Below are 60,948 nucleotides of genomic sequence, written 5' to 3' on the forward strand. Positions count from 1 at the left end.
TTGCACAGGACAAGTTCATGGGGCTTCCTGGACAATTTGATTAGGGAAAAATAAGGTGGGGTCAAAAATAATGCTTTTTTTTTTTGTCTTTTGTCTTTGTTGTTGTTGTTGTTGTTGTTGTTGTTGTTGCTATTTCTTGGGCCGCTCCCGAGGCATATGGAGATTCCCAGGCTAGGGGTTGAATCGGAGCTGTAGCCACCAGCCTACGCCAGAGCCACAGCAACGTGGGATCCGAGCCGCGTCTGCAACCTACACCCCAGCTCACGGCAATGCCGGATCTTTAACCCACTGAGCAAGGCCAGGGACCGAACCCGCAACCTCATGGTTCCTAGTAGGATTCGTTAACCACTGCGCCACGACGGGAACTCCAATAATGCTTTTTTATTTGAGTTTGTGTCTGAACCAACAATGGCACTACTGAAAGAGGGAAGTCAGGAGAGATGGCTAGAATGGGTCTGCTGGAGTGTGAGGGCTATGAGCTAGGAGTTCCCATTGTGGCACAGCGGAAACAAATCTGACTAGTATCCATGAGGATGTGGGTTCAATCTCTGGCCTCGCTCAGTGAGTCAGGGATCTAGCGTTACTGTGAGCTGTGGTGTAATCGAGATGCAGCTTGGATCCCCCACTGCTGTGGCTGTGGTATAGGCCAGCAGTTGTGGCTCCAATTTGACCCCTAGCCTGGGGACTTCCATATGCCGCAGGTGTGGCCCTAAAAAGTAAAAAATAAAATAAAATGCTGAGTTCTAGTTGACTATGATAGCACAGCAAGGAGTTACAGTTACTGAGTAGCTAGAGGGAGCAAGACTAGTACTTGGGGAAAAGGATAGCAAGCATGGGAGTTGTTTGTGGAAGCTGAGTAGCCGAGCTCTCAGGGGAGAGAAGAAGGCCAATGACTGGACACCGAAGACATAAAAATGAAAAGGAGGCATTGCCATGTGGCTCAGCAGGATCCAGCATTGTCACTGCAGTGGCTTGGGTTGCTGCTGTGGCATTGGTTCGACCCTGTCCCAGGAGCTTCTGCATGCCAGAGGTGCAGAAAAAAGAAAAAGAGAGAAAGAAGAAACTGTCAAGAGGAGGTAAGGAACCAAGAAAACAAAATGTCTCCAAGACCAAGATATTCAACCAGGTCAAATGCTACAAGGGGTCAAGGAGAGTGAGAACTGAGAGAGAAATCACTGGCTTTACCATCACTTAACCACTGGACCACCAGCAGAACGAGAGAAAGAGGCTGATGGCAGGGTTAGTGGCACACTCCTCTAAGTAGGGAAATCTGTTCTTGCTTCAGTGGAGTCAAGAGAGGAGCCCCAAGAGGAGTCATAGAAGAGGAATAATACCTGGATACAAAGTGACAGAAACGATTTGGGTTCCGAGGCCACCCTGAACTCTCACACTCAGGAAAGGAGGTGGACCATGCAAGAGAGCAAACCTATCCAGGGCTACTTTTTTTTTTTTTTCTTTTTTCTTTTTAGGGCCATACCCACAGCATATGGAGATTCCCAGGCTAGGGGTTGAACAGGAGCTACAGCTGCCAGCCTACACCACAGCTGCAGCAATGCCAGATCCGAGCTGTACCTGCAACCACAGCTCACAGCAATGCCGGATCCTTAAACCACTGAGCAAGGCCAGGGATCAAACCCACAGCCTCATGGTTACTAGTCAGATTCATTTCTGCTGTGCCACAACAGGAATTCCCAAATTGTGGTCATTTTAATAAGTTATACCATGAACCACGGAAATTATCTTTGTAAATAAATTGATTATTCCTCGAGCAACTGTAAGCATAATATGCATGCTGCAACAAAGTCTTAAAGTTGACCATCTTATTAATGAAAATAACAGCTACAGGATGATGACCTGGTATTTTTTTAACAACATGATAGCCTCTAAAATTAAACATATTTTAGCAACATTAACAGGATGCCCAAAATTTGCTAAGTTGCTACTCTGAACATTTACTAAAACTGACTCCTACTGGCAATTTGATTAAATTTTATAAATATCTAGTTATGTGCAAAGGACTGGGCCAGGTACCACGCAGAACAAGGATAAGTAGATTTCAAAAGCTTACAGACACCATACTCACCTGAACCACAACCACACAGTAATAAGCTATATGCTAATTACTACCTTGAACATTTCCAGTTTTTAACACTTCCACATTTTGCTTTAGATTATCTGCCTTTAGTTAACCTATAACATGGATATCATGAGGCAAAAAAGCTATAGTATTAAAATTTAAGGATGCTGTGACTCCTCAAGTAACCTATTGAAAAAACCTAACTAAAAGTCTCCTTTAGGGAGTTCCCATCGTGGCTCAGCAGGTTAAGACCCAACTAGTCTCCATAAGGATGCAGCTTCAATCCCTGGCCTCACTCAGTGGATTAAGGTTCCAGTGTTGCTGCAAGCTACAGTATAGGTCACAGATACAGCTTGGACCCAGGGTCACTGTGGCTGTGATGCAGGCCAGCAGCTGCAGCTGCAATTAGACCCCTCACTCGCCTGGGAACTTCCATATGCTGTTGGTGCAGCCCTAAAAAGGGGGGAAAAAAAAGGGGGTCTCCTTTCAACACAAATACTAAAAATATGCATTCTGCAATTAAACAATTTTGTTAGTGAACTTGCACAATGATATGAAAATGTTTTCTAACGAAACAATCTGGATATCTACTTAATTCCCTTTATATAAATATAACTTTATTCATATGCTAATAAAGCAAATTTGTCATGTGGTTACAAAAATATAAAAATAATGTAACACTTGCAGGGCACTGAAGAATATCTAAACTTAACATTTAAAATGACTTCTAAAATAAAATACTGATTTTTTATAAGTATACTTCATTATTTGTATTTTTATTTTCAGAAAAAAAGACTTCTAATAAATAGTTCGTTTAAGTATATCTCTCACTAGTTAAAACATAATTCACATTATAGTTAATGAGCTTACATCCAAAGAGTCCTTTTCTATATGATTTCGTTTTCTTAAAAAGCAAAACAAAACACTTTATTTTCAGTAGAAAAAATTTACGTGTGAAAGTCAAAGACAATAATTTCAGTAAAGATGGAAATCAACTACCGTATCTTTTTTTGAGTTCTTCGACAGAATTATCATTCAATCCTGATTTGTCTATGTGATTGAATAATACATGTGTAACTGAAAAAGAAGAAAAAAATTAATTTTAATCTTCATTTTTAAAGTAAAATGAAATTAAAGGAAATAATCAAATCTGTTAAATACTTTTTACATGTTAAAGCAATCATTAGGATTATTTATAAATTCAAATTCAGATATTTAAAAAGCCAATCTGAGAACAGAAAATTATATAGCAATCCAATGATGTTTCCTACCAGAACATTCTGCTTTGCAGTAGAAAATATTTCCTCCACATCCTCAAAGACATTAACTTTGCAGATTAAACATAATCCATTCTATACTAAAAGATTTTTGCCCTGTGTAACAAGAGTACTTTTATTTACTTAATATTCCAATTAGCTGTTTTTCAAAACATAAATCATTTTACCTTAAAGGGAAATTTTATATCACTACTAAAAATTGAAAATTACCAATTAACATCCACAAAAATCATGTTTGATGGGCAAGGTATACATTTTTATAATATGTAATATACCTTGAAAAATTTTTAAATATTTGTCATTTATTTATTTTAATATTCATTTTAAATCTTTATCTTTCATACCACTGAATGGTCTACACTCAACACTTTGGAAAACAATGTTATAGTTCCTACATTTCTCAACATTAAAACTAGCTAATAGTTGTTAATAATAATGGCAGTAACAGGAGTTCCCATTGTGGCTCAGCAGGTTTAAGAACCTGACACAATGTCCATGAGGATGAAGGTTTGATGCCTGGCCTCCCTAAACGGGTTAAGGAGCTGGAGTTTCCACAGACTGTGGTGTATGTCACAGATGTGGCTTGGATCTGGTGTGGCTGTGGTGTAGGCTGGCAGCTGTAGCTCTGATTCAACCCCTAGCTTGGGAACCTCTATACGCTGCAGGTGTAGCCCTAAAAAGAAAACAACAGGAGTGCCCATTGTGGTGCAAGGGAAATGAATCCGACTAGGAACCATGGGGCTGTGGGTTCGATCCCTGGCCTTGCTCAGGGGGTTAAGGATCCGGCATTGCCGTGAGCTGTGGTGTAGGTCACAGATGCAGCTCGGATCTGGTGTTGCTGTGGCTCTGGCATAGGCTGGTGGCTACAGCTCCGATTAAACCCCTAGCCTGGGAACCTCCACATGCCACAGGTGCAGCCCTAAAAAATACAGAAAGACAAAAAAAAAAAAGAAAAGAAAAAGAAAATAATAATGACAATTATAAAAGACAACAACAGCCACTATTTACTGAATAGTTATTACATGCCAGGAACCATTCTAAGTGTTTCCATGTTTAACTTAGCAGACAGTGGTGACCCAAGTGAGAGAGTACGCTGGGAGACCTGTTTGAAGGACTCACATTCTTTAAGCACACTTCAAGTTATCACATCATAGTGGCAATCAATGCACTTACATTAAAAGGTTATTCTGTACTAAGTAAGCACTGTTCTATGCCCTGAGCCTAGAGAACAAGGCAAAGTTTCTGCCGTCATGGAGCTTTCATTCTCTTTGGGAAATAGAAAAATACATAAAATATTGTCAGCTAGTTCTGCATTATAAAGAAAAATAAAGTGGAGAAAGAAGACAGAGGCTGAGGAGGGAGGAGTCGTAAGCAGTCATTCCGAGCAGGCCTGGTGAGAAGGAAAGGTGTCTCTGAGGTGGTGACTATTAGATGAAAAGTGAATGAAGTGAGGAGGAGGCAGGTGAAGACATGTGGGAGGATATCCCAGGCTGAGGAACAAACAAAGCCCCTGAGGCTACAAGAAGTTTGGCGGTTTGGTGTATTAAGAAGACACAAAGACAGTGCAGGGGAGCAGAACGAATGAAAAAAATGGTGGAAGATGAGGTCAGAACAGTAACAAGAGTAATCATTTTTTTTCTTTCTTTCTTTTTTTTTTTTGGTTTTTTGTCTTTTCAGAGACACACCTGCAGCATATGGAGGCTCCCAGGCTAGGGGTCGAATCGGAGCTGCAGCTGCTGGCCTATGCCATAGCCATAGCAACACCAGATCCAAGCCGCATCTGCGACCTACAACCACAGCTCATGGCAACGCCAGATCCTTAACCCACTGAGTGAGGCCAGGGATCGAACCTGCAACCTCATGGTTTCCTAGTCGGATTCGTTTCCGCTGAGCCAGGACGGGAACTCCAACAAGAGTAATCTTTTTAGGGAATTTCAGGGACTGTTTCTGATTCACTAAAGATAAAGGAGAAATTCCTTTTGATTTAATCCTACTAAGAATCTCCCCAGGGAGTTCCCGTTGTGGCTCAGTGGTTAACAAATCCCACTAGGAACCATGAGGTTGTGGGTTCGATCCCTGGCCTTGCTCAGTGGGTTAGGGATCTGGTGTTGCTGTGAGCTGTGCTGTAGGTCGCAGATGCAGCTGGGATCCCGAGCTGCTGTGTCTCTGGAGTAGGCCGGTGGCTGGGGCTCCGATTAGACCCCTAGCCTGGGAACCTCCACATGCCGAGGGAATGGCCCTAGAAAAGGCAAAAAGACAAAAAAAAAAAAAGAATCTCTCCAAATTACATGTCTATTTCCCAAAGTACAATATGAAGAGTATTTTTCTTAGTGATTCAGACTCACTGTCTGCTAAAAACATGAAGAAGAAACAGGAAAGGAGCCCAAAGTATGTTTAGACCAGGAGTTATCTGAAAATCATACACTGAGTTTTTGCTATTTTTAAAACTAAAAACTGGTACTCCTACAGTCTAATGATTTTTCTTTTTTCCTAAAACTAAAGTATAGCCTAAAACCCCAAGTACAGCTGATCCTTGAACAACACAGGTTTGAACCACCTGGATCCACTTACAGATGGCTATTTTTCAACAGTGAATACTACAGTACTACATGATCCATGGTTGGTTGAATCCACAGAACCTTGGATAATGAGGGCTGACGATAAAATTGTACATAGATTTTTTGATGGATGGTTTGGAGGGTTGGCGCCTCTAACCCCCAAATCATTCAAGGATCAACTGTGGTTGAAGTTTCTCGAAAGTTTGATTTTACTTTACACCAAACTGATACTTTATGCCAAAGACTTAGATGTAGAAATAAATAACGGATCTAATTCTTCAGGCTTATCACCTGCCTCTCTTTACTGCCTAACTCTACAATCTAGCTACACTGCACTCCTTTCAATTTTCCGAGCTCAGTTTGCTCTTCCTGCCTCAGAACCTCTGCACATGCCCACCCCCTTCACCTGACTCCTGCACTCTTATGAGAACTCAGCTTAAACAAACAAACCCAAGGAAATTAACTCAGGAGCTCAACCTTACATAACCACTGCACTTCAAGTACAAGAGCCCAGACCATAGAGCTGGACTGCTTGGTTGGTTGTTTGTTTTGCTTTTTTAGGGCCGTACCTGTAGTGTATGGAAGTTCCCAGGCCAGGTGGAGAATCACAGCTGCAGAGCAGCCAGCCTACACTACAGCCACAGCAATGCCAGATATGAGCCACATCTGCAGCCTACACCACAGCTCTCACAGCAATGCTGGATCCTTAACCCACTGAGCAAGGCCAGGGACTGAACCTGCATCCAAATGGATACTCGTCAGGTTCACTAACACTGAGCCACAACAGGAACTCCTGGACTGCTCAGTTTAAATCCTGGATCTGGCTTCCTAGCTATGGAATCTCAGTCAAGTTCCTTACCTCTGACCTCTGTATGCCTGTTTCCTCCTTTGTAAAAGCAAAATGATAACCATATCTACACCTCACAATGCTGTTGTCAGGATCAAAAAATTAAACTTTACTTAATTTAATTGTAGTTAACTTAAATTTAATTGTATGCACCTGTACATAACGAACATTCAATAAATATTTACTATCATTTTGTTGACCATATAAAGGAACACACAAGAATAAACAGATATACAAAAGCTTTCTTCAGAGAACTTACTTTTTTTCTCAGGTTCTGACATGAACATCACAGCCATATCAAACCTTCTTAGTTCAGAAAGTCTTTTTAAGATTTCAAAGATGAGTGATGGCTTTTCTTTCCTTAAATAATCCAAATAAAAAACAAATAATCAAAAGTAGCTCATTTAATTTTACTAAAATAATATTTCTAATTCTATATAAATAAGGTCTTCATTTATCTTTTTTCCTGTCTATATATTTTATTTTATTTTTTGTTTGTTTTTTTTTTTGCTTTTTAAGGCCATACCCACAGCATACAGAGGTCCCCAGGCTAGGGTTGAATTGGAACGACAGCTGCTAGCCTATACCACAGTCACAGCAACATCAGATCTAAGCCACATCTGCAACCTACACCACAGCTTGAGGCAAAGCCAGATCCTTAACCCACTGAGCGAGGCCAGGGATCAAACCTGCAACCTCATGGTTCCTAGGTGGATTCATTTCCACTGCAACACAATGGAAACTCCCTGTCTATATTTTAAATGCCCAAATGAAGAGTTTCATCAAGTTAAGTGAAGAAACTATAATATTCTTAAATGTGAGGCACAGTACAGATATTATTAATCTGTGGTAGTACTTGCAACTTCCATTCTCTAACTATCTCTACAAAAAAGCTGAAGTCCTTTTTCCTCCTACCTTTCCTTTTTTTTTTTTTGGCCGCCCCACTGCACATGGAGTTCTCAAGCCAGGGATCAGATCAGAGCTGCAGTCACAACTGGCAGCCATGCAGGATCCTTAACCCACTGGGCTGGGGACTGAACCTGCGTCCCAGCATTCTAGAGACACCACCAATCCCACTCTGCTACAGCAGGAACTCCTCATTTCCCTTATTGTTTATACCTGCAATTGCTTTACAACTGCTGAGACAGTAAAATTTACTAGAGAGCTAATTTTACTAAATAAAAGGTAGTGATATGACGTCAAAAAGAATGAATTTTTCCAAACCACTAGAAATAGCTAAGCATTACATTATGAAAGTATAACTAAATTTACTTACTCAATGTAAAAGTCATGCAGAATTTTAATGATCTGGTTGAAAACATCTGGATCTAAATTTTTCTGAAACACCTTAGGATACAAGGATGGTTCAATTTGCTTGGGAAAAAACAGAGTTAGGAAATTAAATCATGGCAACATTCCCAATAACAAATTTCTTACATAATAACTGCTCAGGTGAATATAATAAAGAATAACTAGTATGCATTAGTACTTAGTGAATAATAACAGAATAACACTGAAATGTAACTATGATAGAAGAATGAAGGTTAGAGGAACGCTAAGATAATCGCTCTGTTCAAGTCAGAGAGAAATCTCATGGACAGATGTAATACCCAGGAGAAATACCAACTACCCAGCAGAAACAGGAAACTTGAGATAGCTCTCAAGAAGCAGCAAAAAGAATTAGGGAGGTTTAAAAAACAGAATTACATGAAAAACTATCTAGAGATATTATATACTGCCTAATTATAAGAGATAATTACTGTAATTATACCTGAAAAAGACAATGCTAAAAAACCCCATTATTTGGTAAATTTCATTTATGATTTGATTCTTTTTCTTAAGCAAATAAAAGCTCATTTTTAGGGGAGTAACTACCTACATATTGTAAGCACTCCTTGGCACAAAGAAGGCACTCAATGTATTTTAGCTTCTTTCCTCATCTTGAAGGATGAAGAATTAAGATGAAGTCATGATATATGAAATTAGATTATGTTATTTCAGAAAACAGAATTTAACACAGAATCTATTTCCAAAGGTTCCCTGGTTGCAAATATTTAAAATGGTCTGACCAGGCTGACCAGGCACTTATCAGGCAAGGCATAAGTGCATTTTCTACAATCATATTATACAAAAAGCAAATACAGCACCATTATTATATAGTGACAAAAGAAGCTTTTTGAACTTTTACTCACAATAGAATTACTAGCTTCCTTCTCTTACCTTCAAATACTGATACAACAAATCTGGTGAATTTTTCAATTGTCTGAAATCAGATTCAAGCTGAAATGAGTTTGCAGGAACTGGAGGAAGGACAGTCCTGATAACCTGAGCAGGTGTTCTGTCTACTTCTACAGAAATCTTCTCACTGAAAGACTGACATACATCCTTTTTCAAACTGACTTGAGATCTGAAATATTTCAGAGGCATCAATTAGAAAAGAACCAAAAATAGTCAAAGCTTATATAAGGAAATAATAGGGATTTTTAAACTTCTGACTTTATTAATAGTGTATTACCTATTTATATTCTAAAGTAGCCAATTTTTCCAGCTGATAATATATGTGTGTTTTTGGCAAGACAGATTGTCCTTTCACAAATGTTCGTGTACTAGCTATGAAATGACTATTCTCATTAGCTGGGCAAATAAGCTTGGCCACCTACTGACAAACCATTTCTATATACTCCATTATTATATCACATTCTCACAACTCACCCTTTCACTCTGAATTATGTGAGTTACCACAGTTTTAAAAAAAGATACTCCAAGAAGGAAGAACTGCTTCCTCCTTAAAAAAAACAACAAAAAAAAAACTGCCTAAAGAGTTTTCTCACAATCTTTATCATGCTAAATAGAACTACTAAAAGTTAAAAAAACAACTTCTAAAAGGATTGTTGAGCAGCAATGCAAGAATACATGAATAATGTTTCAACACCCCGAAGTAAACAATCTCTAGCTTTTACACTATCATCAAGGAAATGCATGACTATTTTTATTTTTTTATTTTATCTTTTGTCTTTTTGTCTTTTCCAGGGCCACACCCATGGCATATCGAGATTCCCAGGCTAGGGGTCCAATTGGAGCTGTAGCTGCCAGCCTACGCCACAGCCACAGCAACACCAGATCCAAGCCGAGTCTGTGACCTACACCACAGCTCACAGCAACACTGGATCCTCAACCCACTGAGCAAGGCCAGGGATGGAAGCCGCAACCTCATGGTTCCCAGTCAGATTCATTAACCACTGAGCCACGATGGGAACTCCCATGACTATTTTTACAATTCCAAACAAAATTTAAAGAGCCCATAAACAATCTTAAATATTAATGGCTAGAATAATAATGATATTACTTACATTATGAAGCTTTCTTTTTAAAAAAATTAAAAATTCTTGCTAAATTACAAAGTGAAACATTTACTTAAGTTTTTGAAAAGAAAAATTCATGAAATCAATTTGTTTTAGATACTTTCTCTTATCATCTCTAAATTCCTCCCTGTGGTAAAGGAAGTGGTCATTCCTTCAGCAAAATCTCTCATAGTTAAGTAAAAGAAAAAAACAAGAAAACTAGAATGTGAATTTAGACAGTCCCAAAAATTATGGTGATGAGTACAAACCAGAAGTCTCATCAGTAATACCAATTTTCTAGTGGAATTATTACCATTCTAGATGATTATCAAATAAGAGTATATCTACTCACTGCAGAGCTGAAGGATCACTGATTTCTTCTATTTTCAATACTTTTGCTTTTGGGATATCACTTGTGGGCAAAAGGTCATCCTGGCTTGAGTTCTCGCTTGTCGTGCCTGTGGCTGCTATTACATTTGCTAGATTAATAGGATTATGCTCTGGAGCAGCAGGAGTAGTGCTATCTGGCACATCAACAGTCTGTATCAAATTACCAGTCTCTTCAATAATAACCTTCTTGAGCGGTTTCTAAAACAATTAAAATCAATTCTTTACATCAACATACAAACGTTTTCTATTTTAGAGTCACAATTTAAAGGTTACGGTGTTCTTACAACCAATATTCCAATTATAAGTAAATTCAATTTGGAGTTATACTGTCTGAAAACACAAAGAACAAAAAGATCCAGAGCATCTACCATACGTAGGTCTAAATAGGAGAAAGAAAATGCATCAATAAGTAATTACAAGGCAATGGAATACGCACTACAAAAGGTGAAGGCACAAAATGCTAAGAGAACACAGAGGAAGATAAAAACTGACATCAGGGGAGCTTCGCAGGAAAGTACCCAGGAATGGTGAAGTGGAAGGGTATGGCATAGCCAGTGGGCGCGTCAGAAGTCTGGTGGGGCTGGTGCAGGGGAAGGAATGGTGGAGACAAAGCCTGAAAGGCTGCTTCAAGACAGTTTATAAAGGAACTTGCGCACCATGTCAGGAGTTTAGAGTTTATCCCAGAGGCAATAAAGCGATGAAAAATGAGGACCAAACGACAGGAGTACCTCGGCCTAGCTGAAGGCAAGTGGAACGAGGCCAGGCAATAACCACCATAATCAGTGAAAGGCACACAGGAAGAGGTATCAACCTTTGGAGACTGATACCTTTCAACTTTTTGACCTGGTTGGTGGTTTCGTGGATGTTTACTTTAATCTTAATTTGTCTTATGTACTTTCCTGAATGTATTTTATCTTTCATAATTTCTATATATAACACTATGTTAATATTAGAAATTACTATGGTCACATCTTATATATATTACATATATACTTATTTGCCTTAAGTGATTCAATATTAAAGGTTCAGCACAAATCAAACTGCTGAATTTGACTAGCTACTCTTTTTGTTCCAACATTGTAAGAAAAAACTGGCTTTGCTGGACTTAACAGAAAACGGTATGGTATAGCAAAAACAATGTGCAGTATCTATTCTTTTCTTTTTAGCTGCATCCATGACATGACATGACATGCAGAAGTTCCCAGGCCAGGGTTCGAACTTGCAAGTGGTTAAAGTATCCAGTATTGCCACAGCTGTGGCAGTAGGTCTCAGCTGCAGCTCAGATTCAATCCCTGGCCCAGGAACTTCCACATGCTGTGGGTGAGGCCATTAAAAAAAAAAGGTTATGGTTACACTATACTATATTCCACTAAATGAGCAACAGCATTATGTCATTAAAAAAAAAAACCAAAGCATATACCCTAATTTAAAAAAATTTATTGCAAAATAAATGCTAACCATCATCTAAGCCTTCAGTAAATCATAATCTTTTTGCAAAAGTAACAAATCATTGATCACAAATCACCATGACAAGTATGATACTGATGAAAAAGTTAAGTATTGTGAGAATTACCAAAATTTAATGTCACAAAGACAAGAAGTAAGCAAAAGCTACTGCGAAAATGGTGTCAAGAGACTTTGCTCAATACAGGGTTGCCACAAACCTTCAATCTATAAAAAATGCAGTATCTGATAAGCACAATAAAGTGAAGTACACTGGACTAGATTTTTGCCAAAGTGCTAACCTTACATCTAACCCCACAGAAGATGTAAGAGTACTGTAATAAAATTCCAATCTCAAATAAGGATAGTAATAGAAATGAAAAATAATTATTACAAAATGTAAAACTGCTTCAAATTCCTTTAAAATAAAAAAATATGTAGAAATATTTATAATGCTAAATTAAGTCACTTTTAAAGAAAAAGTTACTCGAGAACTCTAAACAGCTCAATTTATCCCAATTTTGTCAATATTTCTAAGAAATATCTTGTAAAACTATTCTAAAAAGGGCTCTAGGAAGAGATTTCGCTATTTCTTTTAAGAGTCTATTAATTCAACAATTTGTCTTCAACTTTTATTAATACAACACTGATATTTAAATAGAAAGGAAAAGGGCTTTACTTACAGTTGATCCGCGATGAGGTGGATTATCAATGGGTCTTACCACGTTTTGCCTTTGAGTAGAATCGAGAAAGACATCGTCCCAGTGTCCTCTGTCAATTAATTCCTGGAAAACAAATTTGTAATCATGACTATCCAAATATCCTCAAGTTAATCACACAACAAATAAATGTGTTATGTTTCAGAAAATAAGATCGTATCTTGGTGGAAAGAATAAATTACCTTTTTAATTTTAGAAAGTCCGGTTACTGCTTGCTTATTTCCAGGTTCCAGAAGTAAAACAGTCTCAAAATCTAAAATGAATTTTTAAGAAATATAATAAATTAGTGAGAACACTAGATAAGGTTCAAGGCATGATATATTTAGTTAGTAACCCCATATTTAGCTCAAAAAGTTTTACTCAGGATGCTAGGAAACAGGTGAGCAATAATAAGAACTAACACTTACTGAGTGCTGTTCTAGTTGCTTTACAGAAATTCTCATTGGAATTCCACTTGACAGATGATACAACTGAGGCCTAGAGATCATCTAACTTATCAAAACTGAACTGTTAACAAAACTGTTAACTCAATTGTTAACAAACAGGGTAACTCACCAAACCTAAGATAGAATCTAAGAGCATTCCACATAACAGAATATTATTCAGCCTTAAAAAGGAACCAAATTCTGTTATATGCTCCAACATGGATGAACCTTAGAGACAGCCAAGTGAGCCACACACAAAAAGACAACTATTGCATGATTCTACTTATCTGAGGTACTGAGAATAGTCAAATTCAGAGACAGAAGGTAGAATGCTGGTTACCAGGGGTTGGAGGGAAGAGGGTAGAGGGTTCAGAATGGAATGATGGCATAGTTCTGGAGATGTACGATGGTGACGGCTGCACAACAATGTGAATGTACTCAGTGCCACTGGACTATACACTAAAGTGGCTAAAACAGTCAATGTTATGTTATGTACACTTTACCATCATAAGAAAATGCATGGGCTACAGCTGATGCCAGACTTAAACTGACAGATTTAAATGAACATATAAAAAAACAAAGGCTGAAAATCAGCTGTACTAAGTACCAATGTGTCAAGAAGTTAGAAAATCAGCAAATTAAACCAAAAGATAGTTGAAGGAAGGAAATAAAGAGCAATAATAAATAAGACAGAAAACACACACGAGAGAGAAGCTGGTTCTTCGAAATGACTAACAGAATACTTTAAAAACATCATGAAAAAAAGAAGATCTAGTATCAAGAAAAAAGGGGCTGGGAGTTCCTATCGTGGCTCGGTGGTTAAAAAATCCGACTAGGAATCATGAGGTTATGGGTTCAGTCCCTGGCCTTGCTCAGTGGGTTAAAGATCCGGCGTTGCCGTGAACTATAGTGTAGGTTGCAGATGTGGCTCGGATCCAGAGTTGCCGTGGCTGTGGTGTAGGCCGGTGGCTACAGCTCCGATTAGACCCCTAGCCTGGGAACCTCCATATGTCACAGGTGCAGCCCTAGAAAAGACAAAAAGACAAAAAAAAAAAAAAAAGAGAGAGAGAAAAGGGGCAGTATCACTCTAGATCTCACATTATCCTCCACCTCCTAATTCCCTTCCTTTTCATTCTTGCCTTTTTCTTTTTTCCTTCTCTGCTACAATTCAAATTTTTCATTAGTTTTGACTGGCAATTGGCCAGATTGTCCTGAATGCTATTAAAAGATAATCAGCTCCACTATGGAAGCTGTATTCTTTCAAATGTGCTAACCTATTCATGATAGAAACTGTGAGAGGAAATGTACCTCTCTAAGCTCCATATCCCTGAACCATGGGAAGACTATGCAAATCTCTGCTTCTATAACTTGGGAGTCTCAATAGGATGAGTGAGTGTGGACTGTTATAAAAACAGTCTTACCTTGTTTGGCCTCATTTAACTTTCCCAAAAATGTTCGTGCAGTTCCTCTTCTAGCAAAAGCTTTAGAATAGGAGCCATCTAATAAAATAGCTTGTGTGCAATCTTTTTCAGCCTCTTCATATCTATTAAACATGATAAAATTACCAAATAGAAAAAATGCAGCTTGCAGGAAAGCTCATATAAAGTGAGTCTCTAATATGAAAAAATACACATAATTTCAATGACCAATTAAAACATAGTTAATTTTCTACTTGACTGTAATCATTCTCCCATTCAAGATATTGCAGGGCCCCACACTCTTCAGGATAAAGTCAAGCTCCTCTGCAGAACACAAACTCAGGGGCTTGCCTGACTCTCCAGCCTTATTCTGCCACTGCTCCTGCATACCAGCCATCATATGGATCACTTGCCCTTTCATATGGATCACTTGCCTTTTCCAGAAGGTACCATGGACTTTCCTACTCCTGTGCCTTTGAAACTGCACCGGGACACTCAATCTGCTTTATCATCTCACTAATCACATTACTCCTGTAGATTCTAGTTCAAACTCCTGTCTGAAAAGTCGTTCCTTTCCTTACTCCTCATCTAGTCTGTAATATTTGACAGCAGTCACCATGTAGTAGATATAACTTCTATAAAGTATGAATCTAAGAAACAACTAGAAAAAGATACAAATAAAAGTCATATGGTTCTTTTAGTTTAAAAAATACCACTAACTTGTGGTTATCACCTAAAGCAATGAAACACAATAAAAAAGAGCTCTCAGAGTCCCTGTCATGGCTCAGTGGTAATGAACCCGATTAGTATCAATGAACACTTGGGTTCAATCCCTGTCCCTGCTCAGTGGGTTATGGATCTGGCATTGTTATGAGTTGTGGTGTAGGTCACAGACACCACTCAGATCTGGTGTTGCTCTGGCTATGGCTGGCAGCTGCAGCTCTGACTGGACCCCTATAGCCTGGGAACTTCTATATGCCATGGGTACAGCCCTGAAAAGACAAAATAAAATAAAATTCAATAAAAAATTTTTTAAAAATTTAAAAAGCTCCCATAAGTGTAGATATAATCTCTCACCTACTAAAAGGTATTATTCTTGGCATTAGTCAAACCTAAAAATCTAGGCCTTGCAATTCTTAAATCATGTCCAATTCTTGAATAGCAAAACTCAAAATTTTCACACGTTAGCAAGATATGCAATGATTGCTACTCTAATCAAAATGATACATCTCCAATATCTATTAGTTTCAATGAGATTAAATTAACTAAACAATCAAAATGTACTTCTATGACAGGAGTTCCTAGCCTGAAATACTCTGAGAGATCTGAAGATCTGGATGGGAAAAACATTAATCCTTATTTCATTAACTTCAAAATGAAATGTAGCTTTCAATTGTAACTGTAGAGAACAAATCACAGCAGTAAAAACAGTACCTATGACTCTCACCAATAAAAATCAGAGATATTTTCATGTCACATTACATTTGCTACAGATATATTTGATATATGAATTGTCATATATTTGGTATATGACAACTATTTCAGAAATACAGTAGTAATTTAACCTGCTGTTTGTCTGCAGGTGATCACAGTACCTATGTTTACAGACACTCCTATGACAGAGCTGGCCAATCTGCAAGCAACTCCAAACCTAGCAATCACTCAGATGCCAAAGAGTGACATCTTGTTATCACCCTGGTAATGCAATCATCTGTGCTTTCTGCATTCCCAGAAACTTACTTGCCAATTAATATGTGGAAGATGTGTCAAAGAACACCCCCAAATTCAAGTGGCTTTATTCAAACTTTTTAAACTTTAACTTGCCTATATTTTAAATGTAGTTTCTCAATCTGTAGTGCTAATTTTTAAAAGTATACATACCACTGATCACAAGTTTTAATATTTTAAAAACTGTATTTCAGTATAGTTGGTTTCCTTTGTAATCCCAAATGTGTGATTTACACATCTAAAAATATTATCTTGAGGAGTTCTCCTGTGGTGCAAGTTCGATCCTTAACCCGGGAATTTCCTCATGCCATTGGCATGGCCAAAAAAAAAAAATTACCTTAAGAAAGGTGCACCATGTAGCCAAAGAGATCTGTGGCACCAAAAGAGTTTAGAATCCCTATTTAGGAATTTTAAATTGTTACTAGTGTGTAAAGATACAAAGAAATAGAAGACATGCTTTCTGTCATCAGATATTATCCTACAGATTGTCCAAAAGGGAGCCCTTGAGTGCATCTAGAAATATGTGCTTAGTATCATAGAACCAAGTTTTTGTCATATATGCAATCGATCAGCAGCTTCAATGATATCATCCAGTCCCTTTTATTACTTATGGTATATGCTTCCAGATAATATTCTGCCCAGAGTTCTGAGGTTAAAAATACTTTTCAAATCACTAATTCAGAATAACACAGAATTAAAAAGTCTTAGGTTGTATATTCCCAGACCACTAAAACTGGGGAAAATATCTTAGCAGTAACATTTACTGAATACATACTATGACAGGCACACATTTTCTCTCATTTAACTTTAATGCTTACGAGTAAATGAATTAAATTTCAAGTTATTATTTAGCTAATATGCGAATTTATGGTAAATTACATTTTCATCCTGAAAAGAATTAAAAGTAACCAATACCCACTTCTGAATCTTCAGATAGGCCATTGCTCTGTTAGCTGGAAGAAGGGCATTAGCGCCATCTGCGGCCATCCCTTGAGTATAGCACTCAATTGCTCTTTCGTATTTCCCCTCTTTGAAAAATGCATTCCCCTATCATTTTGAAAAGTTTGGAGAACAAAAAACATGCAAAAAATTAGTTGAATTCAAATCTATAGAAACATTTTAACTATATTATCAATATGACATCATAAGTTAAAGTATATTGTAATTGTTAAAAATCCAGGACACATGTTTTAGATTATTAGTTTGGATTTTTTTTTTTTTTTTTGGCTGCAGCAAGCAGGGGCTTGATATGGGATCTCAGTTCCCAGACCAGGGATTAAACCCAGGCAACAGTGGTGAAAAAAGTGCCAAATCCTAACAGCTAGAATCACAAGGAAACTGCCTGAGTTTTTTTTTTATAATGGTGGTGTTCTCTTTCCAGGACTTTAAAAAAAAAAAAAAGGGAGTTCCCGTCGTGGCGCAGTGGTTAACGAATCCGACTGGGAACCATGGGGTTGCGGGTTCGGTCCCTGCCCTTGCTCAGTGGGTTAACAATCCGGTGTTGCCGTGAGCTGTGGTGTAGATTGCAGACTTGGCTCGGATCCCGCGTTGCTGTGGCTCTGGCGTAGGCCGGCGGCTACAGCTCCAATTCGACCCCTAGCCTGGGAACCTCCATACGCCGCGTAAGCGGCCCAAGAAATAGCAAAAAGACAAAAATAAAAATAAAAAAATAAAAAAACCAATAAAAATTAAAAAAAAAAAAAGGATGCAACTATATTACCTTGCAGCATTAAGCATTATTTTACTAACTGAAGACTGGACATAGCTTAATAGAGTTTAATAAATATAGGCCCAAATATTATACTCTTTAGTTATACCAGAATCTGTACAAAATAATTTCCTAACTCAAATAAGTTTTGTGAAGGAACAGAGTACCAAACCATTTAGCTCATTCTTCAGTAACATTAGTAGGCCTAAACATGTGATAAATTAAACTATATTAGAATGTGTGTACTAGATTTCATAATAACATTTATTTATAATCAGTCAGATATATCACAATCAATAATCATTCTGTAAGTATTTATTAGGAATCCTCTGTAGGTCCATGAAAGGCTATATGTTCAATTAAATCTCAACTCAGTATTTCTAAAGAAATTCTGATCAGAAACAGTTCATGTGGAGAATCAATAAAAAATACAAATGTACTGTAATTTATTTCTATATTAAATTTATAACTATGTAGATATATATTAAAATGCTCAAACATGTTTCTTAAACATAAATAAAAACTATACATTAAAATACATTTAAATGCAACTTAAAAATTTTTCATTATGTATTAAGTCATCAATTACTCAAAGTTTTAATTAGTAGAAAATCAGAAATTTCAGTATATTTAATTTTCAGTTTTTACTGAAGAAGAACTTTTTTTTTCTTTTTGTCTTTTTAGGGCCGCACCCACAGCATATGGAGGTTCCCAGGCTAGGGGTCTAATCAGACCTGTTGCCGCTGGCCTACACCACAGCAATGCCAGATCCTTAACCCACTGAGCAAGGCCAGGGACCGAACCCGCAACTTCATGGCTCCTAATCGGATTCGTTTCCGCTATGCCACGTCAGGAACTCCAGAAGAACTTTAATATGATATTAGGAAGGACAGAAACTTAACAGATACACAAAAAAATATAAGAGTAAACTCAACAAAACATATGTATGTTGGAATCCTTCTGGATTACCCGATCTTTCTCTGAAATGGCTTGCTGTTTATTCTGTTGCTCTTCCATGTGTTTTTTCTCTCCTTCAGCTGACTTAATCATTTTATCAGATTCCTTTGGACAGGAATTTTCTTTGGAAGTTAAAGCCTAGGACACATAGCAGTCAGCTAAAATTAAAACAAGTAATGCAAGATGCACGCATATTTGACTCTAAAATAATGAATTATTCAAATATATTAGGATTCTTAACACATTTCAAATAATTAAAATATTTACTTTAATTCATTCTTTCTACTTATTACAACAAAAAGCAAATAAATTTAATGTGCATCTTATCCCAATTAAAATAAGTAGTATTTGCTAAAAGACAATTGTTCTTTTATTCAACAAATATTTATGAATTTCTACACTGTTCTAGGTACAATTTTTAAAAATAAAGAAGGTAACTAACTGAATTTCTCAAATTCAACATTCATAGTCATTATTTGACCTAAGACAAAACAAACAAACAAAAATAATATGGTTCACGATTGTAATCAAGCTGATATATTTACCAACAGATTTTATGTGCAATAAGTAATAATATTTAAAAGCAGATTTTCCCCCAATCACCACCACTTAAAGTTTCAACAGATGGCAAAATATGACTGATTCAGCAGCAAAGTGAAAGGAGTATGTAACTGTTTAGTATCATTTGACGGCCAAGTTTACATTTAAATACTACCTATTTTCTTACTGTTAAAAAATTAGTATTACTTTTGCTATATAAACCATAAAGATCAACTACAAAATCAAAGAAATAAGCAAGTTTAGTGCAAACATCAAAGCACTAGTCAAATAAGAAAAAAATCAGTAGGATAAAGAGAAATAATTGTCATCTAAGAAAAAGTAAAGGAGCAGTAGTTCGAAAGATCTCAGACAACTTTTTAAGATGATGATTAATTAAGAACCTTTAAATACCATTATACCACCTCTAGCTTACAAGTTTGTTTAGTAAAAAATTCTTAGTACCAAGAATTAAAATTAGAAAAATGTCTAAAATGTACATAATCTATAGTACAAAGTCTGTGCAAAAACCTCACCAAATAAAGGTAATAAGTAACACGCTTAATTTAAATAACCAGTTTACCTGATTAATTTTCCTGAGCTCATTTGTAGCTTCAAAGTTATTTGGTTCCAGTTCTAATACTTTTTCATAATCTGAATAAAACAGAAGATAAAAAATATTTGAAAGATATATGATATTAAAAAAACATGTATAAAACAATAATCATTTGCTACATGTGACAAACAGGTAACTATCCCAGAGCAAAATTAAGAGAAACTAAGAAATACTAACATTATGCTACTGGACTTCCTCCATTCCCCCAGGACAGACCAAACCCTGACAGAATCCTCTTGACAGATCACCTTCCACCAGCCCCAGGAAGGTAAAAACCAAGAAGAAGCACAATTGCTTAGATATCAGCTTTATTCAGATTTTGTGATTTATACTACATAAACCTATTTTATGGAATAATAAAAGGCTTAGATTTTACAAATAAATAAGAATGTGTTAAGGCTTTACATGCCTTACCTCTAGCCTCAAGTACCCAACAAAATCTTTATTCCCTATTTTACAGATGAGAAACTGAAAGTCCCTAGCCACACAGTTAATACACAGTCAAATGAGAATTTGAACCAAAGTCTAACTGGTGGCAAATAACACGCTCTTTTCCCCAAATATCGAGACATGTTTTAAATTGTGAAAATGAGTTTCACTCAACATAGAAAGATCTCTGAAGTTACTAACTGTGACCATCTAGTATTCTTTGTATGGCATCACCTAAACTATTAAATAATTTTTAAGATAACGATGACCTGGAACATATTAATACCTTTTTTGGCATCCTCTAATTTTTGCAAAGCAAATCGAGCCGCACCCCGTCTTAAATAAGCCTTTGTATAACTTCTATTCAAGGCAAGTGCTAAATTACAATCAGACTCAGCAACAGCGAATCTGCAATTTAAAAAAATTAAAATAAAGTGAAATTAATAAAACTCATTTGTTAAACCAAAACTTCCAAATCTGTTTCTGGAATCTGTGAAAAGGGGATTTATTTCCCAATTGAAGGCATGTTTCCCACCTCCCTTTAGTTAAGCCCATAAAAATCAGTAACTACTGGTGGTGAGATGTAAGCAGTATTCCCTTAAAGCAAAGAACAAGAATGCCCACTACCACCGCTTTTTCTCAGTACCGTACTATAGTCCTGGCCAGTGCAGTTCCGTTAAGAAAGAAATACAGCTAAAAAGACTGAAAAGGACTGAACAAAACTGACGTTCTCAGATAATATGAGGGTCTACCAAGGAAACCCAAAATGATCTAAAGACTTGGTTGAAATAATAAAAATTTAGCAAGGTGACTACTTTAATACAGATTAGCAACAAAAAACAAATAAATCTAACAAAAGACATAAGATCCACATGCAGAAAACTGCAAGACTGTCTTCAAGGACATTAAAGAAGACTTAAGCAGAAGAATTTCACATTCATCTATAATAAGGCACAAAAATATAATGATATAATTCTAACCAAACAGATCTGTAAATCCAATTCAACTGTGATAAAAAAAAAATTTGTCAAGGTATTTGACAAGATGATTCTAAAATATATACTGATAAGTAAAAGTCCAAGAACACCCAACATTCTTGAAGAATAATGATAGGAGAACATGCCCTATACCAAACACCAAGACTTATTATAATTACAATGCTATAGCAATTAAAGATAGTATAGAAGTGGTTACAGTAATAGGCAACAGATCAATGTAATGAACAGAGATATGAGAAAGAGATCCATGCAGACTTGACATATGAAAATGGTAGATGGCAGATCCATGGGGAAAGCATGGATATTCAATAAATAGGGCTGGGACAATTGTGATATTCATGTGAAAAGATATGACATGGGAAATCTACTTTCAGCATACATAAAAAAACTTTAAGCATGAAAAGTAAAACATAAAAACTATTGGAAGAAAATACAGGCAACTGTTATGAGCTCAAGGAAGGAAACTATTTCAATAAGTCATATTTTTTAAAGTGCCAACATTGCATAAAATTCAATAAATGAAGCACATTAAAATTAAAAATGTCTACTCACCAAGACTCCATTAAAAAATTTAGTTACAAATTGGGAGAAGATAATTATTATAAATACTAAAATAGAAAAATCAATAGCAAAACAGCCTAATAGAAAAATGGCCAAAAGACAAAACAGGTATTTCACAGAGAAAAAAAAAAAAAGTGGTGAATAAACATAGAAGAAAATGCTCAACCTCCTTAGGATTTGAGGAAATGTAAACTAAGATTACAATGAATTACCATTTTATGCCCCCCCCCAGACTGAAAACAATTCAGAAGACCAATTACACCAGTGTTGGTAAAGATACAGAACAGGCATTCTTATACACTGCTAATGGGAAGGTAAACTTGTACAACTACCTTTGTAACAACTGGTCACCACCATTTAAAGTTGAACATGTGCACATGCTATGACCTAGCACCAAGAATCATGTAAAAAAGTGTGCACTGGGGAGTTCCCGTCCTGGCTCAATGGTTAACAAATCCTACTAGGAACCATGAGGTTGAGGGTTCTATCCCTGGCCTTGCTCAGTGGGTTAACGATCCGGAGTTGCCATGAGCTGTGGTGTAGGTCGAAGACTTGGCTTGGATCTGGCTTGGATCTGGCGTTGCTGTGGCCCTGGTGTAGCTCCGATTAGATCCCTAGCCTAGGAACCTCCATATGCTGTGAGTGAAGCCCTAAAAAGACAAAAAAAAAAAAAAAAAAAAAGTGTGCATGGTATCACTATTGTTAAATAACAAAGGGAAGGAGGGTGGGAGGGGGAGACAGAAAGGGGGAAGGAAAGGAACAAAGGAACAAAGCAACAGATCCAGCAACTGGAGAACGGATACCTAATAGATTACTCCTAAAAAAGAACTGCCTATAACAGCGAAAATGAGAGATCTACAGCTACATGCAAAATACAAACAAATCTCATAAATATACTATTCAAAGAAACAGACAAGCCACAGAAGACTACAACCAGTATGACACACTTTTAAAGCTCAAAAATAAGTTATACAATATTTTATCAACATATACATATAAAATGAACTTTTTAAATTAAAGAATTATAAATATACGTCTTAAAATAGTGATCAATTGGGAGGGACAAGAGTCAGGATATGGAAAAAGATATCTAAGGTAGCTTCAAAAATAATGTTCTGGTTCTTAAGTTGGGTGGCAGGTTCATGCAGGTTTATTTAAAATTACGCTTCATCACTGCATATATCATAGATATCAAATATTATAAAAATGTAAACATTCCCCTAATTTGTCTGGATAGTAATGGCAGAAGTTTCAAAGACCTAAAAATATGCTATTTAAAACAGAAAAAAGGAGTTCCCGTCATGGCACAGTGGTTAACGAATCCGACTAGGAACCATGAGGTTGGGGGTTCGGTCCCTGCCCTTGCTCAGTGGGTTAACGATCCGGCGTTGCCATGAGCTGGGGTGTAGGTTGCAGACTCGGCTCGGATCCCGCGTTGCTGTGGCTCTGGCGTAGGCCGGAGGCTACAGCTCCGATTCGACCCCTGGCCTGGGAACCTCCATATGCCGCGGGAGCGGCCCAAAGAAATAGCAAAAAGACAAAAAAAAAAACAGAAAAAAACCCAGACATCAATATAATTCCTATTTCCAAATAATAATTAAAACAGTAAGAATGTCCTCTTTGATGGTATTTATCTTTTTAAAAATTCTTACAATAGGTCAGTTCCCTGCTTAGGATAAGACCATACACATTTATGCTCTTCAACATTAAGTATGTATTTAAAAGGTATTTTTTAAATTATTATTATTATTATTATTATTATTTTCAGGCCCACACCTGAGGCATATGGAAGTTCCCAGACTAGGGGTCGAATGGGAGCTACAGCTGCCGGCCTATACCACAGCCACAGCCAGGCCAGATCCAAGCTGCATCTGGAGCTACACCATGGCTCACAGCAACGCCAGATCCTTAACCCACAGTGTGAGGCCAGGGATCGAACCCGCGCGGCCTCACGGATACTAGTCAGGTTTGTTACTGCTGAGCCACAATGGGAACTTCTAAAGGGTCAGTATTAAAAGTTGGGACATATTTTAGGTTTACCATAATAAAAGTTCTCTATGTTAAACAGTGGATAAAGAACTTTTAAAAATAATGGAGGAAAATTAATTTTAAAAAATTTTACCAGCCAACTTTTTTTCTTCTGTGAATCATTACTCAATTTTTAGAGGAGGAACACCCCTGGAAGTGAGCTTCGGGAGTATGGTTTGAGCACCTGAATTTTTAAAATGGCTTAAGGGAGTGAGCTATAAGAATTTATAGCTGAAGAGAAATGTAATACTTTTTCAAGCATTCCCAGACATTTTATCAGGAAAATTAAAATCAGTCTCTGCATATACATAAAAAATTTACACACATCATGGAAACGCCTTACTTTTTCAGTCTGAAGTATGCTGATGCTCTGTTTGTTGGCAATACAGGATTATACGGATCAGCATCCATGCCTTTGGTGTAGCATTCAATCGCGTCATCATATTTTCCTTGTTTGAAGTATTTATTGCCCTGGAGAAGCATACAAGGTCAGATATGTACTGGCACAGAACTCCAGAGCCATTTTCTTTCATTACTATCCATCTCCTATCTCATTAGCCCTATGATCAAGGTTCACAGGAAAGAAAAGAGAATTAAGCAAAGCAGCCTCTTTATAAGCACTGAAATTCACTATAGTCATAGTCTGGGCACAATCCAACGGAGCGCCTTGGCAGAAAAAAATAGGCAAAATATCTAGCATTATAAACATTTTATTGACAATAATAACCTATGGAAATGTAACAAAAGGAAAGCACCAAGATAAATTTTAATCTGAAAACAGTGCCACCTCTTTGAAAAGCAATAGAGCCAATTTTACGATAATGAGGCATTCCTCACAGAAATGCTGAACACTCCAAAAAGCCACCAGAGATGGCCTGGGATATGGAGGAGTGGATATAATACCCATGTCAAGAACACATGCTGACTGGATTCAGTCCACTACTAAAGTCCTGGATCAAGTCTGTACGCTCCAAGCACTTTATATACAATAATTCATTTAATACCACACCACCCATCGAGTTTAGTAATAATACTAATCTTATTTTACGCCTGAGAAAACTGAGTACATACCGACAATTTAACAAACCTGCCGCAGGATCTGGACCTAGATAATCTGGTTTCAGAGCACAAGGGCCTAACCACTGTACTATAGGGCCTCCTGATAGGGAGAGAGCTAATAACAACTTAAAGTCAACATCCCTACCCTATGTTGTAGAAATCTTAGGATCCCCATGATTTTTCTACATATCTTGCTTACTTGAAGGAACCAAGAGCTAATCTTAAGAGTACCTTTTCTTTTAGAGCAAGAGCCTTTTGTGAATCCACATGAATCCCATCTTCTTCTGACTCTGATTCTTGAGACACAGAATCATGGGTACTCTCATCTTTGTCAAGCTCATCGAGGATACTGTCCTGAAATCGAAAGTAGTGCAGTGCTCATAATTACATGACCATTAAAATAAAAGAAGATATACTCTCTCCACAGAAGTACACTCAACCGAACTTAAGTTGTTACAATCCAAGGACCCAAAGGCCTCTAAAAGCAACCCACATAACCTCTCATTGTTAAAATTAAATCCAGAGAAAAAGGTATTCTTGTTTAGAAAACCAAGATACAAACCACTTAAAGGATATGACACTGAACTCCTAAAGTAAGCTAAGTCAATAGAGTCTATAAATTAGCCCTAAATCACAAACTATTAGCAGTGAACTAGTATGGCTTTTCATAAAAGAGGTCTGCAAATAACTCCAAATCTATGTACTAGCACCCAACAGCAGAGAAAGGGTTTTATCTTAAAAACCTTCTTCTTATTTTTAAAACAACAAAAGCTGCTTATAGAGCAAAATTAACTCCTGATTCTCACAACCACCTATGTGGTAGACAAAATTACCCATGTTTTTCACTTGAAGGAACTGAGCAATAGAAGTTGGTTAACTCACTCAGCTACTACGTGGCCAAATGAGGATCTGAACCCAGGAGGTCTGCCTCCTCCAGAGACTCCTCCTCAATGACTATGTTATACTGTCTCGGTGTATTCCTAAATATAGCTGACTCTACCAAAAAAGTATACAACATGCTAGTCCAGCAATTCCCAATCTCTTTTGACTCACACATTCCTTTCATGGTAACAAATCATCTCATCCATGGTAACCCTATGGATACTTTAACTTTTTTTAGCACATATGATAAAAGAATGAGTTTTGGTATGAGCTTTTAAACCAGTAGGCATTAAAGAGTTCACTAAAACTCATATAAACAAAATCTTAATTGTATAAACAAAATCTTTTTTTGTATTTAACAAATATACTATTTTAAATAATTTATGTAAGAAAAAACAAATGGTTGATAAATTTAAAAACAAAATAAGTTCTATGCGTATTTAGTTTCACTGATTGGAACAATAAAAGATGGACTGAAATTTAGCTATGTTTTAACATGAAGATTCTAGAAATACCACCAGCCTACCAACATTAAAGCCAAGGCTGTCCAACCCTGCTATGCTGACAAGTGTCGAAAACTGCCAGCACCAGAACACCAAAGCTGCTGCTCAGTTTGAAACTAGAATGCAGTAGTAAGCAAATACCTGTATCTTGTACAGATACACTAAATGACAATGTCAAGCAATGCAGTACAATTGTGAATGCACTGGCCACACAACATAAGAGTTCAATCAATATCTGCTGAATGAGTAAATGACTGCAGAAAGCACCTCTCTAAGAAATCATCTTAGACGATACCTTTCAGGAAGGAGCATTATAAGAAGATACCAATTTATGAAAAGGGAAAGGCTACATAAGAAGGGGTAAAATTATAAAAAAATGAAAGCAAACTAAACAATACTCAGCAGATACAGCAGAAAATGACACAGCACTGTAAATCATCTATAACACAAAAAACAAAAATCATATAAACTTAAAAAAATAATACTCAGCAGTGAATAGATCATATGTTCAGAAAGTATAATTTCCAACAGTAATAAATTCAAGACCCCAAATCATACTTCTCTTGGGGGACATTACTAAAGCAGATGGCAAACTATTTAAATAATAGTGGGAGCTCTCTATGGAGTCAATTAGCATTGGCTTCATTAAGAAAAATACAACTGGGGCAGAAGACCTAAACATTTCTCCAAAGAAGATATACAGATGGCCAACAGGCATACACCAAAAGATGCTCACCACCACCAATTATTAAACAAGTGCAAATCAAAACCACAATGAGGTATCACACCAGTCAGAACAGCCATCATCAAAAAGTCTACAAATAATAAATGCTGGAGAGGGTGTCAAGAAAAAGGAAGCCTCCTACACTATAGGTGGGAATGTATATTTGGTACCTCCACTATGAAGAACAGTAGGGAGCGTCCTTAAAAAATTAAAAATATGAGTTCCCATTGTGGCTCAGTGGGTTAAGAACATGACATAGTGTCCATAAGGACGTGGGTTCAATCTCTGGACTTGCTCAGTGAATTAAGGATCCGGCGCTGCCGCAAGAGACAGCTGTTGGTCATAGACACAGCTCAGATCCCATGTTGCTGTGGCTATGGTGTAGGCTGGCAACTGCAGGTCCAACTCAACCCTTAGCCTGGGAATTTCCATTTGCTGCAGGTGCAGCCATAAAAAAATAAAAATAAAAATAAAAAAACCCCACTAACAATAGAGTTACCATGTGATCTAGCAATCTCACTCTAAGGCATACATTGAAAATATACAAAAACTTTAATTTGAAAAGATACATGCAGCACTCCCAATATTCATAGCAGGGCTATTTACAATTGCTAAGACATGGAAGCAACCTAAATGACCACTGACAGATAAACTGATAAAGAAGATGTGGTGTATACATATACACACACATACACAATGGAATATTCCTCAGCTATGAAAAAAAAAAGGATGAAATAATGCCATCTGTAGCATCATGGATGGACCTAGAGATTATCATACTAAGTGAAGTAAGTTCGACAGAGAAAGACAACTATCATATATCACTTACATGTGGAATCTAAAAAAATGATACAAATGCAACTATAAATGTAATAATTTCATAGAGTAATAAAAAAATTAGAAATAAATAAAAATTAAAAAAATAAAAAATAAAAAAATGATACAAATGAACTTACAAAATAGAAACAGACTCACAGACATAGAAAACAAACTTATGGTTACCAAAGTGGGAAAGAGGGGAAGGATAAATTAGGAGTTTGGGATTGACAGATATACACTATCATATATAAAATAGACAAACAGCAAGGACAGGGAACTATATTCAATATCTTCTAATAACCTATAATGGAAAAGAATCTGAAAAAAGAAATATATAACTAAAGCACTCTGCTGTACATCTAAAACTAACACTGTAAATCAACTATACTTTAATTAAAAATTAATTAATTAGGAGTTCCCTGGTGGCTTAGCAGGCTAAAGATCCAGTGTTGTCACCAGTGCAGCTCTGGTTACTGCTGTAGCATGGGTTTGATTCCTGGCCCAGGAATTTTCGTACACCACGGGTATAGCCAAAAAATAGTAATTTAAAAATAAATTTTAAAAAAAAAAGAAAAATACAACTAGTTTGAAAAAATGTTTGGCAGTATCTTCTAATATTAAATGAAATATAAACTATAAATTGGGCAAATTCCATTCCAGGTGCTTATATTCATCAAAAGACATGTACAAGAATGCATTCATCAGGTTTATTCATAAGAGCCCCAAACCGGAAACAACCCAAGTGTAAGTCCATAGGAGAATGGATGCACGAATTGTCATATATTCACGTAACAGAATTCTGATCGGCAATGAAAAAGAACGAATTACTGATACTGGACAATACAGATCAATCTCAGACAATGCTAACAAAAGAAGACAAATACAGAAAAGTACATACTGTATAAGACATTTGTAAGAAATTTCAAATTGGCAAAACTGATCTTTGATATTAGAGATCACAAGAGTAGCCACTTTTGGAAGGTGATTAGCTGAAAAGGGAGGTTTCTGGGATGCTGGAAATGTTCTGAATTTTGATCTGGGTGGTGGTTTTTCAGGTGTGAACATGAGTGAAAATTCAGGAAGCTGTACACTTAAGATTTTTAGACTTTACTGTATGAATGTTTTACCTCAATAAAAACATTAAGACAGAAAACTGCAAAGAAAATAATAAACATAAAAATCAAAATAGTGGTTACCTCTGAAGGTGGAGGAGAGAAAAGAAGATGGATAGGGAAGTAGTACCCTGGCAGCTTCAAATGGAATTGGAAAAACTGGAGAAATTCTCTTTATATTGGATGGTGGGTTCATGTATTGGTCTTATTATCAGGCTTTAGAACATGTATCTCTACATACTATTTTGTATGAATCAAATACTACATAATGAACATGTTTTAAAATGCTAACAATGAATGTATATTCTAAACCAACCCTTAAGGTGGGTCAGAGTCCACACGAGCGAGGGCTGGCCAACAGGTTCCCTTTCACGGGCTGGCCTGACAGCGGCTGCTTAGAGCCTTGGCTAGAGGGCTATGAGGCAGAGCACGAATGGTAACTAATTCTCCTGAAATGCTGTGGCTCATTTTTGGGAGATGGGAGCCATGCACCACCCCAGTCTAGGAGGGTGAAGTTCACCTTCCTGAGATCAAAATACCCCTACTTCCACTGTCAGGTGGCCTCAGTCCTAAGACTAGACACGAAGGCATTCTCTTGGCCAGAATTCAACAGGTCCTTCAGTCTACAAAAAAGACGCTGGCAGAGTCGTTCTTTTCTGATACTATTACCGTCTTAGCATTCTGGCTGCTTAGGGCTTAGAGGTTCTGGTGAGGAGGAGGGAGGTGGGTACAACTATACAGGGGTAACACAAGATCTTTGTATTAGCTAATTAATGATATTTTCGTATCTTAACTGCAATGGTGGTTACCCAAATCCACAAGTCATAAAATAGCCCAGAACTATACATACATTGTATCGATGTCCATTTACTGGCTTTGATACTATACTATAGTTAAATAAGATATAACTATTCAGGGAAATTGGGTGGAGAGAATACTGGACCTCCATGAACTATTTTTGCAAAAAGAAAAGAAAGAAAAAAGAGGAAAAAAGAATTCAGCTATTTTAGCTACTACTCACTGAAAGAGAACTATAGGAGAAAAAATAATCTAGGTAATTGAAGAGCTATGTAATTAAGTTTTTATTCCACATAAAATCATCTATAAGAGAAAAACATAGGTCCTAAGAGCATTACATTATTTTTCATTTAATCCACGACTCTTAACTAAAATCAAGAAAAAGTTACTCGAATACTAAGAGTAAATTTTACTAAGAGCACATAAATGGGTTAACTTACCACATCAAGTTTTGCCCATGCCTCATAATCATAAGATTTTATCCTGTTTTTCGTGTTTTCATCTTTGGTTTTTGTAGATGACTCTTTAACTTTGCCTTTCTTCTTTTTCCTAAAATTCCCATTCCGAATAGGAGGCAAATTCTCGGGAGGAAAAACAACAGAGTGTTTGGAGACTGGTCTAGTACTTTTCCGTACAACTAGCAAGTTTCAATTTTTCACTAAATTGTATTTTCAAGTAAAAGTAATTTTTAATTTAATCTTCAAGTGGTTAGAAATACCAGTTCGGCATCTTCATTTATAACAACTTACGCTTGAAAAGTCTAATTTATCCTTGACAAATATTGAACATTGTTCAGTCAAAAGAAAAGTATGACCTAGAAATTCTAATTATTCACCCAACTTGCAATCCTATAATCAAACTTCAAAAACTTCCTCAGCCTTAGTACAATGATTTAGCAGTAGCATAAGAGCAAACTGAACTGCCCCCACATCATTATATACAGTATGAAAAAGCTATCCATATATTTGAATGTACTGTCTTAAGGAAAACATTTGGTTGAGCCTGGGTACTAAGTTTTTAAAGGCAATACTCTATGCTAATATATCACTAAATATATAACTATATATGGTATACATAATGTATATACAAACCTACATATTTTATGATTGTGTTCGCCTACCTTAAGAATTATCACACAGTCTTCCTTTCAGTAACTATTCACTAAGGCTTAAAATGTCTTTACATAGTTAATGCAATTATTACAAAGACTTTAAAAAGCAGAGTGTTCCAAAATGTTGGCAGAAGGCAAATCACTTTAATCAGTACTTCCACAAAACATTTTAAAGGCAGTACTTTATTTATTTATTTATTTATTTATTTTTATTTTTATTTTTTTGTCTTTTCTAGGGCTGCACCCAAGGCATGTGGAGGTTCCCAGGCTAGGGGTTTAATTGGAGCTGTAGCCGCCAGCCTACGCCAGAGCCATAGCAACATGGGATCCGAGCCTCGTCTGCAATCTACACCACAGCTCACAGCAACGCTGGATCCTTAACCCACTGAGAGAGGCTAGGGATTGAACCCACAACCTCATGGTTCCTAGTCGGACTTGTTAATCACTGAGCCATGACGGGAACTCCGGTAGTACTTTACTTTAAAATAAACAGTTTTGCTAGATGCTAAAACAGGAATTTAGTTAAGAAATTTACCTCTTCAGGAACACCATTCTGTCTTCTTAGTTCCATATCCTTTTGTTTAATATCTTTTTCCCAGTTTTCTAAATCCCTCATAAAGTCTTGCAGCTCTTCTGCATTTTGTTTCACTTGTAGTTGTAATTCAATTGCTTTATTTGTCGAAGTCATTGTGGCCTGCAGAGTTCTGACCAACCAACCTTTGTTAAAAATTAAATAGATTCATTTTTTGAAACCTAGCTAATTAATGATTTTTACCTCTTCATAAATGGCCAAGATACAAGTAAAGAAGGGAGCCTAAAGTGATGCAGAAGAAAGAAAATATCAGTATTTCATGTTTAAAATGAATTGATCAACATTTGTTGAATAATAAATGCAAAAAAAAAAGACAAGTTTGGGTGTCTCCACATTGCAATGTAATGAAAGGCAATGGGGAGGAAATCACTGAAATTAGCAAGTAGCCTTTGGTAGGTTGGCTGCTCATCTCTAGAGTTTGTAAGTTTAGCCTAAATACATCCTTTACTCCTTTTCATAATTTTTTTTTTTTGCATGAACCCATTCAGAAGTTCCTGGGCCAGGGATCAATGCCACGCCATCAGCAACCCGACCACAATTTTCAAAAGCAAAGAGGTTTCAGGATTGGAGGACAAGTGTAAAGACAATTTTCCTGTTTGGGATAAGCTTAATTTGAGTTCTTATGGGACATCAGGAGGACATACTGAGTAGGTACTTACCAAAATATAAATTTGGGTGTCATTAGCATAGACAATATGGGCTAGAAATATAAATTTGGGTGTCATTAGCATAAAGATAGAAGCTATATTGAGAAGCAAGATGGTGGGCTCACGGTGAGCAGAAGTCAAGGGATGAAATATAGGTATACCTAGAAGCAGATTTTAAAAACACTTTCTCTTCAGATTATCTTCTTTCATACTAACTGATAATCATCTTGATAACAACAGCATGCTATCACCCTTCTGTGGACATTCCATACGAACACACAAAACCTATCCCTCAGCCAGATCCTGTACATGATATTGAAGAAACACATGATCTAGTGCTGAAAACCAGATTAGAAGAAAAAGGTGAACACTTAGAGCAAGGACCCATGATAGAACAACTTAGCAAAATGTTCTTTACTACTAAGCACTGTTGGTATCCTCGTGGACAGAATCATAGATGTCGTAGGAAACCAAATCCTCCAAAACACAGATGATACTGAGATTTTCAGAAATCAAAGAAAAACATTATTCTGCATCTCATTTGCTGTTTGAGAAAATACAGTTGGGTATTTCCCCAATATGTTATACAGTGAAATAATTAAAAGGTCTTAAAAAAGAAGCTACAATCGTGGGATTTGGACATGTTTAACTACTGTGACAATGGGGGTAGGGGGGACCGGAGAACACTAACATTTAGGGAACAAACCAAGGAAGACATGCCAACCCAGTAAAAACTAAGCAGTGGCATCTAGAGAGCTGGGAAGAAAACTTGGAATACTGTCACAGAAGAGAATTTTCAAAAAGATACTTAACAATGCCAAATACCGCAGAGATCATACAGGAGAAACAATGTGCGTTAAATTTGTTTAGTCATATAAAGATTACACAGTTTTTTGGTTTGTTTTTTGTCTTTTTAGAGCCACATCCAAGGCATGTGGAAGTTCCCAGGCTAGGGGTCTAATTGGAGCTGCAGCGGCCTGCCTACGCCATAGCCACAGAAACTTGTGACCCAAACTGCATCTCCGACCTACACCACAGCTCATAGCCAACGCCATATCCCCCACCCACTGATTGCGGCCAGGGATGGAACCCGCATCCCCATGGATACTAGTCGGGTTCATTACCACTGAGCCACAACAGGAACTCCTGATTACATACAGTTTTAATGGAATTTTTTTAGGAACAGAGATAAAATGAGCTGAGTAAATAAGACATTACGGAGATCAGCATAATTTTGCCTTTCATAACCTAAAATTGCTCAGGAGTATGGGTGGAGGGGGGCAGTGAGAAACAGGGTAAAAGAAGATATAGGAGGGGACAGGTGGGGAGGCGGGGAACGGACTGGGGGTCTGGGACTGGCATATGCACACCGAGGTATACAGAACCATGGACCAACAGGGACCTGCTGTACAGTGCAGAGAACTCTACAGAGTATACTGTGATAATCTATGTGGGAAAAGAATCAGAGAATGGATATGTGTGTATGTATGACTGGCTCACTTTGAAGTACGGCAGAAACTATCACAGCCTCGTAGCTTTATATTTCAAAAAACTAAAAAAAAAAAAAAAAAGACATAGGAAAGGGGATGAGTGATGGGGCAAGGTGCCCAAAAAGTGCAGTAGGTTTGGAGGGAAAGATAGAGGAGACTAGAAAAATGATTCCTCTTGGAGGAAAAGATGTTTGCAACGACAAATAAGACCCCTAGTCATGGCCCAGAAACTAAACTTAAGTTTAAGCTTCTTTCAGGCAGTGCCCATATTTGATCATATATGTACATCTCATGAAAAAAACAAAACTAGAACAATGCTTTGCGGGGGGGGGGGCTCAAAAATGTGAATAAAAGCGTAACAAGGCATTGAGTTACTGTAGGAAGTAGAAAGCTTTTCCATTTCACCCATCACCTCTCTGCTCCCACAGAACCTGTATCCAGGCACGCAACCAGAAATTTCCAGCGCCTGGAGGTATCACTTTCTACTCCGTATCCGAGCGAGCATTGCACACCCCCGCCGAAAGGGGGCGGGCCCCACAGAGGTCTCGGGAGGGTGGGTCTGCGGCCCTGACCACCACAAACCGACCAATGCCCGGGGCAGCCAGGGTGGAGAGACCCCCAGCAAAGCTGACCGTCTAGGGACTGGCCTCCCGAACTCGCTCCCCAGTGCGCCGCTACCCTGGACACCGCCACGCCGCCCCAACGCGGTGCCCCCGCCGCCCGCCCTGGCCTTCTCGGTCTCTCCCGGTACCCACAGCAGCAAACCCTCCTCCTGCGGGGGGACCCCAGAAGCCTCCTTGCTGCCGTAGCTCCCTCGCAAAAAGTGACAACCGTAAATCTCGCTCACCTCACCAGGCCACTACCGGCCCCACAACCGCCGCGCCCGACTCTCAGCTACTCACGCCGGCCCCGCCTTCCTGAGCTATCCCACAAGTCCTCGCGTGGCCTCGCCCCGCCCCCTGGAGCCAGGACGGAGCGTGCGCAGAAGATCAGGTGCGCTGAGCCCTCCTCCTCTGGGTAGAATCAGCCTAGAGGATTGACAGGTGTGTTAAAGCAAAATCTGACTCTGCCTGCTTCCAGCTTCACAGTAGGTAATCCAAAAACTGCAGGATCATCCTGGCCTGTTCTGATTCCCCACATAATAATAACTTGAATAATGCTTTGGATCTCTCCCACTGTTATTCCTAATATTTGCCTTGCTGGTTTGTAACCGTATTTTATCACTTCTGTGCGTATGAAAATCACGTGGGGGAATTCCCGTCGTGGCTCAGCGGAAACGAATCTGACTAGGATCCATGAGGATGCAGGTTCAATCCCTGGCCTCGCTCAGTGGGTTAAGGATCTGGCGTTGCCGTGAGCTGTTGTGTAGGCCTGTGGCTACAGCACCGATTCAACCCCTAGCTTGGGAACCTCCATATGCCATGGGTGAGGCCCTTAAAAAAAAAAAAAAGAAAGAAAGAAAAGAAAAAGAAAATCATGAACAGGCTATGGTAACTATACTAATTTTGCAGGGGTTTTTTTAATCTTTAAGTACTTGTATTTGGCAAATCTGTTCTTCAGTCTGACTACCTTGCACTTTTGCAAGTAAATTCCTTCCTTTTCTAAGTATCTATCTCTGAATCTTTCTTGGACATGTGTCAGTATTAAGATCTATCTTTTGATGTGCCCTAGCCACTAAGTGAAAAGAACATGAAGCTTTTAACATTATGTGCTTCTGCTTCCTGTGAGTGAACTTATATTTTCATGGCAAGTCTAAAACTGTAAAACAGGAGTTCCGGTCGTGGCTCAGTGGTTTATGAACCCGGCTAGTATCCATGAGGACGCAGGTTCAATTCCTGGCCTCAGTGGGTTAAGGATCCTGTGTTGCCTGAGCTATGGTGTAGGTCACAGACGTGGCTCAGATCCCATATTACTGTGGCTACAGCCTGGGAACTTGCATATGCCACAGATGCAGCCCTAAAAAGCAAAAAAAAAAAAAAAAAAGTATAAAACAAAATAAAATTGTAAAAATAATTTTAAAAGCCCATGAAAACAGACAGAAACAAATAAACCTTTCCATCTGAAATAGCCCTATAATTTTTTCTTTTTAGCTTTTTTTTAGGGCTGTTCCTGCGGCATATGGAGATTTCCAGGCTAAGGGTCGAATCAGAGCTACAGCTGCCAGCCTACGCCAACAGCTCACTGCAACGCCAGATCCTTAACCCACTGAGCAATGCCAGGGATCGAACCTGCAACCTCGTGGTTCCTAGACAGATTCGCTAACCACTATGCCTCAACGGGAACTCCTAATGTGGTAATGTTTCCATTTCCTTTTCATCTGTATATGTTTTTATATTTAAAGTGGGTTTCTTGTTACAACATATAATTGGGTCTTATTTTTGTTTTTGTTTCATTTTGCTTTTTAGGTCCGCTCCCACAGCATATGGAAGTTCCCAGTCTAGGTGTTGAATTGGAGCTACAGCTGCTGGCCTACGCCACAGCCACAGCAACATCAGATCAGAGCTGCATGTGCAACCTACACCACAGCTCTTGGCAATGCGGGATTCCTGACCCACTGGGCGAGGCCAGGGATGGAACCCACATCCTCACAGATGCTAGTCGCATTTGTTTTCAATGCACCACAACAGGAACTCTTGGATCTTGTGTTTTAATTTACTCTGAGAGTCTCTATCTTTAATTGGTACATGAAGAACATTGACATTTAAAGTGATTACTGATATAGTTGTATTAATATCTACCATTTTCATTACTGTTTACTTTTTGTTGCCCTTGTTCTTTGTTCCTATTTTGTCTTCTACTCTTTTTTCTGCCTTTTATGCTTTTGAGTATTTTATATGATTCCATTTTCTCTCCTTTCTTAGCATATCAGTTATACTTCTTTTTTAACTTTTTTTTTAATTTATTTTTTTTTTCCCACTGTACAGCATGGGGACCAAGTTACACTTACAAGTATACATTTTTTTTCCACCCTTTGTTCTGTTGCAATATAAGTTTTTTTAACTTTTTTTAATGGTTGCCATAGAGTTTGCAATATATGTATATACTCAACTAAACCATGTGCACTTGCAAATATCACTGCCACTTCCTGGATGGTATGAGTACTTTATAATAACAAATTAATCCTAATTCTTTCCTCCCGTCCCTTGTACCTGTCACTCATTTCATATATATATATGTGTGTGTGTGTGTGTTTATATATAGATACACACATACATGCATACTTACATGCATAAGTGTGTATAGTCAAATATATTGTTATTATTATTATCTTGAACAAACTGTTATCAATTAAGAATCAGAAAAAGGAAAGTTTTTATTTTGTCTTCACTTATTCCTTCTTTGACACTCTTCCTTTCTTTACATAGGTCCATGTTTCTGACCTATATTAGTTTCCTTCTCTCTAAAGAACTTCTGCTAACATTTCATGCCAAGCAAGTCTACCGGCAACAAATTCCCACAATTTTCGTTTACTTGAAAAAGTCGTTATTTCTCCTTCACTTTCCTTTTGAAGGATAGCTTGCAGGGTACAGATTCTAGGTTGGTGAGGGTTTTCTCTCAACGCATTACATATTTCATTCCTCTCTCTTCTTGCTTATACGGTTTCTGAGAAGTTAAATTTAATTCCTACCCTTGTTTCTCTATAGATAACGTGTTTTGTTGCCCTCTGACTTCTTTCAGCATTTTCATCTTTGATATTCTATAATGTGAAAGTGATATGCCAAGGGGTAGTTTTTTGTTTGGATTTATTCTGCTTGGTGTTCTCTGAGCTTCCTGGATCTGTGGTTTGATGTCTTAAATTAATTTGGCGAAATTCCCAGTCATTATTGTTTCAAATATTTCTTCTATTCCTTTTGCTCTTTCTTCTCCAGATATTCCCATTATGTATATGTTACCCCTTCTGTCATCCCACAGTACTTGGTAATGTTCTGTTTTTCTTAGACTTTATTTGCTTTACCTTTTGGTTATTTAAGATTCTCTTGGAGTTCCCGTCATGGCGCAGTGGTTAACAAGTCCGACTAGGAACCATGAGGTTGCGGGTTCGATCCCTGGCCTTGCTCAGTGGGTTAACGATCCAGCGTTGCCGTGAGCTGTGGTGTAGGTTGCAGACGTGGCTCGGATCCCGCGTTGCTGTGGCTCTGGCATAAGCCGGTGGCTACAGCTCTGATTAGACCCCTATCCTGGGACCCTCCATATGCCGTGGGAGCGGCCCAAGAAATGGCAAAAAGACAAAAAAAAGAAAAAAAAAGATTCTATTGAACTATCCCCAAGTTCAGAGATTCTTTCCTCAACAGTCCAATCTACTAATAAGCCCATCAAAGGTATTCTTCATTTCTGTTAAGTGTTATTTTATCTCCTGCGTTTCTTATTGATTGTTGTATGATCAGGCCACCCAAGATGGCTGCCTTCTTGCTTTCTGTACATCCTCTGCTCTCCCTGCCTTACCTACACCCTACTGTCATGACTGATTTCCTTCTTAATCATAGAGCCTAATTAGTAAATGTCTACTACATGCCCCAGGTCCCAGCTACTAATTGTTCTAATCTTTAGATCACAGTGCCTCCACTATGATGGTTTATCAGAAGGGCAGTGAGGGGCATGCTCTATAATTGGTATCCTCCCTCTCCCACATCCCCCCTACCCCCTTCAGTAGTGAAGACCACTGCCATGTCCTGTCCACTCTCTGTTGCACCACACAGTGGGGTGTTGTCCAGGACCTTGCTTCAAATGGGTAAGCTCCCCCATCCATTAAACCATTGATATTTCTGTTGCTGACTTTGGGCTCTTTCTTTGGTCTTGAGGCTGGGCAAGTACAGGGTTGGCAGGCCAGAGGGAAGCCCAACAATTATTTCCTAGAATATCCATCTCTTTGCTTACACTGCCCATCTGTTCTTGCATACTGCCTGCTTTATCCGTTAGAGCCGTTAGCATATTAATCATAGTTGTTTTAAATCCCTAGTGTAATTCCAGCATTCCTGCCATGTCTGGTTCCAATGTTTGCCCTATCTCTCCAAATTGTGTTTTTTGCCTTTTGGTATGGTTTGTAATTTTGCAAGCAGATAGTGTGGGGAATCCACAGAGAAAGAAAACTAGATGTGGCTTCTTTTTTTTTTTTGGCCATGCCCACAGCATGTGGAAGTTCCCCCGGCCCAGGGATCAAACCCGACCCACAGCAGTGACCCAAGCCCCTACGGTGACAATGCCAGATCCTTTACCTGCTGCATTACAAGGGAACTCTTATACCTTTCTTAACAGGAGAGAATCCATTTGGGGCCTAAGCCATTTTGTAATCAAAGCCTGGCCACCACGCTCACCCTCGAACAGGCCTCAGTTATTAAAGATCTTAAGGGAACAAAATAACGCAGCAACAAATGACTTACCTGGCAAGAAAAATAACAATAGCAAAAGTAGTATAGCAGGTGTAAAGATTGCTAGTTCTATTACAGTGGTAAAGCTTAGCCTGAAAAGCTCAGCCACCACATCCACTGGTACCTAAAGGATGATGATGTTGACCTTTTCTGACCCCGACTTCAAGCAGCTAAAGCTTGGGCTTTAGTTGATGGCCCAGCCCCCTTCATGAATATGCATGTCCCTTTAGCTTAAAACTGCCCCAGTTTTGCTGTTCAGGGAGGCACTGCTTTGGGAAAGATCCCCAGTGTTCTCCTAACTTGCTGCAAGGTCATGAATCCTTTCTTCTCCGGGTCTTTGGCTTGGTTGTGTCTTTTGGCTTAATGCCCACCAAGAGGTGAACCCAGTTTTCAGGTAGCAATTTTTTCTTGGTAGCCAGACATGATATACCAGAAAAATGAAGTGCTGTAAGTGGGTCTTTAGTAGTGTTGTGGTGAGGTGTGAGGGGAGGGAAAGCATTCTGTAGTCCTTTGTGGGTCTGTCTTTTATGCAGCCTGTGCCTCTGTCCTGTGAACTTCAGGTTTTTTCTCCCCCTTTCTGAGGAAAGGATGGCTAGAGTGGGCTAGAGTTGGGTCTTTTTTCCCTTCCCCAGTCAGTTAGGCTTTGATTATAGTCCAGCTGGTTAGGCTCTGGCTACTTTCCCTTGAGGGCACACTTTCTTAAGAAAGACAGAATGTTCTGGAGGATTTCATATTTCTTTTCTCATGACTAAGGGGAGTTTGCTCATGTGTTTACTATGGGAGCCTGGTGGAGCTCCTGGAGGTAAATCTCACACCATTGTGAAGGCTTCCCATGACTAGATCCCCTCAAGTTTTTAACTCGCAGGGCCATCTGAACCTCCAGCAATTCATCAATGCCAGTTCAGGTTTTCCTACCCCAGCATGGTTTCTGCTCAAGCGTCTCTATTCCAGCGAGCGGTGTCTTCCAATATTCACCTATCTTTCCAATCTTGAGGGCAGTAGTTTGTCTGTGTCTTCTTACAGATCCAAGAAGAATTGTTGGTTTTTCAGTCTGGTCAGTTTTTACTTGTTATTAGGATCAAGTGGTGACTTCCAGGCTCCTTATATGTGGAACCAGAAGCTGGGAGGGCACTCCTTCCACTCTTTACATTACAAGTCCACCAGGACCTATTCTCTCCAGATCTTAGCTAGAGAGACTTGGTGAGTCCTCAGGAACTTGACCAAGATATGGCATTCCCCAGGTCATCCTGAAGCGCCGCCAAAGCCAGAAGCATCACTCCCAGCCCAGCTCCACAGAAAAGGTGGGAAGACAGACAGTTGAGGGGGCCAGATGCCAAGAAGAGACAGATTTCAAGTTTTCTTAAATGACTTTAATTGGAGACTCAAACCCTCCAAACCGTAGTTCAAGTCTCCCTCTGTGGGACAGCATCTGGTGCCCAGGAGGGTTAGGGGAGAAATGCGTAATTGAGGTTGAAATAGAGAGCCCCAGTCTCCTTGTCTTCCATTCTAGAACTTATGCAAATTATGGCTGCTGAATAAGACTTAAAATAATTATTAGTGACATCAAGCTACAGGTTGCTTTCTTCTTCTGATGAAAAATCTTCCTCCTATGGGCGGAACTTTCACAAACTATTTGGAATCAAAATACAGCTCTGTAACTGTGCTAAATATCTACAAGCAGGAAGCTTCCGGATGCAGTTACTGAACTGACTGCTGACTGCAAAAACAGTAGGTCCACCCCCACCCCCTCCCCACTGTACTCACTGCACCACCCATTACCCTCTCCAGACCCTGTTCTGAGAGGATCTAAACCCTAGAAAAGACCAAAGACCCACCCTCGACTCCCAGGGCCTAATTTCTTTAAGGCCCCAGCATAGGGGAGAATTAGTTTGTAGAGCTGTGTACAATAACAGCCACTGTAAATCTTCAATTCTTAACAGCCGTTCTTCCTAAGAACAAGTGAAAACACCTTCACAGTAAGAATGTGATCAGGTTTGCCTTTTCATCAACCCCCGAAGGAGGAATGGGGCAAACCCCTTCCCTTTGCGTTAAAAGGAAGCACGAGGCCTGGAGAGGTCAAGGACTTAGTCAGGGTTCCACCTCCCATCAAGGCAAAGAGCCACCGAGGCTGGCTGCTTTAAATCCACAGAGGAAGCAGTCTGCCCTGCGAAGGCATCGGAGTCCCACCTTCTGCCAGGACTGTTTCCAAAATGCTAGAAGACAAAGATTAGTTTCTCTAATTTGCATCTTTTCTGTCTTGCCCACGTGGGCATTTCCCTCCCAGTCTCCTTCAACCCCTCCCCTCCAGAGCAGAGCAGATGGCCTCTCAGGCCTGCAAGAGCTCTCGCTGCCCCCATGCCCCTTTCTAGCTCGAAGCTTTATTGGGTGGAAGACACCACGTAGGCTGTGGCGATGTACTTCTTGCCGTTTCCGTAGGTTGACTTGTCCCAGGTATAGGTCTGGATGGCCAAGGGATGTCCACCCAGGCTTAGTGAGCACCTGTGGAGAAAGATCACCAGATCATAGGGACCTGCTTCCCTCCACCTCTGTCCCCAGGCTGGAAGGATCAAGTTCAACCCACAGAAGGGCTCCACCCTGTCTTTAAGGGCCTCCAAGGGAGGCCACTGCCCTTCAGCCACTGCCTCCAGCTCCCCACATTCAGGGGGCCCTTTCAAAATGTCTTATTTTCCATTTTTTTTTTTTTTTTTTTAGGCCCGCACCTGCAGCATATGGAAGTTCCCAGGCTAGGAGTCAAATTGGAGCTGCAGCTGCCAGCCACAGCCACAGCCACAGCCCACATGGGATCCAAGCCACATCTGTGACTTATACTACAGCTGTGGCAACACCAGATCCTTAACCCACTGAGCAAGGCCAGGAATCGGACCTGCATCCTCATGGACGCTAGTCGGGTTCTTAACCCACTGAGCCACAATGGGAACTCCCTAACTCTTTTATATACTGAGGTCCTGCATAGGATTGCACGTGGTGGGGAGAGGGGGTGGTTCTGCTGCCGAGATGAAGGGTAGCAGCCACTGATGTAATCCACAGCCTCAGGCTCCGAGTGAGAAAACCAAGACCCAAAATGGTGATTTGTCCGAGCCCTCGGAGCCACTGAGACTTACACTCTGCCTGGCCTGGCGATGAAGCACAGGGAATAGAGGGCGAACTCAAACTCAGGGCTGCTGCCGATGAAAGCTGAGCCCACTTCCTTGTAGTAGCCGTCCCAGTTGAACTGCATGGCCAGCACATCAGGGTAAGAATCCCACTGCAGAGGGAAGAGCAAAAACGGGGGTCTGGGGAGGGTCAGGGTGTGGAGCTGGACACAGGGGGGCTGGGGTTTGTTGAGGGCCCGTGGGGACCTGGGTGAGCTTGCTGGGGAGGCTGGCTGCTAATTAATTAATTAGTTAATTAATTTTTGGCTTTTTAGGGTCACACCCACAGTATATGGAAGTTCCCAGGCTATGGGTGGAATCAGAGCTGCAGCTACTGGCCTCCACCAAAGCTCACGGCAACGCAGGATCCTTGACCCACTGAGTGAGGCCAGGGATTGAACCCGCATCCTCATGGATACTTGTCGGGTTTGTTTCCACCACACCACAACGGGAAGTCTGAGGCTGGCAGCTTTAGATCAACAGAGACCCTCTGGCTGGAACTGCCTGGGCACATCTCCCAGGGTGGCCAGAGTCCGCATCCATGTGACCGATGCCAGGGGAGCAGGGACATAAGTGTCCCCCATGGCCCTCACGTGTGGAAAGAAGGACAGTGTATTGCCCCCAAATTATTCCCCGGCCCAGGGCAGCCAAGGTTTACTTTTTAATAAAAATATAAGAAATTTAACTCAGACTGGCCAGACTGAAACTTCAGCTGCCACTGCACTCTAAGGAAATTCAGGCAGCAGGTAATTGCATGTCTTGGGTTTTCCTCTCTGAGGATCCTCTCCCGCCCCCACCCTCCCACCCAGAGAGGGTACCCTCCACCTCCTATACCCTGCAGCTTGGGAGCCTTCCCCCTTTGGAAGCATCCTGGCTGGCGAAACAAGCCCTCCAACAAATGGGGAAGTCCTATTTCCAGCGCCCGCTAGGCCACCAAGAGGGGCAGGGCTGAGAGACAAGACGGGCTGTGTGGGCTGCAGAAAGCGGACAGGACATCTGGGGGGTAACGAGGCTTCTCCAGCCCCAGGGGCCGGCGCTCGGTACCCACAGGCCCGTCATAGATGTGGCTGTAATAGTCCACCAGCCCCTCCTTCTCCTGCATGTAGAAGCGGATCCAGTTATGGAAGCCGGTGACCTTGCCTTTTTTGACTTCCCCTGTAATAAACAGAGCAAGGAGATCAGGGCCTCCCCTCTGACCTCCTTCCCCCTCCCACGCCAAGGCTGTCCCCTTCTCCAGTCTTGACCCCATGATGTCCACCCCGACTTCCCGGAGTCCCTCACATCCCTGTCACCGCAGGAAGCCCCCCTGCCCCATTTCCACTCAAGCCCTTGGGAGAGTTCCTTCTCCCGGCTGGCCTGGGACTCATCTGAGATGCTCCTCTAGCCACCTCCCCAGGAGCCAGATTTAGGGTGGGGAAGGGGCAGTGCCGTCTTGGGAGCCCCAGGAGCAGAGGACCATTGAGAGGCAGACATCCGTGGCCTCAAACCCATCTCCCTTCCTACGGGTGCCCCTGGTCTTCTTTCTCCCTTAGATACTCCAGAAGAGACCGGTCCTCAAAACCAGCCCCCTTGGCCTGGAAGGAGACATGTCCCGCCCTGCGTCTGAACGGGCTAGGCTGCTGCTGCCTCGGAGCTGCCCTGCGCCTGAGGGAAGCATCTCTCACCACCCTTTCACCTTTCTTTCCAAGCACAGTAACCCCACCTGAGAAGACGTGTTCAAAGCCACTGGAGTCGCCCTCTTCACTGCCTCTTGAGTACAGCCCAAACCACATGTTTTTCAAGTCGTCGACGAACTCCTGTTCCGAGCTGTAGCGATCTGGAGAGAGGGACACAGAAGACTTAGGAGAGGGGACGGTGGGGCCAGATCCTGGGAAGCACAGAAGGGCCGCCTGCTCCAGCTCAAGAGTCATGTGGGGGTCAGCGAACAAATGTATTCCATTATTCATTTAACAATGATCAGTGGGGCACCTATTTTGTGCCAGGCCCAAATCTAAAGGCCGAGGCTTTAGCAGGGAATCACAAAGACACGATACCCGTCTTCAGCATTTACACCACCGTGGAGGAGACACATAATAGGCAAATAAACAATATGATTTCAGGTACGTGCTGCGAGGAAAATAAAGCAGATTCTCCCATGATGACTGGAGGTGGGAGTGGGGTGGGGCTCTTCTAGAAAGTCAGATCAGAAAGGCCTCTTTGAGGAGTTCCCGTTGTGGCCCAGTTAAGAATCTGACATAGTGTTTGTGAGAATTCAGGCTCCATCCCTGGCCTTGCTCAGTGGGTTAAGGATCTGGCATTGCTGCGAGCTGCACCACAGGTTGCAGATGCAGCTCAGATCCCGCTTTGCTGACTGTGGCTGTGGCGTAGGCTGACAGCTGCACCTCCACTTCAACCCCTAGCCAGGAAATTTCCATGGGCCCTAAAAAGAAAAAAAGAAAAGAAAAAAAGGGCCTGAGAAGGGAGCACTAGTCAGAGACCTGGAGGACAAGGAGTAGGCCTTGTGAAGACCTAGGGGGAAGATTCTTCCAGGAGAAGGAACGGCAAGTGCAAAGGCTCCAGGACACCTTGAGCTAGGGGTTCAAAGGGCTGAAAGTTGATGTGGCTGGAGCACAGCGAGCAGGAGGGAAGGGTGGTGGGAGAGGCGGTCCGAGAGGCAGGCAGCAGCCAGTCCTGCAGGCCGTGGCTGGAAGGTTGGATTTCAAACAGTAACAAAACTGGAAGTTCCCATTGTGGCTCAGCTGTAACAAGCTCGACTAGTAGCCGTGAGGATGCAGGTTCGATCCCTGGCCTCACTCAGTGGGTTAAGGATCCAGCGTTGCTGTGAGCTGTGGTGTAGGTCACAGACGCAGCTCAGATCCCCTGTTGCTGTGGCAAAGGCCAGCAGCTACAGCTCCAATTCAGCCACTAGCCTGGGAACTTCCATATGTCAGGCCCTAAAAAAAAAAAGTAAGAAAACTATTTTGCATTTACTGCATATGTTCTATGTGCAGCCCTGTTTTAAGTGCCTTCAGTCCTCACATTGATTTTTCACATCAGGTTGGTAGTAATTACCCCCAATTTAGAGATGAGGAAACTGAGGCAGAGAGGTTATAGAACCCACACAAGATTGCACGCTTCATGAGAGGTAGACACAGCCCTTGAGCCCAAACGCTCGCTCCAGAGACCCATCTCTCAATTCCATCACTTCTTGGGGGTGGGAGAGCCACTGAAGGGTGTTAAGCAGGGGAATTCTGTGATAGGAGCTTTGTTTTTAAAGAATCTTTCTGGTTGTGTAAGGAAAAAGGCCAATGGGCCTATGAGCAGAAGAAGGGACACCAGTGTGGGGGTTACCACTCTGTCCAGGGCAGAGGTGGTGGTGGCTTGGATGGAGGCAGCAGCCGTGGGGGAGGGGTGAGAAGTGAGCAGATTCCCAGAGAGATTTTGAAGCTGGAAGTGACAGATGTTCCTGGTGGAGGAAAGGGGGATGGGAAGCGGTGAGGTAAACAGAAGAATTGCTCCTGGGCCTCTGGCCTGAGCACCTGGATGAATGATGGGGTCATTATGAGCTGGGAAAGACTGAGGAGGGGGCAGTTAGCCAGCCAGGTGGAGCTGATGGGAAGGCCATTGGGACCAAGAGAAGGGTCAGGGCCGGGGACCTGAATGAGGGAGCCATCAAATATCCGTGGTTCACTGCCCAGAATTGTGTGTGGAAGGCACAAAAGAGATACCAGACACATTCCTTCCTCTCAAGGACTTACAGGACAGTTGGAAAGCAATACTAAAAATAACACGGAATAACAGAGAACAAGTTTAACATGCTGAGTGGCTACCACTTACTGGGTGCCAGGCTTTCCAATGAGTGCTTTACATGCATTAATCCCGCGAGACCCCATTTCACAGAGAAGGTCTGAGGGTCTAATGGCCCGGGGTCATATGCATCATTAGCGAGTGAAACTAAGTCTCTCTGGCCCAAGGCTATTTTGGGGACACACCCCAAGCCCTTGACCTCCGGAGATACACTGAAAGCCAGCTGTGTGCCAACTGCAGTAGGAGCAGCTTCATAAATTCAGTGGGATCTGAGCTAGAACTCGAAGGATAAATGAGATTTGGACGGGGACAGAGGTGAAGATGAGGTGGCTGATGGGACAGGGCTCAATCTCCACCTCCAAGATCCTCTTGTTGTTCACTATAAAGGACACCAGGGGGCGGTGCAGGATCACACCCTCTTCCCAGGGCTCGCTTGTGTGTCACCGGTTTTACCTAAAAACAGGGTTACCAATGCCTAACGGGGCCACAGGAGGATGCAATACAGCGGTGCTGAGCAGAGGCGACCCCACGGCCGGCAAGGGAAGACCTGGATGGAGCCACCCCCAGGCAAGGCCCAGCGGCCTGGAGTTCAGGAAAGGAATCTGGCGGACACTCACAAACACGGCCCATGCCAAGAACTCCTGCGGCCCAAAACTTTTTTGGTCTGATTCAAACATATCTCTATTTGGAGTCGCTCCAACCAGAACCCTTCTTGGTAGAATGTCCCCCTCCGAACCTGTGTTGATTTTCTGTTGCTGCTTCCCCAGCAAAAACATGGAGGGGGCCAGCCTCCTTGCTGGACTTAATGCCAGAGGAGGGAGCAGAGGCAAGAGAGAAAGTGGTGACTCTGGGATCCACTGAGGTGGCAGAAAAGTGCCCCAGGGGAGAGTGGGGCGATTTGTGGCCTTCCGGGAACCCTGAGACTGAGGCAGCGAGTGGGGGGTAAACGAGGTGGCTAAGATGAGGTCCAAAGATAGGGTGGGGGTGGCTTCCAAAGCAGACGGAGGAGTCTTCAGTTCCTGCCTCTGGGCTCCTCTCTGGCCCCTTCCCTGTCCCCGCCCAGAGATACACTGCCCCCCCCGCCCCCCGTCCCCAGCATGGCCAGCCTTGGGCGCAGGGCCTGGGGAAGGAGGCTGCTGCCCCACTCACTCTGCTGGTGGAGGAAGCCGTAGAGCGTCTTCATGACGGCCGTGCTCATGATCTCCCTGAGGAAGGCGTCCTGCTCAGCCAGCTGCTGGGCTGTGAAGTGCTCCCCGTGGCCCGTGGCGCGCTGGTAGTTGTTGAGGAGGTTGATGAAGGCTGCGTATGTCGGCTTGGAGAAGAGCTTCTCATTGACGTAGGTGAAGAGCCTGGGAGAGGTGGGGGGAAGCGCAGTCAGAGGCCTGGACGCTGGACACGGAGCAGAACCCATCCAGGAACGTCCAGATACAGAGGCAGGCGTGCGAGGGTTGGGTCAGAGGCTGCGGGGGGGACTTGAGATACTCTTGGGGACAACGCATGAGGTTGGTCTTTTCTTTTTTGTCTTTTGCTTTTTAGGGCCTCCCTCGCAGCACATGGAGGTTCCCAGGCTAGGGGTCGAATCAGAGCTACAGCTGCCGACCTACACCACAGCTACAGCAATGCAGCATCTGAGTTGTGTCTGTGACCTACACCACAGCTCACGGTGACGCCGGATCCTTAACCCACTGAGCAAAGCCAGGGGTCGAACCCGCAACCCCATGGTTCCTAGTCAGATTCGTTTCCGCTGTGCCACAGCAAGAACTCCTGTGAGGTTGCTCTTTTCTTCCACTCCATTTCTGGGAAGGCCAGTTCTATCTTCAGCCCAGCCAATCCCAGAAGCCCCCCAGTGGGTTCCCACAGGCCCTCAAGATGGCTTTATCTGTCTGTCTCTGGAGACCTATTTTGTCCCTTTCCCTTTGATCTTGCCTGCCTCAAGGTACCAAAAGAAGCAAAGCCAGGGAGTTCCCACTGTGGCTTGTTGGATTAAGGACCTGACTGTAGCAGTTCTACTCACGGCGGAGATCCAGGTTCAATCCCCAGCCAGGTGCACTGGATTAAGGATCTGGCATTGCTGCAGCTGTGGCATAGGTCGCGGCTGCATCTCGGATTCGATCCCTAGATCCCTGGCCCAGGAACTTTCATATGCTGCAGGTGTGGCCAAAAAAAGAAGAAGCAAAGCGGGGGAGAGATTTTGCAGAGGCACAAATGGAACTCACGGCTCTGGGCAGCAGTCCACTTGGTCTCTGGTCTCCGAGGGCGGGATGCGGTTTTGGCTATTGAGAATGATGTCTTCCTTCTGGGCTTTGTTGGTGTCTGCCCTGTAGATCTTCTCAGAGATGCTCCGCAGCTCCTCCTTGGTGATGGCATCGCTGCTGTGTGAGAAACCCTCTGGGAGGAATTGGGGGAGGGGTATCTCAGAGCCCAAGGGAGGCTGGGGGCATCCTCTCCCGGGAACCTTCCAAAAGCCAGCAGTGGGGGAGAGGGGCTGCAATCAGGCACCCTAGTGATTGCAGGGCAGGGGCCTAGGGCCTAAAGGATCCTTAAAATAGCCCACGGCCTTGCCCACAGAATGTCCACAAAATATCCACACTGCCCCCTGCCTTCTGGAAGGTTCTCTCACTTGGGCGTGATCCCTGGAATGCTTGTGAGAGCAGACTGGTCCCCCGCCCCCGACAGACTTTCTGCTTTAATGGGTCTGGGATGAGCCCTAGAGTTTCCGTCTCTTTTCCCAGGCTAGGGGTGGAATCCGAGCTGCAGCTGCCTGCCTACACCACAGTCAAGGCAACGGGGGATCCCAGTTGCGTCTGTGACCTACTCTGCAGCTTGCAGCAACACCAGACCCGCAACCCACGGAGCGAGGCTGGGGGTCGAACCCGCATCGTCGCGGACACTAAACGACTGAGCCACAACCGGAACTCCGAGTTTCCATTTCTAATAAAGTCCCAGATGCTGCTGATGCCGCTGGTCCCGGGACCACACGTAGAGAGGGTCCTTCTGTCTCTGGGGCTATGCGAAAGGGAGCAGGAGACTGACCATGGCCACACAGGCTCTCGAAATCCTCGCAGCAGTTTCCAAACTCCCGGCAGCGGGCATTACAGTGGCACGGGTGGTGCTTGTCGAAGGCTTCCCAGCAGCGGCCATGGCAGGAGTCGGGTGCGGAGTATAAGTCTGAGCGGACAGGGAGGAGGAGTGTCCCGGGCCGGCCTCTAGGGGTCGCTGCGTCCCGCCGGTTTCCCCCCGCCCCCCTGCCTCCCCCGAGCCTCGCTCTCCTGCCGCTTCCTATTAAAGAACTTCAGGGAAGGAAAACAAACAAGCTTAGTGGGTGCACGCCCTTCACGGTCAGGAAGTCCTTTCTGGTGCCCAACTCTACTTTCGGGCCTGTTGTTTTTATAATCATCCCTCTCTAAAAATAAAACCTCAGGCTCTTTCCTGCCTACCCTCCAGGTTACTGAGGGCCCCGGGGGCTTCCTCCCACCCAGACCCTAAGACTCCAGCGAGCCCTCCTCCCCACTGCCAGGTGATGGATTTTTGGGGTCCGTCTGGTTTGGCCTGGGCCTGTTGCCGCCAGCACGGCTGCCCCCCTTCCCTTGTCACCCTCTCGAGTCCTGAGTCCTGAGTCCTTATCCCAAAGGGCCCCCTTTTCCAAAGGCAGACTCACTGCTGGCTGGGGCGCCCTCAGCCTCTTCCTCCAACTCCAGGAATGGCTCTGGATCTTTGGGGTCCTCTTCAGCTGTAGGTCAGAGAAGTCAAGTCACCACCTGTCCCCCAGGGGTCCCTCCTCTTTATCCCTGATTCTCAGTCCTCTCGGCCTTGGGGACAGGCACGTGCAGTGGAAGAACCTACAAAACCAGGGCTAGGGTACAATGAACAAGCACCAGGTGGAGGAGGAGAAAAACTGACAATGTGAGACAGAGGGGGATTGAAATCCACTCTCAGAAGGGAAGGAACATTCCCAGGCGACAGCCCTCCCTGCCGTGTACCCTGCGGTACTCAGGGTGCTTGTCTAAAAAGCGGGTGGGGGCCTGTGGCAGGAGGTGGCCCTTTCGGTGGACGTCTCTGAGGCGGGTGTGACTTTTCTGTAATGTAAATTGCTAGGTAAGCAGGCTCCAACCTCAAGGCCAAGGCCCTTGCTTAGGAACAGCCCTCACCTCTAATAACTCCCGGTCAGAGTCAGGGGTGAACTCCTCCCGGGCCTCATGGAATAAGGACTGTTTCCTGAGATACCGACTTCCCTTCTTTCTTCACAGTTGCACTTGGCAATGGCCACAAAGGCTGTGTTTGGAGGGAAGGCGTGTTCAGAAAAGCACATTCCTGTTGCTGCCCCATTTCTTTTTTTTTTTTTTTTTTTTGGCTACACCTGCAGCATCTGGAAGTTCCTGGGCCAGGGATAGAACCCGAGCCACAGCAGCAACAACACCGGATCCTTAACCCACTGCACCTCAAGAGAACTCCTGCTGCCCCATTCTTTTGCCTGCAGGCTGAGTGACTGCAGCCTTGGCTCTGGGCAGAGAAGGGTGGAGTGGGAGTGGGGGTGTGCAGGAAGAGGAAGGGATGCTTCTCTCTCAGCACAGAGTGAAATACATTCTACCCCTTACCCCCCCACCACCGCCAAACCCCACTATTACAAGGTGCTTCAGAATGTCACTGCATTAACCAGATAGTGTTATTACCATCGCAACCGTGGGGGCAGGTTATTTCTTCAGTCAACAAACATCTCACCCCTTGTTTTCTGCCAGGCTGTGTTTTAAGGGCTGACAATCCACCGGGTTCTTAACTCCGCCACATCTTACGCAAAATAGACCTAGGCGAGCTGATTCTATGGGAAAAAGATTGAGTGGCAAATCAGAGACTTAGTGATGAACTGGCTCCTGGGCTGCTTATCATCTCTATCTTAAAATGCCAACCTCATGGTCCCAGGTGACAGGACTTCCCATGTCTGCTGAATGGGGGCCAGGGCAGCAGAAGATGGGGCGACTCTGATTCTGGCATTGAGCTCTGGGCCTGGGTTTCCCTACCTAGGCCTGATCAGCTGAACTTCTGCTGGGATGTATGGTGTTTTCCTATAAATTGAATCAGCATTCCTTTGGGTGGAAGCAGCTCTGAGGGCACATGGCTGGATTAGCAGAGCCTGCCACTATAGACCACTCTTGGGCAAATTAAGAAAAAGTACTCTTTTCTCTCAGCAGACACAGCTCTTCACCAAGACACACCGCTTGGTGAGAGGGGTACAAGAGTCGTCCTTGCTCCAACTCACCTTCTCAGCTGGGGAACCTTTGTGCAGTGCCCAACCTGCACAACCATGCCAGTGGTCTTGCTGGCCATTGCCTGCCATGGCTTCAGCTGACCATGTTTTCCAAACTGGGCATCAGGGCATATAGTTTGACAGTGAACTTAGCAAGGTTTCTGTCACAAAGCAGAAGGTCTGGGAGTCTAAAGCCTTGGAATCACCCAAATGAGGGAATTATTCAAAATGAGCTTTTCAAATGATTCACGTGAAACTTTGTGGTTGGAATAGCAGAGGAACAACTGTCATTCAAGGGTGGAGCAGATCCCGTTTAACTGCTGGCCTGGGACTGACAGGTTGCAGATGTGCAGCCACTCAGTCCACTGCTGTAGGAAGAGTGGTGGGAGCTGTGATTGTCCCTGTGACACCAGGCAGTCTTCCTGGTGGCATGCGAGCTGGGAAAGTGAGTCCCCTTTTTCTACTTCTGTGAGTAATAACTGACAACTCGTGCTAAAATAATATTTCCCCCCCCTTGCAATTTTTGGAATTCAAGTTTCAAGATATTGTTAATCCTGATAGTTCAAACGGACATTCCAGGCAGATGACATCTGTTTTATTTTAAGCTGGGGTTTTACTTTGGCAACATCCTAGAAAAGCTGCGACAAGTGGTGGCCAAAGCCCTGACCCCTGCTCTGCCTGTCAGTGTCTTTTGAGCCCTGCCATCAGTCTGGACACCCTGGCAGGGGTCCAGCAGGCTGGGTGTGGTCATGGCATCACTGGCCATGCCTCCCAGACCCGTCTCTCCACCAGGAGCCTCACCGGTACACAGGTGCTCATAGTCTTCACAGCAGTCTCCATGCTGGGGACACCGGCGGTCACACTGGCAGGAGGCATCTCGGTCAAATTTCTCATGACAGCGGGATGCACATGACTCCGTTTTGCCTATGGGCAGTTAAGGTCACAAAGTTAGCTCTCTGGAAAGCCTACTCTCCTCGTCTGGGTACTCTCTGCAGGAGGGTTCACAGACACAGGCAGGGCCCCACCTGGCAGAGAAGGTCATTGCTGGCTTCCAGGAAGAAAGGCATGCACAGCCACCCAGGCATACATAAGTCTCACCCCTGCCGCCCACCACCCTCCACCCACCGACTATTGCAGGGCTCATAATATAGACCCAGGATCACAACTCAGATACCTTTTGGAGTTAGAGCTGTTCCACAAACGAGTCAAGAAGACGTGGGCAATAGGGAGAGGTGGGGACTGTGACAAACTTGGAAACGATGCCCTGCCTGAGCTTGGCAGCCACTAGCAGCTCCAGCCAACTGTTGCCAGGCTGGGACGAAGGCTCAAGTGTTGCCAGAGCCTTCTGTTTTTCAAGAGAAGCCTTAAATTTTATGTGAAGTTTTCCAATTTTTAAAAATTCAGACAGACCAAAGAAAGAGGTCCATGGGATGGGCGTAGCCCAGAAGCCACCATTCACCTGTCTGGTAGAGGAGGATGAGTCACCACGGCTCCAAGGGTCCCTCCTGCCCTCTCTCTCTGACCCATCCCCTGCCTCTCATCCTGTCCCTTCTATAGCTCCTGCTTCTTTCGTTCAGGCTCCTCTGCACCCTCTTTCTCCCCATGTCACATCTTTCTGTTTCCTCTAGCCTTGCGACTGTGTTTGTATTAGTTTCGCTTAGGGTGGGGAATGAGGCGGGTGTGGGTTGAGAGCTGGGCTTGGGAATAGCATCTGTCATATAACCACAGACCGCATCCCTTGCTCCAGCCAACTGGCTTGCAGAAGCATGCTTTTGGTCACAAGGGGCATAAGACAAGGCCTTTTGAAGGAAATGGTACAAACCCACCACCACTCCTAAAAAAAAAAAAAACAAGCCCAACACAGCAAAGACAGCAGAGGGGGCAAGCCAGGGCAACAGCTGGCTGGGCACCGGTTCCTTCCACCCTGGTCTTTAAGAGTGATAACAGAGTCTTTGTTTCCATTTGAGGTTCCTGAGGTTTGGATTTAGCTGGTATTGGGTTTAGGGTCAGGCTGTGGGTTACAGAGAATGTCAAGATCAGAGGCAGAGTTACAGTTCTACACTGGAATTTGTGACTGGAGAAACTGAAACCTAATTTAGGCCAGGGTTGGGGTTAGTTAGATTAAGAGCGACAGTGAGGATTAGGGCTTGGGTTAATTACTGATAAAATAACATTTTGTGTAGCTGTTTGGGTAAGGAAAGCGGAGTAGGTTCAAAATCACATTTGCAGCACAGGGAACTATATCCAGTCTCTTGGCATAGACCATGATGGAAGATAATACAAGAAAGGGAATGTGTGTGTGTGTGTATACATATATATATGTATATGTGTATGTATATATATATATATATATATATACTTTAATAAAAAATGTTTTTAAAAATCATATTTGGGGTTGAGAAATGTGTCAAGACTAGGAGAGGAGAAATAATCCCTGTTTTGCCTTAGGTTAGAATTGAGGTTTACGGAGTTCTTGTCATGGTGCAGCAGAAATGAATCCGACTAGGAACCGTGAGGTTTCGGGTTTGATCCCTGGCCTTGCTCAGTGGGTTAAGGATCCAGCATTGCCGTGAGCTGTGGTGTAGGTCACAGACGTGGCTCAGATCCTGCGTTGTTCAGGCTCTGGCGTAGGCCGGTGGCTGCAGCTCCGATTAGACCCCTAGCCTGGGAACTTCCATATGCCGTGAGTGGAACCCCAAAAAGCAAAAGAAAAAAAAAGTAATTGAGGTTTGGTTCTGGTTGCAATTTCACACAGGGATAGCATCAAAACTTAGCCTGGATTGGGGTGGAGGTCAGAATTAGGGATACAGGTTTAGTTTCGGGTTTGAGTTCTGGGATTAGGGTTTATACTGAGCCTAAGAGGGGAGGACAGCAGAGAGGCCAGGTACCTGGACTCTGACACCAAACTGCTCGAGGCTGGAATGCTGGGCCTGCTGCTTCCCGGCTACATGATCCTGGGCAGGTTATTTGACTTTCTGTGCCTCAGTTTCCTTCTCTGTGAAAGGGCGATAATAATAGAGCCCATCTCATAGAATATTCATAAGAATTAAATATTTATTCATTTATTTATGTCTTTTTAGGGCCGCATGTGCAGCGTATGGAGGTTCCCAGGCTAGAGGTCAAATCAGAGCTGCAGCTGCAGGCCTACATCACAGCCCCAGCAACACGGGATCCTTAAGCCACTGAGTGAGGTCAGGGATGGAACCCACATCCTCATGGATACTAGTCAGGTTCATTACCGCGGAGCCACGATGGGAACTCCCAAATGAGTTAATTTTTGTAAAGCCCTTAGCATGGTGCATGACACACGGTAGTGCCACGTAAGTGTGAGTTAGGTAAATAAATGGTGGCGACATTCCATGGCCATCTTCAAGGTGGCAAGTACCCAGACTGGCTGGAGCAGTCTCCCCTGTTTCCATCCTTGATCTAGCTGACTCCCTCCTGGGTTTCAGCGGGACCATCCCTTGGGCTGGGGTGTTGGCGCCTTTCTGTTGCAGACAGCTTCCTAGCTGACATCATCTCTGTGAGTCTGTGTTCTTGACATCAGAGAGGTGCCAAGTCCAGGTTCCCCCAGGTCCTGAGGCAACTTCCCATCAAGTAAAGGGCCTCAGCCAGGAAGGTAATTCTCGTGAATTGTCCCTAAAAACGACCAGGTCCAAGGCCGCTTGTCCCTCGAGGCCCAGGGGATCTTCTCGTGCATCTTAAATGATGCTCCTTGGACTCAAATACAAGGCCCCTGAGGAGGAGTTTTCAAGCCAGGGGGAAGGGCTGTGTCAGCTGCCTGCTCGGCCAGGCTGGCAGTACACCCAGAATCTGAAGGGAGAGAATTCAGACAAATCAGGGCAACGTTCTTAATGGGCCAGATCAACAGAGTCCAAAGAAGGGATTCACGCCATTCCAGCAGCTGGCACCCGCTGAGAAGGGGTGAAGTGAATAGTCAGCTCTGTAGAGCTCAGGAGAACACCCCCCACTGGCCCTGGCTGAGTGGACCTTTTCATCTCTGTTCAAGAACTTTGTCCCCAGAAGGAACCCCAGGCCACGGATCCTTCATGCGTCCCTGTAAACCCGATCTGCTTCGAGAGCACCTTGGGATCTGAGTAGGGAGGCGAGGGCTGGTAGGCACCTCCTGCGCTCTTCTGGGGACACTCGTATGGCTCGTCACCCTGACTCCTCACCCCAGTACCTCCTGTTCACACAAATGCTCCATGTGCTCCTCACTCACCAGCCAGGCACTGAATCACTGCTCCAGTAACCTTTCAACCCTCGTCTGTCCACCCCATCTCTCTCTTTCTGCCTTTCCTCGTTCTGCCTTTCTTATCCCGGAAAGAGTCTCCCTCCACTCCCTGTGAAAAGCTTATCCCCCTTCCCACCACCCCCTCCTCCCCATCCTCACCCCCACCTAATGCACTACATTTCTCTGCAAATTTAAAGATTTTAATAAGCCAGAACACCCACTCCTATCCACACTGCCCACCGAGAAGCTTGGTCCCATGCCTGGGTGTCCCTATATGGCCAGTGCTCAGCCCCTCTGATGGTTCAGAGATCCTATGTCTCTGCTTTTCCGGGGGCCCCAGATGCTGTTTCCATGGAGACCTGAGCCAACCAAGAAGATGCCCTTCCAGGACCAGCTTCCTGCCTGAGTTCACTTGAAACAACTGGGTACCTGAGTCTGGTTCCCACACAATTCATACTCCTGCATCTAAGTTCTGAGATGTTGAAGGTTGTTTTTTTGTGGGTGTTTGTGTGTGTGTGTGTGTGTGTGTGTGTGTGTGTGTCTTTTTAGAGGTGCACCCATGGCACATGGAAGTTCCCGGGCCAGGGATTAAATCCGAGCTGCAGCTGCCTGCCTACACGACAGCCACAGCAACACCAGATCCAAGCAGCATCTGCAACCTATGCTGAACCTTGAGGCAACGCTGGATCCTTAACCCACTAAGCAAGTCCGGGGATTGAACCTGCCTCCTCACAGACACTATGTCAGGCTCCTAGCCCGCTGAGCCACAACAGGGACTCTTGAGATGTTGGAATAGGTCTAACACTTCAGCCAAGTGTTAGACCTATCATCCACTGGACCCTCACCTTCCCCTCGGCCCCACACCGGCATCAGATCACCGTCCCCAGGGGCAAGGGCTCCACCTGCACTTTGAAGCTTCTGTTGCCCCTGCCCTCAGGGATGTCCCCTGGGGACCAAACGTCTCCAGCGGCTCTCCTCTCCGGACACTGGGAAGCCCTAACCCCACGGCCTCTCCTTCACACTAAGCTAGAAGCTCTCACGCTGCCCTCACTCTACCACGAGCCTTGCACCACCCGGGCCTGGCCTCTCTGCCGTGGGTGCCCAAGTGCAGGTACCCGATCCCACCCAGCGTGGGAGGCCTGGGAACGGCTTTCCCCTCCAAAGGCTTTCCACTTAGGAATCCCATTAGGGGTCTTCGTATCCACCATCTGACCGGAAATGATTGCAAGAGTAAATTTTCTATTTAGATAAATCTCTATATAAACTATATATATATATATATATTTTTTTTTTTTTTTTTTTTTTTTTTTGCTATTTCTTTGGGCCGCTTCTGCGGCACATGGAGGTTCCCAGGCTAGGGGTCGAATCGGAGCTGTAGCCACCGGCCTACGCCAGAGCCACAGCAACTCGGGATCCGAGCTTTGTCTGCAACCTACACCACAGCTCACGGCAACGCCGGATCGTCAACCCACTGAGCAAGGCCAGGGACCGAACCCGCAACCTCATGGTTCCTAGTCGGATTCGTTAACCACTGCGCCACGACGGGAACTCCTAAATAATATTTTATATCAATATATTACATTAATATTTTGTATTAAATTTATTGTCCACATTTTATTAATAGAATATATAATTAATGTGATACAAATGTAAATATATAAATGAATTTATATATATAAATGAATGTTTTATATTTATTTTGATTTATACTCACAACCATGATCAAGGACCCAATCCATGGAGCGGTCACTCCACGTAGAGCGCCTCTTAGACCTTATCTTATGCAGTCCTTACAAGAGCCCTATGTAGGAACAACTCGGGTGGGGTGGAGAGGGAATCCAGCTTGGATTCTCTCTTCTCTGGGCAGAGGAGGACTCTCCTCACACCCCTCAGCTCAGCCCCCTCCCTCCGCACCCTTCCCACTCACCCATTAACCACCTATTAACACCTCAGCAGCAGCACCTGCCAGCTGCCAAACAGGAAGCTGCTCCTGTCCTCACCTGCCGTCCCATCCCCGGACCGCTAGGACCCTTCTCTGCTTCAGTTCCCCTAATGCAGGACGAGACCCGTTCCTCTGACCACTTATGCAGCCCCAGAGAGCACGCCGCCTGCCTCCTGGTCAGGGGCTCTTCCAGGTTCCCCCTGAGCCTGCCCACCTCCTAAGTCTTTACTCAGAGAAAGCTCCCACCCCAGACAACTCACCCATCCCTGGGCAGCAAAGGAAGTGATCAAGGGCAGCCAAGCCACTCAAACCCAGTCAGTCACAGCCCAGCTTTAGACCATACAGTGGTCCCAGGAAAAAACAAAAAAACAAAACAAAAAAAAAGCCTTGCTAAGGTCAAAAGTCAGGTTGGATGAAGGGATGCTCGGGGCTCGTCTTCCAAAGTGGCAAGAAGGGGGGCTTCCATGACATTCGTCCACCAGCCCTAAAGCTCGCTTCACACAGCCCTGTTCACTGCAGAGGCAACTCCTTCCTCAGACCAGGCCAAGTCGAAGGTGTCCATGGCATCAGGACAGAGTGGCCCTCCCTTGTCTCTCTACCTTCACCCTCTACCAAGTCCCTCAACTCTCTGCTGCTTTTCGCAGGACCCCCTGTCATCCCCACCAGTCGTGACTTACCTGCCCAGGCCAGGCCGCAGAGCATGGCCACTATCAGGGGGACACAGGCCCTCATGATGTCCAGCTGAAGGCCACAAGGGGATTGGCAGTTGGACTTTCACTGGCGTCAATGTGAATGTCACTGCTCCCACAAGAGCCTTATTACCCAGGCGGATCCTTTTAAAGACATCAGGACTTGTGGATCTGGTGCCTCCAGATCCTTCCAGGAAGAAAAAGGGGAGGGACCCCAGATGGAAGGAGGTGGAGAGGGGGTGGGACCCTACAGCTGTTTGAAGACAGGGGCAAGGTGACTAAGCAGGCAGGTACTGCCAGATGTTTAGAATAGATAATGCTAGCTGTTGGTAGCTAGAAAATAGGTCATGTAAGCAGGCACAGCAACTTGGACCTAGTTTGGTGGGGTTCTATGGCCAGGTGAGGAGCACCTATGGGCTCATCTTTGGGTGATACCCTCCAAATGCCCACCTACCTGCAAACCACAGGCCTGACCTTCCAAGATGCTACAAGCAGCTCCATTTTTGAACTCCAGGAATAAGCCCAGCATGAGGAACAGAGTAAGATGATCATTACATGTTTGGCAAACAGAAAGTGCTTCAGCAAACCTCGGGGTCGCCAGAAGGAAGGCAGGATCTAGGCGTCATGGGTCAGGAACAAATGCTCTTCTTACTACACGAGCCGCACATAGCTACATCACCCTAGAAATATCATGCAAATGAGCCTCTCACTCTTGCTGAGTCAGCATCTCAGGTTTTACTTGTTTCAGGTTCTCACAGGCTCCAGGTTTATGAGGTTGGGGAGGCCAAAAAGCCTCTTAAAATCAGCCGAAGGACCCACCCTTCGTCTCCTCCCTTCATCCCCTGTTTTCAGTCCTCTCCCCCAAGGACCCCTCTCCAGAGAGAAGCAAACTTCTCAGGGCTCCCATCTCCCCAGATCTGAGAGCAAAAGTGCAACAACATGGGGCTGCCAAGTTTTTCCCTTCTAGTAAAGGTAAAATCTTCTAAGTGAAATGCCCTTTCTAGAAAGCATGGCATGGAGATTCTCAGCCCTCTCAAAAAAAGTCTCAGAAAAAGGCAAAACTGATGAGTAATTGAGACCACTCAGTACTGATTTTGATTTTTTCCCCCAGGATAGCGTGGGGGCAGGGATGGGGAGGCACGCCCTCCTCAGCCAGTGTACTCGAGCAGAGGAGTCTGCCTCTGTCTTCAGTTTTCTCCTCTTTGAAATGATGAGGTTGAAGCCAACGACCCTTTCCAAGCTCTGATCTTAATTTCCAGGCTTCTTGCTCCTGCCCCGGGGTGGTGGGTTGGGGGTGGCCAGTGGCTTAAGGAGAACCCCCCAACCCCTCTGTGTGGAGATGAGACCAAACTCAAGGCCCCTCAGGGGTGGAGAGGACAGCCGAGGGCAAGTCACCTCGCAAGGCACTCACAGCAGAAGCACCCCAGGGGAGTAAGCCCCGCCCTTTCCTCCAGGAAGTAAGACCGGTTAGAGGGAGTAGGAGCAGAAATGGCTGCTTTGTTTGCAAAAGTGTCGTTTGCACATCCGGAAAGCAGGTGCTGAGCTGCTCCCTACCAGAAGCCCCACCCTCCCTGGAGTGGCAGCACAGTGATGTATCTTGGACTCCAGTTAGTTTAGGAAATAAAGGAGTGCCCTGGCCAGGCCAGGAAGCAATGGCACCTCTGAGTTTAGGATTCGGTGGTCTCTCCCTTCCAGGGACCCAGATGGGTAGATCCTGGGCAAGGCCAAAGCTTCCGAGTGGGAGTGGGGTGTGGCCGGGGTTGCCCTGATGACCAGCTGAGCGGACTATGGGATGGAGCTTCAGGGGTGGGAGCACTTCTCTTCATCAGAGGAGTTTTAGGGCAGGAACAGGGCTGGAAGCTGGGGAGACAGTTGAAACTGACCCCAAAGAGCCAGATGGGTGTTCCAGGCAGGGCCCTCCAACAAGAACCACAAGGTTGACCTTAACAACGACCACCTGCACCGACTGAGCACATACCACGTGTCACCCACCAAGCGCTTCCTATGTGCTATACATTCTCTCTACAGCCCTTAACAGTTACTGTTGTTACCTTCGTTTTACAGGTGAGGAAACTGAGGCACAGAAAGGCTGGAAGATGTGCCTCAAACATCAATGGAGGGAGTGGGATGGACTGGGAGTCTGGGGTTAATAGATGCAAACTATTGCCTTTGGAATGGATAAGTAATGAGATGCTGCTGTATAGAATAGGGAACTACATCTAGTCACTTGTGATGGAGCCTGATAATGTGAGAAAAAGAATGTATATATGCATGTGTGACTGGGTCACTTTGCTGAACAGTAGAAAATTGACAGAACACCGTAAACCAACTATAATGGAAAAAAATAAAAACCATTTAAAAAGTAAAAAAAAAAAAAAAGAAATGCATCAACAACCTCTTAGTTATGTCCAGGTTGCTTTGCAACGTAGTCTGGAATCAGATTCATGGGAATTAAAGGGCCCTCCACGGTCACCGAATTCACTTCTCATAAGATGTGGCAACGCTCTAAACCCTAAATCTCCTCCCTGCCTCCACAGGAAGGCCTCGGGTGCCGAGGGAGCGCACCCTTTCCAGGCTGCTCAAACCCCCTTCCCAGACCTGATACCCAAACCCCGGGATTCTACAGCCCAACACATGCTGACATGGACAAAAGTCAAGATGGCAGGAGGAAAAATCCATCCAGCCAATGGCTGAATATATCCAGCCATATATTCATGCAAAGATGCGTCATGGATAAATTTTG

General features: G+C 43.0%; 2 protein-coding genes and 1 long non-coding RNA gene across 4 annotated transcripts; 1 reads left to right on the forward strand and 2 right to left on the reverse strand.

The window, feature by feature from the left end:
* Positions 1-2,672: 2,672 nt before the first annotated feature.
* RPAP3 (RNA polymerase II associated protein 3) lies at positions 2,673-34,719 on the reverse strand. 2 transcript variants are annotated; one of them, XM_047788059.1, is made up of 17 exons: positions 34,642-34,719; positions 31,601-31,769; positions 30,395-30,535; positions 25,348-25,470; positions 24,401-24,528; positions 20,757-20,878; positions 20,009-20,079; positions 18,901-19,026; positions 17,143-17,270; positions 14,499-14,620; positions 12,835-12,905; positions 12,617-12,718; positions 10,453-10,688; positions 8,980-9,166; positions 8,036-8,133; positions 7,019-7,119; positions 2,673-3,154 (listed from the first exon to the last, which is right to left on the reverse strand). In XM_047788059.1, the coding sequence occupies exons 2-17, from the start codon at positions 31,751-31,753 to the stop codon at positions 3,069-3,071; spliced, it is 1,995 nt and encodes a 664-aa protein (XP_047644015.1). In that variant the 5' UTR covers positions 31,754-31,769; positions 34,642-34,719; the 3' UTR covers positions 2,673-3,068. The 2 variants fall into 2 exon arrangements, with proteins under 2 accessions (XP_047644015.1, XP_047644014.1); XM_047788058.1 differs by having other exon boundaries at positions 31,601-31,782.
* A 17-nt stretch (positions 34,720-34,736) lies between these two features.
* LOC125131442 (uncharacterized) lies at positions 34,737-44,434 on the forward strand. The gene is made up of 3 exons (XR_007135925.1): positions 34,737-34,885; positions 42,209-42,413; positions 43,845-44,434. It is a non-coding gene; the product is annotated as an uncharacterized LOC125131442 (long non-coding RNA).
* On the reverse strand, positions 40,509-58,859 carry ENDOU (endonuclease, poly(U) specific). Its single transcript, XM_047788060.1, has 10 exons — positions 58,194-58,859; positions 52,142-52,264; positions 49,757-49,828; positions 49,132-49,266; positions 48,315-48,486; positions 47,248-47,447; positions 44,015-44,128; positions 43,361-43,467; positions 42,283-42,425; positions 40,509-41,659 (listed from the first exon to the last, which is right to left on the reverse strand). The coding sequence occupies exons 1-10, from the start codon at positions 58,246-58,248 to the stop codon at positions 41,539-41,541; spliced, it is 1,242 nt and encodes a 413-aa protein (XP_047644016.1). The 5' UTR covers positions 58,249-58,859; the 3' UTR covers positions 40,509-41,538.
* Positions 58,860-60,948: the final 2,089 nt, after the last annotated feature.

This window comes from Phacochoerus africanus, chromosome 7 (assembly GCF_016906955.1).
Source record: "Phacochoerus africanus isolate WHEZ1 chromosome 7, ROS_Pafr_v1, whole genome shotgun sequence".
NCBI classification, from domain to species: domain Eukaryota; kingdom Metazoa; phylum Chordata; class Mammalia; order Artiodactyla; family Suidae; genus Phacochoerus; species Phacochoerus africanus.

What these genes read in the sequence shown, in the direction of transcription:
- RPAP3 (XM_047788059.1), bottom strand. Translation starts at nt 31,753, where the DNA reads ATGACTTCGACAAATAAAGCAATTGAATTACAACTACAAGTGAAACAA. An exon ending in CCATTTCAGAGAAAGATCGG is followed by an intron (nt 17,271 to 18,900) that starts GTAATCCAGAAG and finishes TCAAAATGATAG; the next exon opens with GGGAATGCATTTTTCAAAGA. An exon ending in GCCTATCTGAAGATTCAGAA is followed by an intron (nt 14,621 to 17,142) that starts GTGGGTATTGGT and finishes CATGTTTAATAG; the next exon opens with ATATGAAGAGGCTGAAAAAG.
- ENDOU (XM_047788060.1), bottom strand. Translation starts at nt 58,248, where the DNA reads ATGAGGGCCTGTGTCCCCCTGATAGTGGCCATGCTCTGCGGCCTGGCC. An exon ending in GTGGACTGCTGCCCAGAGCC is followed by an intron (nt 47,448 to 48,314) that starts GTGAGTTCCATT and finishes CACCTCTCCCAG; the next exon opens with GCTCTTCACCTACGTCAATG. An exon ending in CTTTGAACACGTCTTCTCAG is followed by an intron (nt 43,468 to 44,014) that starts GTGGGGTTACTG and finishes TGTTTATTACAG; the next exon opens with GGGAAGTCAAAAAAGGCAAG.